The 72,089-nt window shown below is 34.3% G+C and overlaps 1 long non-coding RNA gene across 1 annotated transcript; it reads left to right on the top strand.

Moving 5' to 3' along the window:
- The first annotated feature begins 15,251 nt into the window (after positions 1-15,251).
- On the top strand, positions 15,252-64,945 carry LOC115305558. Its single transcript, XR_003914850.1, has 6 exons — positions 15,252-15,388; positions 19,520-19,600; positions 47,032-47,244; positions 58,632-58,769; positions 64,038-64,108; positions 64,795-64,945. It is a non-coding gene; the product is annotated as an uncharacterized LOC115305558 (long non-coding RNA).
- Positions 64,946-72,089: the final 7,144 nt, after the last annotated feature.

Here is a 72,089-nt window from a genome sequence, read left to right as displayed (position 1 = left end):
TGGCCCGCATCCAGGTTTAATGAGGCATGTCAATATGCGGACTGGGCAACATCAGTGGCATAATAGTGGTGGTAAATGGGAGTAATTGTATCCAATTGTACGGCACAGCTTCCAGGAATGAGCCCGAACTGCCAACTGACAATGACAGAGCAATTATGGGAAGGCAAGCGAGCTGTGTCAAATTAGCACTTGGTGAGAACTCATTTTTCAGAGATGTGCTTGCTCTACACCACCACAAGTGATAGCTACTTTATTGTGAGTGATAGGAAGACCAGCACTTAGACTGATGTTCTGATTTGTCAATAGCTGTATTTGAAAGCTTAGTGTCACAAATATATAGAGATATTCAGGGAGAGAGGCACACTGCTCATGATCCGAAGGATAAGAACGTTGCTGAGAAGGTCATCTGTCAGTGTGAGCTGTCAGAGAGAGATCACACTCTATGAAAAGAGAACATTCAGCCGACTTAAGTAATTACCTTTGACTGAGATTTGAAGATGTCTTCTTTTGTTGGCCTACATTGACTGCATAATTTATAATTTACTGCAATCAGCGAAGGGCCAGGACTTGTAACTAAGAAAATTCTTATTTTATTTCCCATAATTACTTTTCCTTTCTCTCTCTCTCTCTCTCTCTAACTCCTTAGCATTTCAGAAGTGTAAAATGGGAAACTGATAAATTGATTTTTCTTTCTTTCTTAAACAACTCAGTCTCGAGTACATCAGAAACAATATATTTACTTTTGGCTGTTGTTTCACAAGGCCATACCTCCCTCTCAGAACCCTAAAACACCCCTTTATCCTTCATGTATTTTTCTGGCTTTGTGGGATTACTAGCTAAAGAGGATAAAGGAATAATTCAATTTTGTCTCTCTAATGCAGAAGAATAAGAAAAAAATCAGATTTGGAGTACTAAGCACTGAAATTATAGTTCACATCCTCAGATACTCATCAGTTTGACTGAGTTGTCATAACTATAAAAAGATAGGTATTATAGCAAATATTTCAGAACTATATGGATTAACAGAATTTTCAGTTCATGCTGTCTTTTCCCCCTGGGACATATTACAGGATCAGTGTTTGCAAAATAATTATTTTGCCTTTAAAAACCTTATGAAAAATATATTTTGTGACCCATTATATCCCGGAGTGTAATAAACATTAAAATTTTATATTTTATATGATTTTTAGAAAAAGTGATTACTTAATTTTGTTAGCTAACGTATAATAGGGGGTCATAACAGTGTAGCTTTTGATTTTTTTACTCACTAAGTTAAAAAAGAAGAACCTCTGAGGAAATACCAAACTTCTATGGTTTGGCATTATTATAAAATTCTAGCTGCCTTTTTTTCCCCAAATGGAGGACAACTGATTAATGAATTGTAACTAAAAATTACCAAGATTCGCCTGCCTTCTGGCAAAAACTGTTGTTTAATTCTAGGTATATTGATTTACTGAAGAGATATTGACAAAAGAATTAATTTAAGTACTTTAAGTCAATATTACTTTAGTAGAAACTCCACCTTTTAGGTTTAAAGAAATACTCTTAAGAACACTCCTTTATTAATATGGTATAAAATTACTGTCATATAATAAATGTTCATTTCTTCCTAGATGAAAGTCTGCATAGGTTTACTCTGCTTCCCCCCCATAAGACCCATCAAACACTCATATTTGAAATTAATAATTATGGGTTTTTGAATGTTTGCTGATGTATTTCATGTTTCCTCTAAACTAACAATTCTGCTAAAAAATATTTTGTTTTCCAGAGTTTACCATCTACTACCTGGGATTATTTTAAATTATATACTCTGATGTTTCTAAAACACCGTTTTAAATTATTTTTTAAATATTTCAGAATTCCTTGGACCATTCAGTTTCCCCATTGTAGAAAGCTGTTTAATTCACAATGCCTTGAGTACAGGCCCGTCATCTATACAGGCCCGTCATCTATTCTATAGTGACTGTGCCACTTAATAATGGAATAGTGCATCAAAGTGGCACTTAGGTCTCAAATTGTTATGTATGACTGTCAAAGCGGCAAGAAAAAAGAATTAAAAAAGGGGTGGAGGGGGGAGAAAAACCCTTGATTTGTCTTTACTACTGAAATGTGAATTTGTCAGCCAGGTTCTGAAATCACAACAGCATTGCATCCCCAGCGAGATGTTGAAAACTTGACAGGTACATATTTTTTCAACTACAAGCACTTCTATAATGAAAACTAAATACACAAATCTTATTTTTTTTTACTTTATTTTTTATTTATTTATTTTTTGCTCCTGACAGATAGTTGCTGTCAATGGGATTTAATGTTCAGGTTTGGGCTGTCAAGAGAAATAACCAATAAGCAAGCCAAAGAGGCACGATTCAGATATTCAAAGGCAAAAGCCTGACTTCTGTGATATACTGAAAGGACTTGAGTGTATAATTAACTAAATTCAAACCACTGGCATTTAATCTTCCCCCTAATGGCAAGTAAAGCCCATCACTGCCTCTCTCAGGGGGACAAACTATAACTTGTTTAGTGGTCACCAGGGTTTTTGATCATCACTGTTCTTTTTTACTTCCTTACTTAAAGAGGAGTTTGCTTTAGTCTGGCATTTTTCTGTTTATCATTGTTTATTCTCAGGAAGAATACAAGCTTAAACCACAATCCAGTATCGAATTCTGTCATCATATTTTTAAAGTCTTCTTAAAAATCCAAATCTCCAGAACTTCCTACTTCTGAGTTTGATTCAGAACATAGCCTGTGTATATAATTTCTATGAGTATATTTTGTGCACACTGTAAGTACCCTGACAACCACTATTAATACGTACAATGATGGTTCATGTGTGGTGATTATTTACCTGCTGGTAGCTTCATTATATTATGGAAAAGCTTATGAATATGCATGGATGTTTTGTACAAGGAGAGGGCAGGAGACCTGTAGTTGTAGTGCTTATTTCCTAGAAATTATAAAATGCAACTGGTTGTCACCCATGGCTCTATATAGATCAGTCTTACAGAACTGCATTCAACCATTTGCCTGAAGCAAATTGTTTTGACAAGTGAGTGGAATTTTGCAGGTCTAGATAACACCACACAAACCACATATGAATAATCCTAAAAACTACAACTCCCATCATGCTCTTTAATTGAATATTAAACAATCATGACCTCATCAGACTTTTCTTTTAATTTTCTTTTATATTGTGGTAAGAGTACTTACTATGAGATTTATTCTCTTAACAGGGTTTTTTAAAGTGCACAATATAAGCATTCTTATCTATAGGTACGATGATTTATAACATATCTCTAGAACTTAATTCATTTTGCATAACTGAAACTTTATACCCATTAGTTAGCAATTCCCCTTTAGCCAGCCCCCTCCCCCCAGCCCTTGCCAACCACCATTTCACTTTTTGCTTCTATGAGTCTATTTTAGATACGTCATGTAAGTGGAATCATGCAGTATTTGTCTTTCCATGACTATTTCACTTAGCATAGTCTTTCAGGTTCATTCATTTTGTTGCATATTGCAGGATTAATTTCTTTTTCAAAAATGAATAACATTCTATTGCATGTATATACCACCATTTTTGATCCATTCATTCCACTGATAGTCTCTGTATCTAGGCTCTTATGAATAATGTTGCAATAAACATAGGAGTGTTAATATCCCTTTGAGATCAAAATTTCAATTCCTTTTTAAAAATACCCAAAGGTGGGATTGCAAGATCATATAATAGTTTCATTTTTTATTTTGGGGAGGAGTATCTTATTTTATAGCACTGCACCATCTTGCATTCCCACTAACAGTACACAAGAGTTCCAAATTTTTCACAGACTTGCCAACATTTGTCTTTTTTTTTTTTAATAACAGCCATTCTAACAGGTGTGAGGTGATGATATCTCATATTGGTTTTGATTTGTTTTTCTCCAATGGCTAGTGATACTGAGCATCTTTTCATATGCCTGTTGGCCATCTCTATATCTTCTTTGAAGAAATGTCTGTGGGGATTCTCTGTCCATTTTTTAAATCAGTTTATTTGAATGTTTTGCTTTTAGGTTGTTTGAGTTCTTTATATATTTTGAATATTAACCCTTATCAGATTTTTAGGATTGTAAATATTTTCTCCCATTCCATAGGTTGACTTTTAATTTTGTTGATTCTATTGCTGCACTAGCTTTTTAGTTTGAATTAGCTCCACATAATATTCAATAAATTGAGACTGTGATTTTATACTGACTTGCTTAACTATTTCATTTCTGCATGCTTGTCTTCCTAACCAGGTCCAAGACTGCTATGGGAAAAGACAGTGGTCAAATGACTTCACAGAAGTGTACATGAAGTTCCTGTTACATGTGAGCTATCACTGAACCTTGCTTTGCCAATTGGGGAGACAAAAATGAATTATAGACTGACTGATATAATGACTGACTATTTACTTGCCTGATGTAGTTCCACTTCTCTATTTCTGATTTCATTGCCTGAGCTTTTGGTGTCAAATCTAAGAAATAATTTCCAAGGCCAATGTCAAGAAGCTTTTCTCCTGTGTTTTCCTTCAGGAGTTTTATAGCTTCAGGACATTTAAATATTCAATCCATTTTGAGTTGATTTTTGTATATGGAGTAAGATAACGGTCCAAACTCATCATTTTACATGTAGATATCCAGTTTTCCCACCATCTATTGAAGAGACCTTCCTTTCTTCATGTGTCATCAAAAGATTACTACAGGCCTTTTTGAATCATATCTCAATCCACAGAAAATCAAATCAACACGAGAGGCTTAGAAAAAAACATTAGTTTCATTCACCTCTTCAAATTGTTATCACAGAAGTCCCTACGTTTTCTTACTCTTTTGGGGAAGTAAACATTGGGATGTTCTGAAAACTCTAATGTCAAAAGGCTGCTGCAACATAGACTCATTTTAGGTGTATGCCTTCCAATGTGCACTGATAAACTCATCTTTTTCTCTTTTCCTTGTGGCCCATACCTAAGTTATGTAAATTAACTCTTTCTATGCTACTCTCAAAACCTCTTTTAGAAGCTTTCTACTTCTGTCATCTGGATAGTGTAATAGTCTAATCAGTCTTCCTGAATTCACTATGGCCTCTTTTACAATTATTCTCCACATGCAGCTAAAGGGATCTGTTTTAAAATAAAAATCAGCCATGATCACTTCAGTTGTTCCCATTACACTTATGTTAAAATATAGTCAAAAGTTTTAACTGACTTGATATTCACAGAAGGATCAAATCACACTAAAATTTATCTTGATAGCCCCTGCCTCTTTTGAGTTCCTTACTATTACATGGTTGCTTTTAGTTAGTTCTACCAAACTAACTTCTCATTTAGGGCTCAGCATAGGTATTCCTTTTTCTGAGAAAAATTTTACTCCCTTCTCCAACAATAGACATAAGCCCTCACCCCAGTATACTGCAGCACAGTGCCATACATGTGCCTCTATCATAGCTTCTGTTCTACAAAACTGAACTTTTCTATTTTGTGCCTCTCCTTCCAATAGGATATGTTAATCCGAATGACTGGCACTGATTTTTATTCATAATCCTACCTTCTGAGACTGGCAGGGTATTTGGCAATCTAGACCCTTAATAAAATTGGCTGCATGAATGAATGAATGAATGAACCCTGAGCAGGAGCCACTATATTACATGTAATTGATTACAATTATAATCTCTAAATTTAAGATTTAGTTATATTACCTTGAGAAGAAACTGCTTCTTAATCAATGGGGAAACGTCATTGATCATAAAGTTGTTAGATAATTAAATATTTACAGAAAATAAAGTGCCTACTGCTTAGCAAACCTTCAATAAATGCCTTGTGTTGTTTCCTTCTCCGTTTTTTTTAGCTGAACTCCTTATTTAAAACTACATTTTCAATTAGCTTATTAAAGAAGAATGGGACTTCTCATAGGATGATCATTGGGAAGAAAGAGAAAAGGAAAATTATATTTAGTATTTAGTCTAAATATGACATAGCTGTGACTTTTTTCTTATCTCATACATTTTATACCAAATAACTCTCATTTATTCACATATTTACAATAATCTTTGCATTCCAACAATTCTGACTATTTTCTTAAACTGCCTGAGTATTTACTAATAAATGTAAGGGAGGGGCAATTCAGTTGGCCCTCTGAAATCTGAACAGCTGAAGGTTATAGGACTCAGTGAGTTAATGGGATGAGATTTGTGGTTTAGCAGACAGATTTCTAACATATTGTCACAAACAGACTGAATGGAATACTATAGGCTATCTTCTTCTAAGGAAGAATCTTCCAGTGTGTAGCTATAATTTCAAAAAAGTTACAGATTTCTAAATATTCTACACATGAATATATAAGGATTTATAAAGGAAATCATGTGAAATAATCATTCCCATGAAGATAATCCACTTATATGTATATGACAGTTTAAAGAAAATCACTCTACATTTTATCTGGATAAAAGAACAACAAAAAGAAATAATTTACATAAAAATGATATTTATACCACTTATAGAAACATTAATTTCAAAACTATGCTCTTAAAGCCAGTCACTATAAAAAATTATATTTGATCTACCAATGCTCAAATCTGGAAAGTCTGCTTTTTTAAATCTTGCAAGATGTTTCAGGGTTAGCAGCACTATAAAAATCTTAATGTGTATGCATTTAACAAAAAATTGTATAAAATACAAACCAAGTTTGATCAAAGAGTATTTCATAGTATTGCGTTTCTTGGTTTTTCGTGCAGGATTTATAATTACATACTAATCTAGATTCCTTAAGCATTGTTTCTTAAGTTTGAATGTAAATACAGAATATGAAAACCATATTCACTTATTGAGAAATCATTGGGTTCTTTGATCCTGTCAGATTAGCCACATGGCAAAGCTGTTCCCACGTCTTCCAATATTCACCATTTTCATCTCCATGGAATGCTGAACTAGGCAAAGGCTCAGGTGAATCAGTCCTCAAAATTTTTTTAATGTTTATTTATTTTTGAGAAAGAGAGAGAATGCGAACAGCGGAGAGGAAGACAGAGAAGGAGACACAGAATCCAAAGCAGACTCCAGGCTCCAAGCTGTCACATAGAGCCTGATGGGCTCGAACTCACAAACCACAAGATTGTGACCTGACTCAAAGCTGGACCCTTAAGTGACTCAGCCACCCAGGGGCCTCCATGGTCCCTATAGATTTTTAATCCCTCCAGGCCTTCAGCAAAATCTTCTCTAGTATCAAAAAGGTAAATGAAATTAAGAAGCAATACTATATGGCTTGCCTTGTTTATTTTTTAAACTTTGATCTCGAAGACACATCTACACTGTCTAATGACTGAAACAAACCAAACCTAGTATGTTCACCATTTGAAACTTACAGTCAGTGCTTCAAAACAAACAATTAGTAATGTTTTCCTTTATTTAATTCTGATACCAGTTTATTCATGACACTTTAATTCCAACTCTGAGATGGCAATGTCAGATGTACCAATTTGACATCAGAAGTTTAAAACCAAAAGCAGGTGAACATCTATCATTCTAAAATGGTGTTATTTTTACTCAGGTAAGTTTTCCAACGTATTTAAGAGTTGACCTCTATCATGATTTTTTTTCAAGAGCAAAAAAGAGAAAATATCACAAAAATAGAAAATAAAGCTAGCCTTCATAAAGTAGAACATGGACTTTTCAAACAGCAATTCTCTCACTTCCCTATGAACATCAATAGCATTGCAAACCAGACATATAACAAAAAAAGAGAAATACAATATACCCTGAAAGTAGAAAACAAGGTCAAAGGTGAGGCTTTAGCTAAAAGATTTTCTTTAGGCAACAGAGACAGCAAATCAAACTTATGCTTTCTTTCTGTTGGAATCGTCATAAAAAAGCCTAATACCTCAGGTTTTTATTTTTAATTTTCCTTCCATGGAGGGCTATATTAACACTTTCCTGCTTTGTTATTTTCAAGCATATTATGCACCAGCCAGCACTGAGTAAAGGAAAAGAAGGGAAGGAGGAGGAGCAGAGGGCAATAGGGATAAAGGGAGGAAGACAGAACAGAAGAGGGAGAAGGAGGGAGGGAGACAGGGGAAAAGATAAGGAAAGGAGAAAGAGAGAGAGAGAAAAGGGTAGAGAGATAGAGACAAGAGACAGAGGAAGGAAATAGAAGGAAAAGCAAGAACAATTGGTGGAAGGGAGAGATGTTTTCACGTCAATCTGATAAATCTGATTTGGGTAAGCAATACTTACTATTAATAGATAAATCTAAAAATCTTTCATGGTAAAGCCACTCTAAATAATTTTACAGGGTACGAGATGAGATTTCTCTATTTTTATATTTCATTTGCTTTAAGACTTCAAATTTATTATTCTTTTGTTCCTTTTATTACTTAATTCCTATAAATGTACCTCTACCATATTTTTCACTACTAATTTTGTTCATTTATCCTATGGAAGTATTCAAATCCTGGTGATTTACTTCTATTTTCCCTAATATATTTGTTACTTGTTTCTCTTTGCCTCCCCCCTTTCTCTTCCTAAGTTAAGACATCATCTTATCATAGGGATACATGTGGTAATGTTACTGTTTGTTCTGTATTAAGCCCAGTCTTAAAGAATCAGCCAAAAGTGAAGTTGAGTCATTAGGATAGTAATCTATTTCAATTACCTGAATTAACCTTATCCAAAGCTCACTTCCAAAGGGCAGATTGTTATTTTACAGAAACAAATGTACTTATTTATAATCAATAATTGCTTAAATATTTTACAATTAATCAAGACTAACAGAGAGAATAAAAGCATTTTGACTTTGATCTGGTAGTGTATAAATAATGTATTATTTCATCTATGAGATTATTATTCACCTATACAATCACATCTGATTTTTGCTTATTTCATTCTATCTTAAAATGTACTTAGCCAATAACAAAGGTGTCTATTGTATAATAGAAATCAGTGTCGGGAGCATTAGATTTAGAAGTCTATCTAAGAAATAGGGAAGAGATTGAGACTAAATATATAGTAGAGGGAGGGGAAAAATGGTTCTATTTGTAAAGAGGAGGGGCATAGAACACCATACAACAATTCTCCCTGAAACATCTGAAAATTGATCTCAGTTTGAGCTGAAGTCCTTACCAGAATCACCTCAACAAAGTGCCCAAATGACTTTTTAAAAGGGTACAGCTCAAACCGGGGGAGAATGAGGGAAAGGGCAGGTTTGAAACTTACAGTGTTTCTATAATCAATACTCTGCTCCTGAACAAAAGTGTAAAGAGGCACACAAATGTACTAAACCGCATTTCAAAAATGACATCGTAATTGCTGGCACTGCCCAGCCTACCCTGGCCTCAGCATTGCCAGGTTTTAAATTTATTTCAAACTGTTCTTCCCAAGTCTGCCTAATTTTTTTTTTGTCCAAATAGCAGCAACTCACAGTTAGTGAACAAAGCTTCAGGATTTTTTTTTACTTACAGCTAAATTTAACTTTACCCATCCAATAAAAAAGAAATAAGGGAGCCTTTATTATCTCCCTGGATTTCTGGGTATGATACCACATCATAGAGAAGTGGTTATTAGAGACAATGGCCTACCAAGGTGAAGTTTGTAATAAAGCCTATTATGTGGTTTCACCACTGACACTAATGGAATGTAACAGTGATTTAGAATGATTTAATGGTTCCCAGGTTGTGCTCTAATAGTGCTCTTTATATTATGATGTATATCACAAAACCTAATGTGGCTGTTGTGATATATTGACAGTATTCATGCTGTTTCATTTTTTTAGGGGAATTTAAAAAACTGTCAAAGAGGAAAATTAATAGGCTGCAACTGCTTTATTTTCAAGGGTTCTGTTTTTTAAATGTATGTGCATAAATTTCCATTTGGTGCCACTTAGGCTAATAAATTCATTTGCATTTTTATTCTGAGATAATAAAGAAGTGTGCATGTGTGTATTTATGCACTGTACAGCTATACATACATATTTTTGTTTGAAATCCAACTTGGAAAAGTTTTATAATATGTCATTTTATAATATGTTTACAAATGGTTCCGTTAGATTAAAATGCCACGTGAAGGAATATTATAGAAGAAATCATAGTTTTACTATGTAAGATAAAATTATCTAAGTTTGAATTGAAAAGCAAAAGGCTACAGATATAGTACTAGCTCACTAAAAAACAAAAACAAAACCAAAAACACCTGGGTATCTGTCGTGTGAACTCTTAGATTTCTGAGGAAAAGGAGAATAGAATTATTTGAAAGAGTAGAAGAGAGGCATTGCCATGCTCTTGTACCTTATAAGCATCACAACAATCTTAATCTTAAGTATTGAGGCGTATTGTTAAATAGAAGGTAGACATCACTGCAAATTTTAAACCTATTATTTGTTGAAAGTTGTTGAACTGGAGGGCTGTAGATAAAAGGGAAAGGGGGAAGGTTTTCAGAGGCCTCCATATTCCACCTTTCAAACATGTGATCCTACTTTAAAAGAATTTGGGGGGGCGCGCCTGGGTGGCTCAGTAGGTTGAGCGTCTGACTTCGGCTCAGGTCATGATCTCACAGTTCCTGGGTTTGAGCCCCGTGTCAGACTCTGTGCTGACAGGTCAAGAGTGTGGAGTCGGCTTCAAGTTCTGTGTCTTCCTCTTTTTCTGCCTCACCCTCACTCATGCTCTGTTTCTTTCTCTCAAAAATAAATAAATGTTAATTTTTTTAAGTAAACGCTATACCCAAAGTGGAGCTCAAACTCATGAACCCGAGATGAAGACTAGAATGTCTATAACTCAGATGGTCAGGTATCCCTATTTAATCTTCCTTTTTAATAATCTGATCATTATGTTCTCTTTCTCTGAAACATAATACATCTCCCTTTTCCAGGTAGCAATCATTTCTTAAGAAATCTAAAAGACTTATAAATCCTACTCATGAAATTAAATTTATGAAATTATCTGCTTCCTTTCTAGCCCACAGCAATTTTCATGTTTCTGATCTTTTATAGTCAGCTAATACCTAGTTCAGTCATTTGCTGTCCCATAAGTATATTTCAAGTAAACACATGATAAGCATACATCACATACTTTCTAGTTATTTGGCAGATTACTGTGAAACAACTTCACACAACTCTGGTGCTATGCAAGCCGACCATGCTTTCGAATGGAAAAGGTGCTATCACAGAACATTGGTTGGATATGAGGTCTGTTAGACACTGGATTACTTCAACAAAAAAATAACAACTTGATCATGACAAGAGCTTTTTCTTAGAGGAAATATGCTTTCAAACTTTACAGTTAATTTATTATAAACTTGTACAACACAGAAAAATATTATTTTAAACTCTTATTTCAGGTACTTAATTTTCCTTATGTTACTGCCACCATTGTATCTTAAATGTAATCATAAATATATTTGGATACATAGATAACTTTTACTTTGAATTGCCTCCTCCACCTGTATAAAGATCAGCTTTGCATACCTCAAATGCACATGAGTATATGTGTGCTTATGCATGTAAGGGAGACTTCTGGTGAGCATTAACTATAAGAGAAATGGTATAGTATTTTCACTCAGTACATACAGGCAATATATGTATACAGTTATGTGTATTAACTTCAGTGCATTTTTAAACTACAACATTTTTATTACCATTAATATATGCCACTAATATTGAGGTAGTTATTAAAGTAAGCTTATCAAAAACTTTTCTTTTGAAACCTAATAGTTAGTTGGCCATCTTAAGCTCTCTTTGCCAAAGTTGGCAAATAAAGAAAAAGTAAATAAAAAGGAAGATAAAAGTACAGATAAACAAAAAAAATTCTATTCTTGGCTAGGAATATTCAATATTACAAAGATGGCAATTTTCCTGACAGATAATATAGAATATAAATTTAGTATTACATAAATTTTGGTGAGATAGCAAATGATAGCCTGTAAAAAATAATATAGGAATATTTTGAAAGGAGACAAAACTACTATTAAAGCACATTAAAAACAAATTTAATTAAAACAGCTAGCTCATCACTAGCACTGAAGTAAAGAGAAAGATTTAGTGAAGTGGGGAGTCCACAAAATAGGTTCAAGGACACATTGCAATTTAGCAAATGACAAAGGTGGTGACTAAAATCTGTAAAGAATAGATGTTTTCACTGAGAAATGGCATGTGGACAACCAGCTAGCCACTGGGGAGGAAAATATGGAACAAAATATTATTTCAAAATAAATACCCAATAATCAAAACTTTCCATTTAAAATGTTAAGAGATCTAAAGATCAGAAGCTAATTAGAAATATAACAATTTGTCATTATTTAAGTATAGAAGGCCATCATAATTATAGACAAAATCCTTAAAACATGAAGAAAAATGATTGATAAATTTGACCACAGAAAATGGAAAACTAAAGAAAAAATAAACCAAGTCAAAGAACAAAGTAGATGAAATATCTGCCATAGAACCTTAGCAAATATGTAAGAATTTTTTTATAAACAAATAAATGTTCAACCCAATAGAAAGAAAATGATCAAAGGACAGGAGTAATATATATCACAAAAAATGGCAAAAATGGTAAAAAGAAAAAAACAGAACTATGCTGTAAAACATAACAAAAGAAATGTATCACAGTAATAATGTGATTCATTTTTCCCACATAAAGTTTGACATTCCCCAATGCTTTCAAGGGTGTGAGGAAACATGCATTCTATATTACTGATGATACATCAATGCAGTTTTTTAAGGCAATTTGTAAACTCTATCAATATTATACAATAAACATGAAAACATGCTTATCGTCATTAGCAATCATGGAAATATAAATTAAAACAACAATAACATTCTGTTATATGTGGCAAAGAATGGTTAAAATTAATAAGACATTTAACATAAAACAGCAAAGATTTTCTTATACAGTGGGGAAACAGATTGGTACAACCAGTTTGGAAAACTAGAATCATTTTCTCAATTGAATATATGAATAATTTATCACCCGGCACTTCAAGTAATTACACACAACCAAAAAAACTTGCATTCAGACACTGTATTGAGAACATTATTTGTAATATTCCCCAAATGGAAACCCTAATATTCATCTGCCATAGTGGGGATAAATTATTCAGGTGTTATTCACAAAATGAGCATTGTACAACAAAGAAAATGACTCAAGTACTGATATTCACAACTACAATGAAGAATTTGTCAAATATCATGTTATGTGAAAGAACCCAGATCTAAAATTTATTCTATGTATATAAAGACCACATGAAGTTTAGCTTTAACGATATAAGTCAGAATATGAACAGAGAGGAAGAAGAAGGGGGAAAAGGTGGGAGTAGCAATTGACAATGGTCCAAAGGATGCTTCTAGATTGCTGCCAATTTCTTGACCTCCCTAGTAGTCACTCACTTGTGATTATTCTTTGAGCTTTATTTTTGTGCAAATGATATAAATGTGTTATACTTTACAATACAGTTTATAAAACAAGAAAGAGCAAGTTAAAGAAAAACAATAAGGAGATACTGGTTATAATTTTTAATAGTCAAAAAAAGTAGCTTGTCATAATGGCCCTTAATAATAAGAGTACCTTCTAAGCCAGTAATTTAAGAATAGAAATGTAAACACCGATTAACAGATTAATCATCCATTGATTTTTAACCTGCTGATACAACTCTGCCATTAAATACAGAATAATAAAATTCACAGATAATGTTTTATACACACAAATTCTGTCTTCTTATCCTCATTTTAAATTAAGAATATGGAAATTTTTCTGATGAATATAAACAGACTAAACATTTTATGGCTAATAAGCTTAATGACTTTTTATGACTCTGAACTTGGTAGATTATCTTTAGTCTCTGGGAGTTGCTCTGAGTGGTAACCCCTGAAGAAAATTCCAGGCCTGAAGAGAATAAAGATATTCTGTACATTCACTTAACCAATGTAATATTTATTAAACTCCTAGTATATTCTGATTATGATAAGAAAGAAGACATAGTTTTTGATCTCATGGCCTTAGAGATCAATTTAATAAGAAATGTGCCCACATAAAGATCACTTTGTTTACACCATACCACATGGTTGACCTCTGAAGTCTTACCTTTCCTTCAAATAAAAAATGAGATTTCAATTTGGAAGAGCATCAAGTGGCTTTCCTCACATGGGGAAATTATAGCATCTTCACTCCTGTTATGGAGAAGATACAGTTTTGCTGGGAGAACATGTGTCTCTGAGCCAGAAACAATCTGCTTCAAATACAGTACTGGCTTTACTGAGCCTCAGTAAAGACAGCTTAACAAATGAAAATGAGTATCTCACAATTCTGTGTCCATTAATTGGAGTTATACAGACTGACTGGCTAGCTTTTGGTCCTTACTAAACTTTAGTTACCTTCTCCCCTTTCAACTGTGTGCTCTAGTTATTTGTCTAGTGTCTCACCTACCATATTGGTCTGTAAGCTTTCTGAAATTAGGGATCACATCTTATTCTTCTTTATACCCCTTACAGAGCTTGGCATAATGCCATGTGTAGAACTGAAATTCCATATTTGCTGAAGGAATGAAATTTTTTCAACCACATATTGACTATGAGAAATGAAGATAAGATATGTGCCCTTAATTCTGCTGAAGCTAAAGGAGAACTTACTCAATTAACCCAAACGGAATGATGCTTTACTCATATTCATTCTAGAGAAAACTAAATATATATTTAACAATTATCATTAGGAACATAAAGTTATTATACAAAAAGTGAAAAGTGACTCATTGAATTTCATAAGGAGACTGTATGAAAAAATAAGTTTCAACTAATTGAAGAAGCTTTTAATAAAATGTGTAGCTGTAAGACAGAATTTTTCGTTCTGCTTGTAGAATCAAGTTATTCCTTTATAGTCATAATGCTTTTTGCAGATAGACATGATGCTAAATTTTGGAATTTTGTATAAAATATACCCTCACCAGAAATAGCTTAGCTATTTGATGCCAGGACGTAAAAGGAATAGACAAATTAATGCCAAGGTCTTTTGAAGCCCTATGATTCTCTGACCTATTTGGTTTTCCCTTCTAGTTCACCTCTTAGGAAAGCTTTGAAAACTTTAAACAGATAATTAGACAACTACAGAAAGAACTCTAAAAGCTGCCCAACCATTCCTCTTATTCTGCAATGGTACATCATAATGAAGAGTATCAATGTTCTAGGTGACAAAGGTCATATATATATAAGATAGGTAATAATCATACCATTATGTGCTAATAGCACACCATATTCCATCCTACTGTATTTGAACTTTCCATGAAAACAATAGCCTGTGGTGAAACAGCTTGTCATGGATACTAATGAAAAATTGCCCGAGACATCCTGATGGGATTCCTCCTGCATTCATTTTGCCCTTAAGGTCTGGGAATTCAGTGAACACAAAAGTAAGATTTTCCTGTCTCTTATATTTTGACAAGAATTGTATACAAATCCAGAATACTTCAAGTGGGAAAAGTAGGTAACATGTGCAGAATGGTTTTTAGAATACAATCATACATTGATTAATCATTTTAGAGTGCTGAATGGTCAGAGGACAAGTTGGTGGTGGGAGACAGCCATTTGTTTTTGACACCAAAGTTATTTCAAACTTATGAACAAACAGATGTTCCTCTTTGTTTCTCGTTTTGTATAGCACCTTCCCTGTGGGAGCTGGGCAAAGTCCTACAGTACAGAAATAGGCAAAATGCCTCCCCTATATAACCTTAATGTCCTCTAAAAATAATAGTGCATTATCATCTGGAGCTGGCTCTTTCCAAAGACTCTGTATAGTAGGTTTTTTAAAAGTAAATGGGGGAATGACTAAGAAATACAAAGATTCTTTATATGATAATAAAATAAGATTTGAATAATTATTACTCCAATGTGATTCTTCAACTTTGGGTCAATTTCTAGTACTTTAATTAGCAAAATCAGAATAACCAAAAAAAAGGCAATTTCCTGTACTCTCTTAGGTGTTCTTTTTTCATTTGCAGCCTATAGCAATAATTATATTTTCCAAATGCAAAACACCTCATTTAAAATGGAACCTTCCCAGAAGTTTGCCAACTCTTATGTCTTGAAGTAACAGAAACAAGTAAATCTTTTTTTCTGATATCTTCCCCTGTTAAAACTCCTTTTGGCACATGCACTGAATGTGAATCAGCCACCGTGTAAATAAATTCCTGTGTCAATACTTCTTTTTTTCCAACACTTTTTATTATAAAACAGTTTGCCCACTGGAGTAAAAGAAAAAGAAGGGTTTACAAGTCTGATTAGTACCACATTTCTAATTTATACCTTGCATGGATAGCCTTTAAGCCAGAGTTGACTATATATACGTACATGTGTGTGTGTGTATCTGTGTATGTATGTATATATATATGTGTGTGTGTGTGTGTGTGTGTGTGTGTGTGTGTGTGTGTGTATACACACACACATGTGTATGTATGCATGTATGTATGTATTAGCTGGAAACAATTCATCAAGTTAGTTTACCCCCTTTCCTTTCAAATCCACTTGTATTACTAAAAGGTTGAATAAAGACCTCTGGGGAACAAGGGCAATTTTTGACATGGGTCTCAACAGATTAAACTATGCAGGGACAATATAGAATACATTGGAGCAATAACATTATCACATCATAGGCTGATTGAGAGGCATTTCCTTGCATTTCTGTCCTTTTACCATAAGCCAATAGTAGCCACAGGCATTTGACTGGAGAGCCTGGAGGATTGACAGGCCTGGCAGTCATTACACGCTGGATTGAATACTAGATTACTCCAAAGTGGCTGAGGGTCAGGGATCAGTGTGTTCCCTTTTGGCACTAAATGACTTTAATATCCTTACTGTATTAGTCAATTACTTTAAAGCTGCTGCTCTCTGAGCTCTCTCTGCCCCCCTGCAGTTTACTATGGACATTTGAATTGCTCCCATACTTAACCCCCACATCTGCTTTTAGCTGTCAAAAGAACAGTGCTATCAGTGGAGCTATTGACAATATGAAAAGAACTGAGATACTTGCTGGAAGTGTCAAGAGGCTCTTTCTTTTGGCTGCTTAGTTTAAAAAAATAAAAAACTAAATAACTCAGTTATAAAGGTGGTCCTCAGAGAAAAGGAATTCAGCATCTTTTAATCTACTGACATGTAAAGTGACCAACAGGAAGAAAATGGTGGAGTTAACTTTTTTTACTACTTACTTCATAAAAAATGCATCATCTCTGAGTTTTTATTAATTTTTCTGAACACACACTTTGAATACAACTCTGAAAGAGTGTGTACCTGAGTGAGGACCAATATCAAAGTCTTTATTTCATTTCACAGTGGTTCCAGTGATAGTGAAGAATTATACTGCACTTCTCAATTTATTGGTGCAACACAGTGAAGAATTTTATATCACAGCCACTGAACTTTAAAAGGTCTGGTGTGGCTTGGTGTTAAACCAACATGTCTAAATTAAATATGGACTAAGCTGATTTGAAATTTAAAACTACTTGAAAGTCAAGCTTTTAGTGTTTCAGAAAAAGTGATATGATTGCCACACAAGACCACATCTGTTGAGCTGGCCTTGACTTTACATGTGTGTATGTACAGTTTGCTTATATGCGAGTGTCTGTGAGAAGCCGTGTAAGTCACAGTGCTAGGTGATAATAAAGGAAATTGCTGAAAGATTCTTAAGAGCTATTTCATATAGAAATTAAAAGATGAGACAGGAACTTAAAGATTAACACATTGCCATTAGCTTATACTGAAAATATGGGAAAACCACTTATTTCCTACTGAGAGCCTCCTTTCAGTAAGATCTAATGATTTGATCAAGAAGTATTCCTTAACCTAGGGCATCTGGTAGCTCAGTCAATTAAGCATCTGACTCTTGATTTTGTCTCAGGTTTTGACTTCTGGGTTCCTCAGATCCAGCTCTCCCTGTAGGGTTTAGGATATTCTCGCCCTCTCTCTCTGTCCCTCCCTATCACCCTTCAACCCCCATCATACCTGAGCATTCTCTCTCTCTCAAAAAAAAAAAAATTTTTTTTAATTCAAAAAAAAACTGCAACCTTAACTGTTTGGCTAAGTTTCCACTATTGATTTCAACCTTTTTGTCTTTATTAAATTATATACAGATATAAGCAATTCTTCACAACATAAAATTTAAGCAAAAGCTTTATTTTCCTAAATTAGAAACTAAATTAACAAACACAATGGCAACTTTTTTCATTTATATCCAAACATTTGAACCTTTGAGGCTGTGATTTCAGTGACCACCTGCTTTCTTCCCTAGAAAAGATTCTTCTCAGATATGAAAACATATCACAAAACAGAAGTTCAGTAGAAATATAACAGAGCCAACCCAAGACAAAACTAATAGAGAATTTGCAAGTTTAGACTATATCAAAGTCATTAGAAACAACAGTTTTTGTCATCAGTAGCATTTTTAAGACAATAGAAAGGGGAAATAGCATGAAATTACAAGATTTGGGAACTGATCTGTATTATTTGCTAAACATAAAGATTTTAACTTAATTGTTGAAAATGGTACCATCCTGATCCTAAAGATTTAAAATATGCCTTTAAACTTCCAAAAACTATGTAAGTTTCCATATCTTATAATTTCAAGCCACGTTCCCCTTTATTAAAGTATAATTTTTATTAGTCTAGCATTTATCAGTATAGATCTTGTAAGTAAACATGGAATAAGCTATACATACTCAAGTCTTTAAAAGCTGATTATGACTCCTATCCTAGGAAAGCAGAGAGAAGACAATAATATGTATTTCTTTTCAATGGACATCTACTAAAAATATAAAGATTTGCCTTGGGAAACGATTTTGCTCATTTAAAATTTAGTCAGCAAAGGACCTTTAAAAACTTAATACCTCTTGGCAATCATGGGTCATTAGCACTTTCCATTCATTTATATTTTGTTGTGTTTTGGGAATTGAGTATTCTGGGGAAGAAAGGTAGCCTGACAAGAAAGCGATTGAGTCAGCCCCCTTGATAGTTGGAATGACAGAAGGTGAAGAACTGTAGCTGCAGCTGACAACTTCTTTAATATGAATCACTTATAAATATTTACAATTCAAAATTCAACAATAACTCTATGGGTAGTACATAAACAGAAGTATGTGATGGTTTATTTGGAATCCTGATCATTACTGTTTTGAAAGGAGCGTGTTTCTATTAGGAAGTGTTTTTAACCGATTCATTTGGAAAAATCTATTCTTTCACTGTTTCTAATAGATAACTTCCTCTTGCAGTTTACCTATCACATTTTATTTCTGTAAGAAACATAGTTTGCATTACCAAAGATTAACTTCCTCTACAGTCTGTCATGGTGTTTAGGTGGATGCATTTAAATTATACTTCCACTAGAATATATGACAAATTAAATGCTTTTTATGGCGATACCATACACCAGCTATCTTCTAAAGATAAGAATGACCATCCCTGCAAAATCTGCAAAATAAAATACTGTGAATTGTCTTCTGAAATACAAAAATCTACAATAATCTGTTAATGTTGTATCTAATTTTCATTTTCAGAGATTTCATTATTGCTTCCCTGATGTAACCAGGAGGGTTTAAATGACCGATGGGGGTGGATACTGCTTTCTTTCTGACCTGGTGAGTAATGAGGTAGACAACCCCCTATCCCATTATGCCTTCAACTGCGGAGTAGGAGTGCAGTTAACTTTCATAGCATAAAAAAAGGTACATACAGTTTATGTCAAGGAAATATAAAGCATGTAGAATTATAGTCTCTGCATTTTAACATCTTTACTCAGTAATTTCATAAAAAATTAACTAACAACCAGGATCTTGAATAAGAGTTTCCTCTCTATTAGAGCACAAAATACTAATATTTTCTATTCACGTGTATAGTACATCATTCAATACTTCTTGATTTTAGAAAGAACACTAAATTTCTGAAACAATACAGTCACCAGAAGGTATTGCTTTTAAAAATAGACTCCCTTAAAGTAGTGAGACAAGTTTACTTTATAAGTAGGATAAAAATGGGTGAGAAAGCTTTTTCAAAAATGTGATCTTTTCTTTAACAATTATTCCTGAAACCTTCCTGCTTTTTTTATGAAAATGAATGTGCATGTAAGTGGGTGCACATATGTGCATGTTTAGTAATTCTGGTATAAAGAAACTGAAAGTGATTAAGGGAAGTATCATTAGAATTATTTAAAATATCTATTGCCTTTTGAATTTGTATCATACGTCAATATTAAAAAAAAACTGCAGAATTTGCTTGTCATGTGTCACACTTCAGTATGTAAACAATTTACTGAGTGGCTTTGCATGAGAGTAGGGCTCATAATTTTTGGTCTGAAAATGACATACACAAATAAAGGAACTAAAGCATGGAAAGTAACATATTTTGGTCTTGTGACTAATGGTAACCTGGTGCTATTGAATTACTGAACTGTGTCTGAGAACTAATGAGAAAATTTTCCCAGGGGAATCTTTATCCAGTGCACTTGGAGAGCACCTCAGGGACCTATTCCGAGTCTGTCACCTTCCCCGTCTCATTGACACTCCACTTCTTTGCCACCATTACACTGTGCAACCATTTCACTTCACACCTCACGATTAGAATATTAAAAGGAGTGAATACTATACGACTTGTTCCAGATAGCAGAGTTGTTTTTGACACTTAGAATAGAAATTGTCACCAGAATATCACAAAGACATGAGAGTCTCCAACTGAGTAGAACATTCTAAAGCTTAAAGCTATTTTATTTTACAGCTAATGAAAACTTTTCAAGAAATCTCTTAATGGCACATAATTCATTTACTCAGAGTTATTTAAGGGCTGCATAATTTTAACCACAAAGAATAATTGTACTTTTACAGTTACAAAAAAAAAAATGATTCTGCCATAGAATTTAGCTTGGGCCATTATTCCATTGATCTTTTGTTGGTTACTGTTTCATGTGATCTTATGTATACTTGGATAGAAGGTTATGTTCCCAGACGGGGTGGGGGGGGCATTCTTGTAGTGAACAGTGGTTAAAATTAGCACTTGTACCCACAGACGTCTTACTGTAGTAAACAAATAGTAGTGAATATGGACAGAGTTATTAATTCTAGAACTAAGAGTAACATACTTTCAGTAGGACACTCCTACCTTCTGACACAAAGGAACAAAGAAGGGGAAAGATAAGACCATTTAAGAATGTCTTCCACTATTATGATGCTATATATAAATTTGTTTTTGCAACAAATTATTATTTAGGGAATTCTCTTCTGAAAGATGAGAGTTACTTTTTTTTTTAAATCAGAAGCAAAATCTCTTCCACCAAAAAGACAAAACTAGTACTGACATGTTAGTTTTGCCTTTCAAAAAGCACGATGACTGCCTCTGTGGCTGGCTTTACTATATTCCTGTGGCAGAGTAAGCAGTATTATTTCCATTGCTGAGGTCTGGCTACTTATTAAGAGCACTGCACAATCACACAAAAGACCCTCCAATGTACACTTTGGGTTGGAATTTATGAGTTTTGCCAAGGACCTTAGCAGTTAATTGTGCGTTTTGCAAAATACAATTTGCATAATAAATAATATCCTCAGGGTGCCTGGGTGGCTCAGTCAGTTAAGCATCCAGCTTCGGCTCAGGTCATGATCTCACAGTTCGTGGGTTCGTGCCCCACATCGGGCTCTGTGCTGACAGCTAGCTCAGAGCCTGGAGCCTGCTTCAGATTCTGTATCTCCCTCTCTCTCTCTGACCCTCCCCTGCTCCCACTGTCTCTCTCTCTGTCTCTCAAAAATAAATAAAAAACATTAAAAAAATTTAACAAATAAATAAATCATATTCTCTTATTGAAAAATAGTTTCCATGTTTATTTGAGAGAGATAGAGAGTAAGAGAGAGAAAGCGAGCCCATGCAAGTGAGCACAGGAAGGGAAGGGAGAGAGGGAGAGAGAGAATCCCAAGCAGGCTCCTCACTGTCAGCTCAGAGCCTGATGTGGGGCTTGATCTCACAAACTGTGAGATCATGACCGAGTCAAAAATCAAGAGTCAGATGCTTCACCAACTGAGCCACCAGGAATGCCAATAAAATCTTATTAATATTACTGCTATATTTGCTTTTGACCCAAATTAGCCAATTTGCACTCTTTTTTACTGTTTTCAAATTCATATGCCTACATGGCCAAATGAAGAGAAATATTATTAAAGATAAGATTCTACAGAATGATAAACTTCCATTCTCCTTCCATAACAAAGCCTCTTTTTCTATAGTTTAATATTGTTTCATTATTGGAACTCATTTGGGCCAGAAAAGAATGTAGTCCTAGTCTGATCACTCATGTTTACACTATGAATATACATGCTGGAACTTGGTATTTTTAAATTTTTCATTCTGGAACTGATCTGATATATTGGTATTTCCATTTCAGAACCTTACTGCAAAACACCAAGTGGGTAAATGTAAATTCCGTATTTCCCTGGTTTCCTCCAGGACACACCCAAAAAGACTGATCACCCTGACAAATATAACACTAAGAACATTTCAGTTCAGGGGACAGTGGAAAGTTTAAATACTAAGAATCCATTTGTAATAAAACATTTGGGATGGAATTATCTATAAAGAATTATCCATTTTAAGGGAAGACTTATGAAAAAATCCATTAAGTTTTCAGTCCAATATGGTAAATCCAGAGAAAAAGAAAGTAATGAACTCAGCATCCTGGTATCATGTTTTCAGTGTTCACTGAGCATCATTTTGCTGCCTCTGATCCACTTTACAACATAAGAGGTGATCTTAGCCCATTGTCTCATGGATCTTTCCTTCCATTGCAAAAAAGGCAGATAAGAGCTAAATTTGGGCTGTTTTACTCTGCTATGAATCTAAAAACATTATTCTTTTGATATATAATGTAGGTCTGTTACGATATCTATTACTTTAATGTGGTAGAATCAAAAGAAAAGGACAAGAAGGCTCTAATTTCTAGTTTAATATTTGCATTTAAGTACTCAAGCATTAAAGTGATATTTTGGCAAGTTGACTTTAGAATGCTTTTCCACATAGTATCTTGAGCTTAAGTAGATGAAACCTGGTGACTCTTGAGTGGTAATGATTCAAAATACAATTCACATGAGGGAATTAAACACACACTTATAATAAGCCTACATGAGCCGTCCATTACAAGGGTTTCCTTCATTTTCTATGCCAGAGTCACAAACTAACTTCAAACTTTGTCCCAGAGATGAAATCAAAAGTCCACCTCTCATACATGAAAAAGACATCTCTACAGATTTAAACCAAGACCCTATTATTCAGGAGCAGCTTATTTGGCTCATGGCTAAGTCAAAGTTTGCTACTTCTGGGCATGTTTGACTATAGGGAACTCGCCCTCATTTTCATCCCTTAGCCTGTTCTGAAGTATGTGAAAAACACACAACTTCATTTTTACTCATGTGGTTTTGAATGGGCTCTTATTTGACTCATCTTCTTTAGAAGTGGGAAAAAAAATAAGAAAGCTTTTACATGTGCAGGGATTTGGGGATTTAGTCTCTTTCTTCTCTTTTCCATTTCTTCTTCCCCTTGACAGAATTTCTGGTCTTCAGGCATTTGTAAGGTCTCTGCCTCATTCTTTCAAACTAATCCCTGATATATGGGTGGGGAGATGGGGGACACAAGAAATAGGAAACGTATTCCTATTCATAGGACAACTTAGAACCTTGGGGATTGCAGGTCACCACCCCAGGCAGAACACTTCAGCTGGAAGTGTCTCAACACGGCTGAGGCCAACAGAACAGAAGCATTCCAGGGAATGAGTCCTTTCGGATGCCAGTCACTGAGGCGCATAACCCTATCCTGGCACACCGCTCTACCTTACATATACCCTTAAAGCCTACTTTTTTCTTTTCAACTTATTGCACCTGAACTACCTCCAGTCCATTTGCTATATAAGTTTTTAATTTTGGTACTAAACTAGCCATGCAAATGAGATCTTTTTTTGGGAAAACAACAAACAGAGATGTATTCATCTCACCCAAGATCCAGATCATGTCAGAGGAACCACTCTCTTAAAAAGAAACAGAAAGTAAGAGAAATCCAGTGCTATAGTACTTGCTAGTGAAATTAGGAATGACTGGGAAATGGTTTCTTCAGAGGATAAAATGTATGTGCTGGTAGAAAAGGTGTATGAAAACTTTGAAACCACTTTTGACTCATAATTGAATTCATGCAAAAAGAACCAATTTGAACTTCATTTATCAATCAGTTTGATTCATAGTTAAAATAACATTATAAAATAGAGGGTAATGCTTTTCATTGCTCATGTTTTCTACATTAGTACATTTGGTATTTTATTTTCAGTGTCAAAGAACCAAGCTGACAGTTTGAATCAGAGTCAATTTATTTCAGCAAATATTATAAATTGATACCTGGTTTATATTTCTGTTGTTTTGATAATCGATGGCTGAACTGAGTTCCCCACACTATACTCCTATAACTCTAAAGTGTCATTTGAGAACAGAGGGATTTTATTTTCTCATGATCTTATGCAGTTGAAGAAAAAATTCTTTGAGGTGTTTTTGGAGAGATTTCTTTTTGGCTATGTCTATACAGTGTCCAAATAAACAGTGAAAAGTTGAAAAGTTCAGACACCAAATAAGAGTTAACTCAAAACAATATACTAATGTTTTCAATTAAAGTGACTTGCCAGAGTAGTCCAATTAGTCAAAACCTATGTGCACATTGTTAAAGTCTTTGCTACTCAAAGACTGTAGCAAATTTACACATAGTTAGAGCCTCTGAACTTAAATAAAAGTTCAGTACTAGATAGGCCTTGGTCTAGTGTTCTTCCCTCTTTGATTTTCTTAGTTTTTTTCTCCATAAAACCCAAATACAAAATATAAAAATGCCACGTAACTGGAATTTTTTTCTCTACTCGTTTTCCATGGAAGGCTAGATTTGGGACTCTTTTCTCTATGCATATCACCAAATATCTAGGAGTTAACTGTTAAGAAATGTAGATCAATGAGGCACAATCTCTGCTTTCAAAGAGCTTTGATTTAGCAGGGGAGAGATTGCCTTCAACTGACTTAAGAACAAATACCATGTTAAAGAAAATTAATTCAAAAAGAGGTATAGCAACATTTTGAGAAATGTACAAGGACAATGAGGAAAGAGTTTATAAAAAAAATAAGCATTAGTAACCAGCTTTAAGGATGAGATTTAAAATTTAGGGAAAGTGCATTTAGAAAAGGAACAAGATGAGTAAAATATTAACATACATGAGCAAGTGAGTTTCTGTTCTAGTGTAGACTGTGTGGAGGGACATAGTAGAACATTTGAGCCTCCAAGGGAACAATGAATAAAGTGATTATGTCTGAGGTTATTTACCATTGGCTCTAAAACAAGGGTTTCCAGGTAGTAATGTGTGACTAGCCAATTTAATCTCACTCTAAGGTATAACTATGTATTTGCATGAGTCAACTTAACCTGACTCACATTATAATGAAAAAAAAATTAAGAAATTTCTAAAAATTTTAAAGAAAAAGTTTTAAGTTTTTAAGATATTTTTAAATTAAGGAACTTCTATATTCATTTTTTAAGTTTATGTATTTTGAAAGATAGGGCACACAAATCAGGGAGGGGCAGAGAGAGGGAAAGAGAATCCCAAGCTGGCTCCATGCTGTCAGCACAGAGCCCAATGAAGGGCTCAAACTCAAAAACTGTGAGATCATGACCTGAGCTAAAATCAAGAGTCAGATGATTAATCAACTGAGCTACACACTGTCCCCAAATTAAGAAATGAATAGATACAGAAAAAGATTCATGTTAAAAAAAAAGGGGGGGGGGTTATATCTAAAGAGAATGGAATAAAATATTATCCCACCAAATATAGGTATAGATGCATTATCAGAAAATGGATTTCCCATGACTAAGGACTTCAGGCAGGCATCATTAAGGGTTCTCAGTTACTATTACCAAAGTGTTTTCCAATTCTGTGTCTCTGGGACCATTCTGCTGGACACAGTGAAACCATGCTTCAGCAAACAAAGGCACAGTGCTTCCTGGATTCAGTCTACCTTCTGGGATTCATGAAAGAGAATGAAGGCAACTGATTTAAATCTTGTAACATGAGCTAGTTGTGAAGTCTTTGTTGATATGATTCTGGCAACATAGTCATAGATGGAAATGAAACAGAATCCCTCTCAAAAAGTCCACCAAAGCATTTCTTTCATGTGTGTGTGTTGCTTGTTGAGGAGAAGTTTCCAACCACAAGGATCATACCACATATACTCTCTGCCAAACTATTTTGAGTAAGTAGCATCCAGCTCATGGGACTCAATGCTAAATTAATACTGAAGTTTCTCAAATTCATCATAATTGTTCTTAGGTTTCAAGTTGGCATTCTTTGGATCCTCAATGAATTAGAGGGGTCTAGTGATGGGGTTCCAAAATACATTGTAGAAATATCACTTTCTCCCAAAAGAGACAGTGCAAGCTTTCAATCTGATGTGGTGATCCAGTTATATGGTAAGACTGGAAGATAGTGCCATACCAGGGATTCAAGGTGGAAAATACCCTCTGGAAAAAACTAGAAGCCTGTATGTGCTATTACTTTTTTCCATTTTTAATTTTGTTTATTTTGCATATGTAAATTTTTGGTAATAACTTAATGGAGAGTTATATTCACATATAAGAAATTTAAATTTGACTTTTTGAAATTCCTTTTCTTAAAGATATTTGACCATATGCCATAAGGAAGTTTCCCACTTGCTCCTTTCCACATGCTTCCATCTTCAAATATATAAGGTTCCTCCTTCCCTATTCTTTGCTTACTTCACTTTTTCAATCCTTTATCATATCAACGTTGTCATATTCCTAAACATAGAAGTTATAACAACTGTGTTTTGCTCTCTCAATCTAGGTAATAACTGCATAAGGTCTTTTCATTCCTTTTCAAATGGTCCTTCTAACTCATTTCCTATTAATATATTCTTCAGATATTTTGGGGATTTACCTGGACATGAATTGTAAAACTTCATGTACCACTTTGGAAAAGTTTTCATCTGAAACGTTTCATTATTTTCATAAGCTTAAGCAGTTATAAATTATACAATTTCTAGTATATTTTAAATATCACAGTTTGAGTTTAAATGAATTTAAAGTTAGAATAAATAAACGATGTTAATAGCACATTAAGAGAAGCACATTGGGAATGGTGGGAAAAGGACTTCTGAAAATCTGCTCCTCCAAAAAAGCAATGAGAACACTGGCAAAAATAATCAAAGTCAACTTTTTCAGAACTGAAGAAATTTAATCACCCAAGGAGAATTTATAAAGAAAAATGTTGAATCTCAGAAAAGTAATCTTTGTGTCATTTTGGTTTTCCCTATTCCCATCCTCCTCTCCCCAGGTCCACAGCATTCTTGAAAACCAGCAGCCTCACAACTATGGTGACTATAAAAATTAGCAACCTAGTAGCCACTAGAAGAAATGAGTTTGGAGATCCTCAAAAGCTCCATTCCCAGAAAAATACCACAATTTGAAAGGTCCCTGAAAGAGCTCCATACTCAGGGTTTACCTTTATGTGATCTGAATCAGAGCTTGCTCTATGTGAACAGCCATATTCTTAGAGCAATTTTTAAAAGTGATTAGTGGCAACTGTTTAACATTAAAAGTAGCCTGAGGTCGAGTACTAGTTAGTGCTAATAAGAGACTGAATAAAAATCTTAAAAGGAAGGGGTACCTGGCTGGCTCAGTAGAGAGCCTGCTGTCAGCAAAGAACCTGATGCAGGGCTCAAACTCAGAAACCATGAGATCATGACCTGAGCAGAAGTAGAACACTAAGCCAACGGAAATACCCAGGTGCCCCTAAAAAAATGCTAAAGGGGAAACCTAAAGAATGAGATTTACAACCTGTAAAGTTCTGATACATTCCTGAGGATCTAGAATGCCAGTCATTGTGTAGAGCTGGGCATATCTCAAGGAAAAACTGAGAATGTCCTAATGGTTCATCTCTAGCTGATCTTGAGGCTCTTCACAAGTAGTAACAGAAGGCTAAGGCAGAGACACAGAGTGTCTTCTGGGGCACGGAGGCACACCTTCAAACACAGGGAACCACTCGGCAAAGGTGGGAGATTAAATAAAGACAAGTAAAGTAATTTCTCTCTTACTAACTGACCACTCAGCTTATTCAGCACCTGCATACAACAAAAAAACACAGACTACATGAACTTAGCCCAATGAAGTCACTAAACAATGACAATAACAAACAAGGGTGCCAAGGAAATTCAAGAATAGCCTTTTTAACAATTGGTGCTGAGCAACTGGATATCCACATGCAAAAGAATGAAATTGTATCCCTATATCACAAAATATACAAAAACAACTCAAAATATATCACAGACCTAGATGGAAGCACTAAAACTCTAAAATTCTTAGAAGAAAACTTTATGACCATAAAGGCAATGTCTCCTTAGATATACACCAAAAGCATAAATGACAAAAATAACAGCTTTCTTGAAAATTAAACCTTTTGTATTTCATAAGACACCATCAAGAAAACAAAAACAAACCCACAGAATGAAAGGACATATTTGCCGACTGCATATCTAATAAAGGACTTGTATCCAGAACACAAAAGAACACTTACAGGTCATAAGAAGACAAATAACCCAATTTAAAAATGGGCACAGGTTTAAATAGACATTTCTCTAAAAAAGGATACGCAAATTGCCAATAAGTACATGAAAACATACTCAGTAACCTTAGTCATTAGGAAAATGAAAATCAAAACCATAGTGAAATTTTTTAAACCTACCGGAATAACTAAAATTAAGAAGAGAGACTTTAATAAATTTTGTTAAAAATGTGAAGAAATTGATACTAGTGGGACTGTCAAAGATACAACCCCTTTAAAAAACACTTCAGCAGGGGCACCTGGGTGGCTCAGTCGGTTAAGTGTCCGGCTTCAGCTCAGGTTGTGATCTCACGGTTCATGGGTTCGAGCCCCGCGTCAGGCTCTGTGCTGACAGCTAGCTCAGAGCCTGGAGCCTGCTTCACATTCTGTGTCTTCCTCTCTCTCTGACCCTCCCCTGCTCATGCTGTCTCTCTCTCTCTCACACAAATAAATAAAACATTTTAAAAAGTTTATTATTAAAAAAAAAACACTTCAGCAGTTCCTCAAAATATTAAGCATATAACTACTGTATAACCCAGCAATTTCAGTACTAGGTATATATCCAAGAGAACTGAAAACAAATGTCCACATAAAAACTGGTACATGAATGTGCACAGTAGCATTGTTAATAATAGTGTATAAAGGGGAAACAACAAATCTCCATCAACCAATTAACAGATAAAATGTGGAAATCCATAAAATGGAATATTATTTGGCCATAAATAGGACTTAAGCTCAGATCCATGCTACAACATGGGTGAACCTTGAAAAAATTATGCTAAATGAAAGAAGCCAATCACAAAGATTATAAATGGATGATTCCATTTAAATGAAATGTCCAGGATAGGTAAATATGAAGAGAGAAAAATACATCACTGGTTCTGAGGGGTGGGGGCGGATAGAGAATAATGCTAATGATATAATTTTTTCTCTTTGGGGTAATAAAAATTTTCTATAGTTAGATAGTGGTTATGGTTGCATAACTTGTGAATATGCTAAAAACTGAATTGTATAAAAGGAAGAGATTTTATGATATGTAAATCCTGTCTCAATAAAGTTGTTACTTAAAAAGGTAAAATAACAGACTTCATCTATAATCAGAAATTAGGCATTCAGTCAACCTCTGAGGGTGGAGGGGGTGCTGTATTATCAACTTAGTGTTTACTGATTAAAAGTGAGGCTGCATAATCTTATAAGTGTTTATTAGACATCTGCATTTATTCCAACTACATGTTTAATGATCTGATTTTAATACTATTTATTACACTTAATATATAATAATTATTTAATGACATCAGTTTTCAAATAAATTGAAAATACTTTCCCAATTTAAGGCTTAATCTTTTTATATATAAGTCATATACAAAAACTGTATATATACAAGTTTATATACAAGTTATTGTCAAAAGTTATACACAAAACTTCAAGATTCTATATACTAAAATCCATTAATTTTCCTTTTATGATTTATTTCATTTTTATAAATACTTTGCTATTTGTTAAATAACACATATTTACTTAATTTTTTTGTTGCTCTTTTTCTGATTCATGTTGTATTTGTTAATCAATCTGGATTATATTTTAAAGTGTGACATGTTATGGGAATGTAATTATGGTTAAACAATAACCATCCCTGCACAATTTAGAAACTATTTCATCAATTTGCACTGATTTAAAACAAAATTTTTATTATGTATACTAGTATTTTTTTTATTGACACTTGGGTTTGATGATTTATCTCTTCATGTGGTGGTATTTCCCTATTAATTACTCTAATTTTACCATGTATTTAACATTTAAAATCTAAGTACATTAAATAAGTTATATTTTTAAGGAATTATCTTGGCTATTATCATAGATTTAATCTCACATGTGAACTTTAGAATTATTTGATAAAGTTTCCCAAAACTTTTGATAGGTATATCAAGTCTTATTACACAATGTTCAAGTTGGGAGGGTTTGTAATTGTACAGCCTGAGACCATGTTTAATTGTGTCATCTACTTAACTTCTCAAAACCTCAGTTTCCTCGCCTGCAAATAATACTAATAATAGACTATCTTAATCAGTAAGATACTGTCTTTAAAAACCATGCATATATATACACACACACACATATATGCATGGTATATATATATATATACATATATATATATATATACCTTAACATAATGTCTACCCCAGAGTAAAGCATTTAAGAAAAACTATATAGGGTTATTTAAATTTTTAATTGTATTTATAAATCATTTAAGTGAATAATTAGTATCTTTGTTTCTAATTTAGGAAAACAATTATTGAAGTCCTTATTTTAATTTTTCTTTCCAAATCTTCATTGACATATCTCAGACAAGTTTAAAACATACTTCATCTTTAAGTCATTTATAGGTATTGCATATTTTCATTGCTTTGTGAATGAAAATTTTTGCTCTTGTATTGACTATGTTTTTACAGTGATGTATTAGAAACATTGATTTTTGTAACTAATCACATTACTGATCTTGCCTATTAGGTCTAACATTTTCTAGTAATTAATTTGAATTGTCTAAACAATTGTGATTTCTAGTGATGATAATTTTATTTCTTCCTTTCCAATACTAACATCTCATTTTTTTCTTCTTTTACTGCATTCTCTAGAACTTCCAGAACCATCCTGAATAATAGTGATTACTTTGGTCCCTAATTTTAAAAAGTATGCTCAATGTTTCAAAATCAACTAAAATGCTGGTTATTGTTGAAGTAAATTTGATCATAGGTTTTTTTTGTTGTTGTTTTTGGTACCTTTTTTAAAAAGAGAGATGGTGCATTTCATCTAAATTTTTTGAAATCAAACAAAATTATGCCATTTCTTTTTCTAAATTGTGATTCAATGATTTACTAAAATTTATTTCTCTTTTTTGAGCCACCTTTGCATTCCTGGAAAAAAAATGTTATAACATAAATACTAAAACCAGGCTTGCTATGTTCCCATTCTGGCTCTGAAACTTCTAAATACAGAATTTAGAACCCACTAATCTCAGTTTCTCCATCTATAAAATGGGGATAATGCAGTCACTTGCCTTTGGGAATTGCTTTGAAGCTTAAGTGTTAATACACATCATGATGGTTTATTTTTAACAATCTTTTGGGTTTTCTTTGAAATTATTTTGTGATGTTTGTATCTACACTTAAAAGTACATTTTACCATATATTTTTGCATACTTCACTGGCAAGATTTTGCAATCATTTCAGGAGATCCTTGCACTCTTTTAGGTTTTCAGAGTAATGAGGATTAAATTGTATTTAGTAATTCACTAATTTTAAGTTCAGCCATGCATACTGTTTTATGTTCAGCCTTATTTTTTAATTCTCATTATAAATTTTAGTCTTTTTATTAGTGTGTTAGTTTCCTCTTGCCAATGTTAACAAATTATCACAAGCTTAGTGCTATAAAGCAACTCAATTTTATTATATAACAATTTTATAATATATAAACACGACTTCTATAAATTAAATATTCTATAATTTTATTATACATAAAAGTTGTTCTATGTACTATGTATATTTACATATATAAGACATATTTATACTGTAAGTCAAAAATGTGTCCACAGGGCTGTGCTCTTTTCATAGGCTCTAGGGGAAACCTACTTCCTTACTTCCTTGCTTCCCACTTCAAGATGCTGCTCTTACTCCTTGGCTCATGTTCCTTTCCTCCATCTTCAAAGCCAACAGGTTAACATCTTTTCTCCTCTCTAATCTGTTTCAGTCCTTACATCTCTCTGACTACCTTTTATTAGGAATCTTGTGATTACAGTGGGACCACCTGGATAACTCAGAATAATCTTTCCTTTTAAAGATCTTTAACTTAACTACATCTCCAAAGCCATTTTTTAAACTTTTTTTTTTAACATTTTTACTTATTATTGAGAGGCAGAGAGACACAGAGCATGAGCATGGGAGGGGCAGAGAGTGGGCGAAACAGAGAGTCTGAAGGAGGCTTCAGGCTCTGAGCTGTCAGCACAGAGCCCAACGCGGGGCTTGAACTTGTGAATCACGAGATCGTGATCTGAGCCTAAGTCAGATACTTAACCAACTGAGCCACCCTGGTGCCCCCAAAGTCATTTTTAATATATCATATTCATAGGTCCCCAGGGGAGAATGTCACATCTGTAGGAGGCCTGCCAGATTATATCAGTTTATGGTATTACAGAATTGAATGTTTTGGCTTTCTTCAAAGAACATGACTTGGAGTGATTTGTTAATTGTGCTATTTTTTAATTATTTTATACATTATATTTTTCTGCCTTCTTCAACTCTGGTTATTTTCATTTGTCTGGCTGTCTGGAAGTTAATAGTTATTTGTTTATTCTTATTTTTAAATTTAAGCATTTACAACATCCCTGAACTTTTTATCTGACTACACTTTTGGATGCACACCACATACTTTGTTTTGTAATGCTCCCATTACAGTCATTTTAACAATCATTTTCAGGAGTGACATTCTTCTTGATCTGACAATTATTCAGGTGAGAACTTTTTTAAATTGCAGGTAACATTTTAAATTTATACTAATTATTAATTTCTGAATTTACTGCATGTGTCAAAATGACAGCCTAAATACACATTTTGAGTCTAGTGGGTTTGCTTGTGGCCTAATAAGTAACCATTTTATACAAATTCAACAGTTATTTTTTGGTAGGGTACAGAATATACTAGATATTAATCAGCATTGTTAATTTTATTTTATGTCCACTGTCAAGTTAGTTATCTATGCTTAATTTGTAGGCCTTTAAAAGTCCCCTATACTGCCATGGTTTGCAAAACGGTCATAAGAACACTGAGATGCTGTTCTCAGACTAGTTTCTAAAATTTTAGATTAAAAAAATTATAACAAATATAAAAGTTGAAAAATAATTATTTCTGGACGTAATAATTCAATGCTTGTACTGTACCTTGCTTTTTTCTAAATGTGCTTTGGTAAGCACATGTATGAAAAAAGCAAGTCTTACATTTAGAAAAGTGAAGAAATACTCTTTTTTAAAATATGCGTGTTTAATCTGTCTTGCTTTCTATCTTCTGATCTTCTGAAGAAAGCTTTTGACCTTGCCCATCCATTGGGGCATTTAGAAACACCGAAAAGACCAGTAGAGGCGCTAGCATTAAGTATTATGACAGTATGAGGAGCTTACTTTTCAATGGATAACTGCTGTCCCAGCAAAAGCCCAATGTTGGTTTTAGCTAGTTTTTCTTTAATCTTCTGGATTGCAGCAGAAAGCTGATACTGAAACCATGTCTGCAAGTTCTAAACTAAATGAGTTTGATGGTGTCAGCTTAACTGGAGCCAAAATAAGCCCACAGTATATGTTTATAGTCTCTGTTTTATACATGTCTGGAGCAAAGGAACTTATTGAAGTTGAAATACTTCTCACCCCTGGAGAGGGTAGTCCTTCAATGTCATGACAAAGGTCACTGACAGGTCAACATGGAAGAAGACAGTTTCTGGGTATCAGAATACAGTTTCTAAAACCTGTCAATTCTTCACTTTTACAAAAAACAAATTGTAAAAGTATTTTTGTAAGAAAAGGAACATGCACACATATTTGTGCACATATACATGTTGGAGTTTAAAATATTTATCTTCAGTGTACATACAGAAAAGTATAAATTGTACCTGGGAACCACTGTTGTATTTGGAAGCAGTTTTACTTTGAATTGTATGAAATATTACCAGATGTAAGAAAACTTCACTTCTATATTGATGCCAAAAAATCATAGCTTTGCCTAAGTTAATAGCGGGCATTACTGATAGGTGCTATAGGCTGGTGAATCAAGAATGAATAATATAACCCTCATTTCAAAGGAAAAGAAAATTTTCAAATCTTTCAGCATACATAAAAGACATTTATTTTTATAAAAAGTAGTCAACATTTTCATTTTAAATTTCATTTCTCACTGCATCCCCTACTTTTTTGAGCAGGATGATTTTCCAAATGTTGATTTTCTTCAGTTATAAAGAAAAATTACCCAAAGGGTGTTCTACCCTAACTGTTACAAATTTCATTTTAATGTTCAAGATGCTGGTATGTGTAAATAAGTATGTGATCTAATGGACCACCCTCAGTATTGGTCAACTTATCTAGGTGATGTCTTGTTGCTGTTGCTATACTGACCTCTGCAGGCTTCTGAAGTTGGGAACAATTGTTTACTTTTGTGCATGGTGCTGTCAGCCATTGTAAACTGAAATGAAGGAGTTTATTGTCACCAAGGACTTGCACACTTTGAATCACTGATCTCTTTTTATTTACCTTTGATAATGAACTTCATGTACATACATATACATGTTTGGAAAATGATTTCAAAAGCAATATTGGTCTTTTGATTTTTGCCAGCTTAAGCTGAAAAATCTCCCTTTAAAATAAACACTTAAAAATCAGTTTTACCTCTATTCTAGGAAAAGATTACTGGTGGATTAGTAGTTGCAATAATTTTAGTTGAAAATTGTCCCTTTTCAAATGTAATATGTTGATTCTGATTTCCTCCTATGTGCAGTTTGGTTCCATTTTTCCATCTGTTATTACTTTCAGTTGCAAGTTAGGGGACTACTTGCAGACTTACTGAGCACAAATAAGACTATTACTTCTGATATAAATATTATAAATAGTAAATAAGTTTTCTGAAGTATCTATACTAAATTCAATTTTATCAAGTAGAATTGTACATTACCTGTAAAGAACTAGTCTGTATTTTCTAGCTTAAGTCTTTTTACTCCTCTGTAATTTGTTTCCAACATTTACTCATTCCCAACTATAACTTTCCAATTAGTCTCTGACACTTCTTGTGTGTGTGTGTGTGTGTGTGTGTGTGTGTGTGTGTGTGCATGCGTGTAATTTGTAACTGATGGTCCTGTCTAGTTGATTTGCAGAGCAGTGCCCCAAATTTTATTTATGTTAGCAACAAAAGCATGTTGAACTGCAACTTGGTTTATGCCTATTTGGGGTTCAACAAATGATAAAATACAGAATACTTAAATATTTGGTCCTGGAAATGTATTTTTGTCTGGTTTATGTTTTCCTTTGCTTTCTTTGCATTTACTGATTTTAGTAACTACTTCATCCATTTCCTATGGCTACTCAAACTATTTCCTTAAATAGATATGGGAAATATTCAAGCAGTTTTTGGCTCTCCGAAAAGCAGTGAAATCATTTCTGAAATGAACTTTCACTATGCACCTTCAACAACTGTGCATGTTCTGTCACCACTTCTCCATTTATAAAACTACAGATGATACTGACTCCAGTAGTTTATCTCATCCTAGCTGTTGACAACTGAATCCTGTGTACTAGAATTTAAATAGTCTAAGATTCATTATAAGACTATCATTTGAAACATACATTAGCGGTATTCAATTAGTTTAGCACCTCCCTCTCCCCAGCCAAAATGCCCTTTTATATAAAATAAACAGACACAACCAGGGCAAAAAGTGTCCTTAGGATACTATCCTTAAGAGTTCTTAGAAGAAAAATTTGGGAAATTTTGATAGTGATTATCATCTCAAATGTCGGTCACTGAGGTTCCTCTCTTTCCAAATTTTTCTAACACAAATAGTTACACGCTGTAGATGTGGTCAGTTTCATGCTCACTGATGACCCTACCTGTCCTTCCTTCCACTTTATGATGCAGCATTTGATTTCCCAAATACACTAGTCTATTCTCTACCATGTATTTCATGCCCACACAACTTTACATGGATTATTCTACCCCATTCTCCATGTGTCTACTCTTCCTCTTGTTCCTTCATATGTATACCAATTCATCCCCGAAATCTCTGATTTAGTTAAAACCTCAAAAGCATGGCTAGTTATGCGATCAAACGTATCTTCCAGCTCTACCTTGCGGTTGTCGTCATACTTAAGCACACACTGCATTCTATCTGTTTACAGATACCTAACTTAAAATGTTTAAGACTTCATTGAACATAAGTTCACTGAATAGAAGGCACAAATTTTATTTCTAATTACTGTTACTTCCCTACTCTTGTTTATTCTCTCCTTCCTTATTCTTTCTCACCTGTTTTTTATTCATGCTTTGCTGTTACAATGTATTTTTTAGGACAGTCTTAAATTATTTGGGGTACAATTTCGAGCAAGTATAAATAAATTAACAGCCTTCCTTGCTAATTATGAAACTCTTCAGGACAGCTAATGCCTCTTGTTGACTCAGATATACCCAGCAATAAAGCTATCTTGAATTGAATGGAGAAAACAAAATTTAAAATAACAGTTGGTAAATTACTAGTAAATAGGAGGAGGACAACGGAGTGTGGGTGACTCAGTCAGGTGAGTGACTGGCTTTGGCTCAGGTCATGATCTCACAGTTTGTGAGTTCCAGCCCTGCTTCGGGCTCTGTATGGACAGCTCCAAGCCTGAAGCCTGCTTCCGATTCTGTGTCTCCTTCTCTCTCTGCCCCTCCCTTGCTTGTACTGTCTCTCAAAAATAAATAAATGTAAAAAATTTTCTTAAAAAGGAGGACAGTGAGAATTGCTAGAATTACCCAATTTACAAAATGCTCTAAAATAAATATCTCAAACTTTATTTTCTATTTTATATATTTTAATGTATAAAATTGTTATTTTCTTGGACACAGAACTTGATGTAACTTGGAGCACTGTGTTATTGCCATTTATTAGAATTATGTAGTATTCTTTTATTGTTATTTTGCCTTACAAAAACAAATATTTAATAGTTACAATGTGAGATCAAAGTATGTATTATTTCACAGGTTGGTAGGTTTGTTTATGACAAACAGTAGGTTATCATGAGGACATACTTGTACACATACTAACTTACAAACATATTTTCAAACTATAGTTTTTATCTTAAGCAATTAAGTATTATTTTAATTATTTTGGTGAAATTAATAAACATATAAAAAGTAATGAAAAAGTGAAAGATTTAATTCTTCTTTTAAGTGTTTTTATGTAATTTTAGTCCCCTTTAAATAATATTCCTGGATTATGAATAATTATAACTATGGGCTATAAAATCTAAGTAACTTTATTAAAATTCATAAATTTTCAGAATAGGAGAATGCAATATGCAAATATTTTTAATATAGTAGATCTTTATGGTAGTATTCAGTCTAAAATTGAATACAACTATTGGATCATATTTAAGGTGCTAAATTGCAACAGATATACTTGTACAAATACCAACAGAAATGGACAGAAGCTTAGTTGTTTTAGGAAGGAATGGAGATATTACTATAAACCTCCTTTGTTTTACATTAACAGTTTTAACCATCATTTTGTAAACAGAAGCAAAGAGTTGGATTTATCAAGGGATAAGTTCGGACAACTTAAGGCTTAATACAATGTGCATGCCCACGAACTGCCCCTCCGTCCCTTACCACTACTGCAAAGGAATTATGCTGTGGCTTTCAGATCAGGAGTCAACAAAGCAATGAGACCCTCCAGAAGAAGAGATCATTTGGCAAGTTTAAGCTATGCTCCCAAAGCTGCTCCCAACTTTTTTTACAACATTATCATGAAGGGGGACATGGATGAGACAAAGGAGGCTCCCTTGAGTTCCATGCTTCCCTCCTAAACTGGTTAAGATTGGGAGGTAATAGTAATAAGGAAAAGCATAACATTTATTCCCAGCTCATTACTGTCATACATTTTACTAAATTCAAGGTTCATAGGCTCTTACTGTAAATCATTTGTGATTTCAGATTGCAATGCTTTATCTGAATCTTTGTCTTTTGATTTATTCATAATAAGTATTGTTTAGATTAAAAACCTGGAGCTGGAAAATAAACAAAAAAATTTACTTGTTTTAATTTTCTGAAACAAATAACAGGTTCAGACAGGATACTATGCTTCTTCCACAATGAACCCAAAACTTAAGCCAAGACACTCTGAAGATTAAAGAATTATTTCAGAATTTCTTTAAATTTTTATATCAGAGACAAGGTATGATTTTATAATCACAGCCTCAGATTTTGCAAAATTATATTATTCTGTATTTCTGTATAAACTTAAGTTAGCTCATGACCCTCCATTTTTACACAATCCTGTCCTTTTTAGGTATACTCAGCCTCTTTCAGCTCAAATTTTTCATTTCAAGATTATATTGCCCTTTCCCATGTTCCATCCTATCTCTCTATGAGCAACAGAAATTCAGGAAGGCTGGGAGGAGCTAAACTTCTCCATCACCACCCTCCAACTTCCTGTAACTTGTATAATTCCCTTAGAAGCATTCATTTGTGGCACCCTACCCTACTGCATCAATGACCTCCAGTAACCAGGGTTATGAATTATGAATTATCTATAAGCCTCAATCTGAAACCTTTTCAGGTTCATTGCCTAGTGCTCCACTACTTCTTCATCCTTCCTCACCATTTGAGAGGCCTAGAATATTTAATAGAACCTCCCATGTACTGTATTGTAAATAAGAGATTTTGCATGGCTACCTAAGGCTAATTTAAAACTAAAAAATAAATGTTAAGAAGTAAAAGAAACAGGCAAAAGTAATTGTTGCTGTATTATATTTAATTTCTATATTCAAACACTAATAGAATAACTGCTTTACTTTTGGGAAAATAATCCCAGATCCAACAGAAGTTTTATGACATCCCAAAAAAATATTTTAAGCATATTTTTATCCCAGCTTTAAGGATGATCCCTATATAGCTTGAGAGACATTAAAAAAAATACATGCTTTAGCAACTCATTGGAATCTCAATCACCCCTTCTACCCATTGCCCACTAAAAAGAAAAAAAAGCCTGTAATTAAGAGTTTTCATCTCAGGTGGGATGGGCTACCCATTCACAGACATAGGTAAATTCTAAGGAGAACATATCCTAAGGTCTTTATAAAGGCACTATGAGTATTAGGGATAAAATTCACAAGTAATATTTATAAAAATAATGATCACCTATGATGTTTGACTAATTTCTAGTATATCCCTCCACTTTAACCATTGTGATATATAAGTAAGTTTTAGTAATAATTGTACTTGTTCAGATTCACTTGATAAGTTAAACATTTTACAATTCTAGTTATGCTGAATCTAAATATTAGTCTACTTCTCTGGCTAATGTAAGATAAGCTAATATAGAGCAAGAAATCATTCTATTATAACTAGTTCATAGTATGGAAAGAAACACCTTTGATAAGGTGTAATGGGATTCATCTTCAATCTTTTTCCTCACCAATATGACCACCACTGCCACCATATATATATAGTGAACCACCAATGTTAAGACACCAGGATCTCAAGTATGCTGTTTATTCTAAAGACAATGTACTTCTTTGTCCAATAAGAGATTAGAGCATCATCCTGCTGATTCAATCTTAATGGAAATTTTACCCTACCAACACATGTAACCACTTAATTATTTACCTTATTTTGACTAAGGTCAGAACAGCTTTACTAAGTGATTGAGTTTCTCTATGCTTTGGTCTAAAATGTAAAGAAAAAAAAAAGATGGTTAAATGGCACACATCCAAAGCATTCTCAAATGTTGATAAGTGTGCTTTATAAACTGGGTAATTTTATAAGTGAAAGACACTGTAGTATTAAAACTTAGAGTATCTTTATCTAGGGGGAAAAACATTTTCTGTTATACTCATTAGATCATGTAAGTCAGGACAGTATGTCTAAGGGTTTGTGTTTTTGTGTGGGGGGGAGAATTGTTTGGTTTTTGTTTGTTGATTTTACTGATTGGAAACAACTGAGCTGTGTCAGATGAAAAGGTCACAAAAGAGTTCAAGTTGTAGGCAACTATGAGATTGGTGAATTAAAAGCGAAAAGTGTTAGACTGACATTCACAATATGTTTTCACATTTAAATATTTGTTTCTTCATAGTTTCTTTTTTTCTGTCTCTTGTGCTTTGTGATAAAATGCAGAATGGAAAAATGACTATGAATCACAAGCCATGTGTTCTACCCACACCATTAACTAGTTGTCAAATTTGTGATAAGCCTATTAACTTCTTTGAGCTCCATATTTCTTTGTGTTTCATTTAAAACATTAATAATATGCATATTCCTTTCCTTTATTTAATACACTTGACATATTTGAGATCCTGAATAAAAGGAAAGGACCATATTGAGGGAGCAGTCTCAGGTTTAGATAAACGTTCAGATAGTTCCTGGACCTAGTATCTATACCACAGAAGCAGATAAACACTAATAATAGACCTGATTTCTTAGCTGACTGGGTTAAATGATGGATTTAGTTCAATAGAATGGTTCTCAACATAAGAAGATAAAAGTTGTCTAAGGCCAGAAACAATGATGAGATTCAGAAGATAATTAAACATTTAAACACAGCAATAAACATTGTATCTTAATAAACACTGTTGCTTTATAGAATGGGAGAAATTATAAAAGACATATTTGAAATCAAATAGTATGAATTACATCTTATTTATATGCTGGGCCAATTTTTTTCAGCTATAAAGCTAGGGAAAAATATGTATTACTGATCCAAATTTGTGTTTGATGAAACTCTAATCTATCTTGTCTCAAATTTTAAAGGGGAAACTCCTCTCCCTGAACTACAGTAACATGAAAAAGATGCAATGTCAAGGATAGGAATGAGGCAGCAGTGGAAATACTAGTTTGGGCTAAAGCAAAATAGTGGAAAACAGTACATATTACTTAATTGAGTTATATTGGGTAGAGCTTGAGCAAAAAAAGGTCTATGTAAGAGCTTATATGAACCTTAATGTTTGTCAGGCACTGTTCTAAACACTTTATATATATTAACTCAATTAATTCCCATACTCTATATAAGACACGTTAGATTACTACCCCACACAAGGTAAAGGGGTACAAAAGGATTAAGTACTGTGCTCTAAATCATGAAAAAAATTTAAACTGGTTACTCACCACCAAAACTACTACATCTATACTTTCTAACATTTTTCATTTTTTCCTCTTATATCCACATAGTAGCTGCTTATTATTCTTGACACAAAAATTAATTTTGTAAAACACTGTATTTTAATTTCTCCATACTTTACATATATAGTCTTAGAATTTCAGAGTATTTTTCTAAGAATGACAAGTCACCATTCCATCTCAATCATATAGATTGAAGTCATTTTAATGAACCTCGATCTCTAACTTCTAAAACGGACATCACATTTATAAGAATTTATGAAAATAATAAGACTGGTGTAGAATGCTGTAATTAGGTGTATAATAAGAGCATCACAATTTTCACTGCATCCTACAGAGGAATAGCCGCCTACTATGATTTAACTAGGATTGGGCAAATGTGCAGCCCTCAGCGCCATTTATGAATTAATCAGGTGCACAAGCACCTCTTAGGAGCCTTCACACCGAGTGAAGAAATCTCCTAAGGGACATCATATTAAAACAGCCCTACAAAACTCATTAGTAGAAACTACATCTTCCTATTTTTAATTTAAATATATAATAGAAAAAGAAACAACCTCTTTCAATCTATCACTGGACTTGAATTAGGGTCATTGTAATGCAGAAATTACTAAAGTTTTTTGTTTAGTTTCTGAATAAATGCATATTTTATATCCATGCAATTCCAGAACTAAAAGAACTGTGGAAAAGACATTTTTGACATAGCTAATAACATATCTAGAACATATATACTTTCCAAACTTGCAAACAGATACACATACATAGTTTATTTCATCCGGAAGACAATAAAAAATGTTTGTGGTTAAAATAATCTGTTTGCTTAATTTAAGCCAATGCCAATGTCAAACCACTTGACTATTCAGCTTTGAAATTGAACCAAAAATTAGAAAAGTCACTTTTTTTTGCGTAGCTATTACAGAAATACTTTTTAATGCTTTCAGGCAGAGAAGTAATATAAAATTTCTAATACTGACTTCAACTTGAGACAAGGGTACACTTTAGGAGTTATTAGCACTCTGCAACTTGTGTTAAGTCTGACATTCATGATGTCTCCATTATTAAACAGATACTAGTACGTCCTGATTTTCTTATAAAACTTAATAATGATAATGACCTTTCCTTTAGGAATTGGGTTTCCACACTGAAAACACAGGTAGATATATAGAATTTGATGCCAGACACAGACTGCAGCAGGCTGTTGAGTTTTTATAAAGAGAGAAGTTGAAATGCATTTTTAACCTTGGGCTTTGAACACTGGTGTGCCATCACAGTCATCAAATGTATATATTTCAGTTCATAGTGAATATAATTAGTGTTACACTCAATTTATTACCTGATTCATTGTCCATATGCCCCATTGCATCACTTCACTGTAGTGATTTGCACACCAGAGAATCCTATTAAAGGAAGAGCAGCTGATACTACACATTTTTTTTCTCGTGTCACTTTGTTCTATTTAAAAAGCAGTATTCAGTCAAATTTTTATGACCAAAGGTTAGTAACTTATAGATATAATGCCACAATCCTTAACCTTATTCACAATCAGATTAATGCTTATTCAAATATGTATTTAATGGTTCAGTGGTCCTATTAGTATTGCTTTGTTTTTCTCCAACTTCAGAAATTCTAATAATCAAAAATTAATCATATCATTAAATATTTCACTTAATATTAAATGCACGAAATAGCTATTAGTGGCTATCATATTTATCTTGGCCATGAGACTGTTGTACGATCTATTAATCGTATGATCATCAAGGCCCAAAGAAGAGAAATCTATTATAAAATAATCACATCTGTGCATATCAAGAATAAAGAAAATTTAACTCTCTTTGATTCAAAAACACGTTACCAGTATTCTAAAATGTAGGTTCTTCTCTAAGCCTATCATATTGACCATATTGACCTGTGTTATATAACTAGTATTTTACCGTACCTCCAATCACTTATAAAAGTTGATTTTTTTATAATTAGCAATGAGCAATCAAAAATGACACAGATATCAATTGTTAAAGTCATTAAAAAGGGCATAATAATTGAGCTCAACCAAACCTAAGCCCAATTCAAATCTTGTCTCTTATTTGCTAACTATTATTAACTCTCACAGTCTCTGGAAGCTTCTGTTCCCTTAACCAGAAATTTATGAGATCTATTAGTGTGTTTGTGCAGCCATTTTTGTACAGCATGAAGTGCTATATACAAGCTATAATCTGAATGTCCATCCCTTTCCTAGATGCTAGTCTCATCCTCTATAACTGGTAAAAATTCACACTTAGTATATTTTTAAAAGTGTGATGACTTGGTCTTAATTAGTTTACACATAGAAAGACTTACTCAAATGACAAGCAAATAAGGAAGTTCAAAATTATTTTTCCTTACGTATGGGCCATGATGGCAGATTTGGAGAGAGTGACATTCAGCCATAGGAATATGTCAGAAGACATGTCTCTAAAGTGACACACTGGAATCACGTGGCAATTAAAGAGTAAAATATGTTTTCATTTTGCCCAGTTAGGCCTCGGCCATCTGGGGCTTTGAGAGAGCCATGGGACTGAGTGACTGTACTATGGGCAAAAAAACCCTTGGTTTTTAATGTTTGCTGAAGACTAATAAGTTATATTAACTTGCAAGTGAGCCATTTACCCACTCCACACCTCACTTACCTCATCTGTAAAAGGTGGCCATAATCAAAATCAGGGATTTTTAAACTTTCATTCTTAGAAACTCAGGAGTCTATAGCATAACTCAGAGGCCTCTGAGAGAGGTAACCAAAATCAGCGCAGGCAAAGATCCAGGCCTCTGCCCCATTTTAATAACATCAATTTGTTTTCTATTTTGAGCTTCCCCATATGATTTCATTTAGAAAGAAGGGGAAAAAAGGTGGTAGAGTAGTAATGTTATTTAAAAAATCAAAACCACTGTTTCTACATGGTCTCTGAGTTTCATTCAGTTTTAAATACCCAAATGTTTTTTAACATTCCAATAAGCATCTCTTATCTAGAGAGTTATAAATACTCTTACTCAGTTATTTATTTACTTAAACACGTATAAGGTACTCCTATGTTGTCCAGTTCTGTTCTGGCTACTTTATAAATACTAACTCATTTACTCTTCATAACAAACCTTGCAAGACAGATACCATATAATGGCCACTATTTTGCAAAAGAGTTAAACTAAGAAACAGGTTAAGCAACCTGTCTAAGGTCACAGAGGTAGTGACTTGTAGAACTAGGGCTTGAACCCAAGCTGCTGGCTCTAGAATCAATGTGATTAATTCCTACACTGTGTGTGCCTCTCATGTATTTCAGATGTATTACTGATATATTAGTGATACAAATGTGGATTGCTGATTAATATTCCTTAAAATATTAAAAAGCTTTTTATCTCATCCCAAAAATGATAAAATTAAATTTTTCTAATATAAAATAATGTAACAAAGGGCTTTGTAAAACTATCAACTACAAGAATATAACCATCATTACAGTTTGATGCTCTCATGGTCAGATTAACATATATGAGTAAATATTCATATTATTTACATGAGTCACATTTAGAGAAGATTTCTACCATAAGCATGGATTAGAAGCTGCTGCTAATAACTGCAAACTATTCTTAGTAATTAACCCAAAACATACTTTCCATTAGCACAGAAAATGAGGCTCACTGGTAATAAGTAATGTTTATTAATTCTTATTCCATTTTTTTAAAGAAAAAAATTTTTTTAATTTTTTAACATTTATTTTTGAGAGAGAGAGAGAGCACAAGCAGGCGAGGGCATAAAGAGAGGGAGACACAGAATCCTAAGCAGGCTCCAGGCTCTGAGCTCTCAGGCAAGAGCCCAACCCAGGGCTCGAACTCACGAACTGTGAAATCATGACCTAAGCTGATATCAAATGCTTAACCAACTGAGCCACCCAGGTGTCCCTTATTCCAATTTTTTAATTCAAACTTTACCACATATGATTCTTTTTTTTAAATTTTTTTAAAATGTTTTATTTATTTTTGATACAGAGAGAGACAGAGCATGAGAGGGGGAGGGGCAGAGAGAGAAGGAGACACAGAACTGGAAGCAGGCTCCAGGCTCTGAGCTAGCTGTCAGCACAGAGCCTGACGCGGGGCTCGAACCCACGAACGTGAGATCTGACCTGAGCCGAAGTCGGAGGCTTAACTGACTGAGCCACCCAGGCGCCCTACCACATATGATTCTTAAGACATTTTATAGTATATGGTTACTATTTGTAGGTGAATTTTTAATATATAAATATAACCATAGAAAGAGGTGAATGGATATAAAATGATAAACAATCCTCTTGCTAGTAAAATATGTACATATATTTTGTCTTTTGACTATTTACTAATGGACTGATATAAAAAAATGTAAGGTATTCATTCAATTGATGCTTACCAAGTTTTCTGAAAATGTTGAAGATTATATTTTGGGAAATACTGGTATACTGCTTAAAAACAGAATTTGAGTTGTAACACTTTCAATACTTTAAATTAAAATTTTAAAAATCTAATTTCATTGTTTAAAAAAAACTACAGATAAACTATAAAAAGACTGTTTTTAGAGGCCTTCTTAAATTGTGGATCTCTTAGGAGATATATCCTTTAGCACATATTGCACACTACCAGTTATTCTTTTATAAGAAAAACTATAAAGTTTTATTGAAAGACATAAAGCTCAAATACAACAAACTAAAGATACAGTACCAAAAGATATACCAATTATGTTTAACAATAGAGGTTTCCTCAGTTATGATATTAATGCACATTAGGAGGATATACTCACACTGCATGTCCTGTATCACTTTTCTTCCACAAATTGTTATAATTTTTTTCACAAATTGTGACAAAATGTAATCTTAGAATTTAGGATTAATGAATTTATTATTCCTTTTTTTGGCCACTGAAACACACTGAATTTGTTTAAGTGAGGAAAGTACATAAACTTTCACTTAGTTTGAAATTTAGTACAGCAATTCTTGATTATTTAGGATTATCTTCATAAATATACATAAAAATGTAGGAAGGAAGGCTGAATGATTCCAGTAAGTTAAGTAAAAATATTAAAATTATTGGTTAGGACTAGATGGGTCACTATTGATGATTTAATTATCCATACTACACTGGCTTTGCTATTAGTAAGGAATAGCAAGAATTTTTTACAGCATTTATATTGGTGACTATCACACAATAATGAAGAGACAGATGATTCTTGAAGGGGGCATGTTAACATACATTTGTAATTTTCTTACAGTGTTATCATGAGTTGTTAGGCTTACTTAATTATCCTGACATTTCAAAAAACCCTGCACATCTTCACAAAGAACATTTTTAAGTTAACACACAACACATTAAAAAAAATCAACTTAATAAGGAGAACACACACTATCAAAGCATCTGACAATAATGTCATATTTTAAAGTCTTTACTAAAAAAATAACCTCTTATCTCTAGATCTTTGTTTTAATTATTTACTCATTAATTCTTTTATTCATTTCTATGTTTTCCCCAGGACGTTTCAAGACTCTATACAAAAAGAATAAATCAAACAAAAACAATGTAATAGAAATAAAGGAGGAAACCATGGCTAAAACAGAAAAGTATGCATTCCAACATCAAGAATTAATACTGTTGCTATAATTGAGCATAAAACCTGCATTAAATTCCTGGCAGGCAAGATAAAAAGTACAAAGAAGCAAGTTACAAAACTTTCAGAGAAGAGAAGGTAGCTACAATTTACCTCTTAAAAAAATAAAATAAAAAAATAAAAAAATAAAAAGCTTTCCCTAGTAGTAAACTTTGAGAGAAGTTAGGATTCTCTCCCCCACACCCCCGTCCCTCCCCTCCTTGTGTTCCCTCCCTTCCCAAAAATAAACATCAAAAAAAAAATTGTTAAGTAGCAATCCCTATCAACATAACACCAACATTCTTCAGAAAGCTAGAACAAACGATACTAAAATTTGTATGGAACCAGAAAAAGGTCCCAGTTAGCCAAAGCAATCTTGAAAAAGAAAACCAAAGCTGGAGGTATCAAAACCCCAGACTTCAAGCTGTATTACAAAGCTGTAATCATCAAGACAGTATGGTACTGGTACAAAAATAGACATTCAGATCAGTGGAACAAAACAGAGGACCCAGAAATGGACCCACAAATGTATGGCCAACTAATCTTTGACAAAGCAGGAAAGACTATCCAATGGAATAAAGACAGTCTTTTCAGCAAATAGGCCTGGGAAAACTAGACAGCACATGCAGAAAAATGAACCTGGATCACTTTCTTATACCGTACACAAAGATAAACTCAAAATGGATGAAAGACCTAAATGTAAGACAGGAAGCCATCAAAATCCTTGAGGAGAAAATAGGCAAAAACTTATTTGACCTCAGCCACAGCAAATTCTTACTCACTCATCTCCAGAGGCAAGGGAAACAAAAGCAAAAGTGAACTATTGGGACCTCATCAAAATAAAAAGCTTCTGCAGAGCAAAGGAAACAGTCAGCAAAACTAAAAGGAACTGACTGACTGGCAGAAGATATTTGCAAATGATACATCAGATACAGGGTAAATATACAAAATCTATAAGGAACTTTCCAAACTCAACACCCAAAAAACAAATATTCCAGTGAAGAAATGGGCAAAAGACATGAATAGACACTTTTTCAAAAATGAAATCCAGATAGCTAACAGACGTATGAAAAGATGCTCAATATCACTCATCATCAGGAAATTACAAATCCAAACCACAATGACCTGTTAACATGTCAGAATGGTTAACATTAATAACTCAGGCAACAACAGATGTTGGCAAAGATGCAGAGAAAGAGGATCTCTTTTGCATGGCTGGTGGGAATGCACACTGGCACAGCTACTCTGGAATCAGTATGGAGGGTCCTCAAAAAATTTAAAATAGAACTACCCTATGACCCATCAATTGCACTACTAGGTATTTATCCAAGGGGTACACATATGCTGTTTCAAAGGGGCACATGCATCCCAATTTTTATAGCCGTATTATCGACAATACCCAAGGTATAGAAAGAGCCCAAATGTCCATCGATGGATAAGTGGATAAAGAAGATGTGGTGTATATATATATGTATATATATATATGTATGTATATATATATATATACACACACACATAAATATAAAAACTCAGCAATCAAAAAGAAGGAAATCTTGCCATTTGCAACTATGTGGATGGAACTAGAGGGTGTTATGCTGAGCAAAATTAGTCAGAGAAAGACAAATAATCATGACTTCACTCATATGAGGAATCTAAGATACAAAACAGATGAACATAGGAAAGGAAGCAAAAATAATATAAAAACAGGGAGGGGGACAAAATATAAAAGACTCTTAAATATAAGAGAACAAACAGAGAGTTGCTGGAGGAGTTGTGGGAAGGAGAATGGGAAAAATGGGTAAGGGGCATTAAGGACTCTATTCCTGAAATCATTGTTGCACTATATAACTTGGATGTATATTAAAAAATAAATAACATAAAAAATATTTTTAAAATATTCTAATGGAAAACATTATTGCTGTAACATATCTAGCATGCTGCTAAGACCCAGGAATGAGTGACCTGTAAAGTGGTATACCAATCATGTAATGGACCATTCCAGAATGTGTGTTTGGGGAGAAAAGTATCACAAAAAGAAAAAAAAATTATGTAAGGGTTTAAATGAAGAGAATGAAAATAAGATTTCTCCTTTTTAGCTCTGAAGAATTGAAGTATCATGATAAATGGTGAGAAAGCTATAGAAATTTAATGGGTATAACATGGGGCAATAAAGATCAAGTCACGGTTATATGGCTAATTACCAATGAATTACCCATCTCCGCAAGGTCGAATCACAGGATTGCCTTCCCTAGAATTCCCCAATTTATTTTCCAAGACTTTCAAAAATTATAAACCTTCAATGCATGAAATTCTATGTCAATCAATACATTTCTTTTCCTCCTTTTTTCTTCTTTCCTTCTTCCCGCCCTCAAAGGCCCATTTGCTATTAGAAAATGGACAAAGGGTTCTAAAAAGAACATACCGATTTTCAATGTCTAAACTCCTCATGTGTGTAATTTCATCATTCCATAACACATTTTGAATCAGCTATACCCCTTTGCCAGGAATAAATATTCTCACTGTTTATTTTTTCCTTTAGTTATTATGAGACTTCTGTATTACCAGGTGTCCCTGGTCTTTGGTGTCTAACTAGCCTCAATAAAGCAAACATATTGCCTTTGGCTACCAAAACCGTACTGAAAACAAATATCAAATGGGTTAATCACAGTTCTTTTATAAGGACTTCAATGTATGTTGGGATGTAAATATCAATCTCATATAATTTCAATTTGCAATGCTCTCAAAATTTGTTAGAATTTTGGTTTCTATCAAATATACCTAAAACATTTTTTGTAGAAGAGAACTATTATTAATTGTGTATTTAAAGCTAAACTATGCAACTTTTATTAATTTAGAGCTACTGAATAGAAAAATGTGCTGTGGGGATAGTATTAATAAGATTTCAAATATTTTCTCTTGGGATAAAGAATTTTATCAAAAAAGGCAAATACATAAAATTGTAGGCATAAGTGGGTTTCTCCATGGTTGTGAATTTTAGATCAATTACAAAGATAATCTGTTCACTAAATTATAATAATTTAAGAAAATACAGATATAAACTTAACATTTCAAAATCTACATTAGGATTTCATGACATACTAAATTATAATAACAATAGCCCTTGTTTTTACTTTTTACAACTTTTAATACCAATCTTCACTAAATTATTAAAAACAAAGGTCATCTTTTCATATCTGTCTAGAGAAAATCTGTTTCTATTCCATATTAAAAATATATTAAAATTACATACCTCACTTTGTTGAACACTCAGTAAAACAAAAAGGAATTTTAAAAAATCCAATATAGAAATAGAGGAGAGTTTTGTTTTTCGTTTTTTTCCTGTGCTCAGGGTTAGCCTTAACCCCGTGCCCAATTCCTTCCCTGTCATGACCCCAACCTTCTGCCCCCATCTCTTAGTACCTAAGATTGGCTTTGTCTGTTCTTAACATTGAAATAGCACCTTAATATTATTAGACAGATTTATTTAATAAAAACCACATTATTTCTAAATGGCATTCCCCTTTTCAGAAGTTTAAATAATATGCCAGAAATTTACCCCAGCATTGACCTTGCTTTCTTTAGTAGAGTACAAGCTTTCAATAAAACACTCTTGACAGTCAATAGCAAAAAGCTGTTTGTCTTACCTGAATATAAAACAAGGATAAGTATCCTTGTGCTACTCTCTATGAACACATTTATATAAGCACATACACTTTGGGGGTTGTTGGTTAGTACAAAAACACATATTCCAAATGCTCCCCACATTCAAATCCAGGTAGTTATAGTTTGTTTTGATCTCTGAAAATGTGCTCAAAGGGTTGGATCCATTTGTGGGCTTACTTCATGTATTATATCCAGTTAAACTTTAATACAAACTGACTTTCCCCCGTGTGTAGCCACTCTCCAACTGCTATCAGTCAGCAGGAGCTCTGGATGTACACACTCATGTTAACGTGGCCTCTGGAAGGATGTGATTTCTAGCCCATTCAGTCTGCTACAGAAAAGCTCAGATTGTATTTCAAACAAAAATAAAAGCTTCTATGGAGGTGATTCTTTATTCCCCACCTTTACTACTTACTAGCACAAGTAATCAATCAAAAAAGGAAATGGATAATTCAACTTTAGATTTGTAACTAAAATGTGTTCCAACAAAGAACATATATGCTTCTATTCTAGAGAAATATGGGAATAGGTGGGTGGGAACTTATGAAATACCCTTCAAAGAAAGCCTATGAAAGTAAGAGATGACTTTAACATTTTTCCCTCCAGTGAATGGGTTATATAATATCTAAGTTTCTCCTGGACATATTTTTGTTCATGAACTTAGTCTATTATATCTGATGTCAAGGTGGCTTAAAATGATTTTGCATTCTTGCCCACTTGCTAATGGCCTACCAACCTTTCAAGACTTGGCACAAATAACATTTTACTTTGACAGTTTCACTAAATCCACCAATCACATTTAGGAATTCTTCTGTAAATCTGTTTTTGAAACAGTGTTTCCTAAACTTCAATATCTTGCTTTGTGGTCATGCACAGTATCCAGTATATACCTTTGAATATATTGAGCATGCAAAATAGAAAAGTTTGCTAAGTATTTTAAAATGAAAATTTCCACTCATTGAAAGCTAAGTTCCATCTTATGTCACCTCTTTATGAAACTTACCTTATGAACCAAACCAAAATGGCTTTTCTTCTGAGTTCTTTGTTACATATTTATTGTTCCCCTTGTATTTTCTACCAACAAGAATGAAAATTTTTAAGAGGCAGAAAGAGTCTAGCATAGTCTAGCATCTAGTCCATTGCTTGTGGTAATGGTTCAGTGAACTGAGTAGAGATTCACCAAAATTTCTTGAGTAAATTCTAGCTATTCTGGCCTGATACTAGATGGCTTTAAATTTTTTTAACTTAATTCTGGTGTCAGATTACAGTCTATTTTATCCTTGATTACTAATGACCAGCTAAGTATATCAACAACCACAATATGCTTAATCCAGGGGAAAACCTTCTTTCCAATTCACATCTTCTCTAAAAAATCATAATGCCCCTATTGTGTTCACTTAATAGGTGCTTCCAATGTGAAGTTTAAGGTATGCCCTCTTGCAGATGTCAAAAACTTAATAAACTAGCCAAAACCTTAAAACAGAATAACAAGGAAATATAGGTTGTGGTTTATTTTGGAAGAATTGCTATTAGCCTGACTATAAGGCTAATCTTCAAACATGACTCCAGAGGAAAGGTCAGCAGCAGGAACTCAAACAGAAATGGTTGTTAATAGATGAATGCAATGATGAGGGCTCTAGGGGGTGGGTCAGCTTGGTGACTTCTGACCACCTCCAAAACACAAGCTGTGAAAACACAAGCATTCCGTCATTTTACTTATCATTTGGATCATAAGCTCTGATTCACTTTTTTCAAAACTTATTTTGGAGCCAACAGCAATTGGTAAGTGAAAGGCTACCTGGGGCTGATTGTCAGCAGCAGCAGGGCCCCACATCTAGGAGAATTATTGCTCTTGTTCACCAGAGTGTGTTTATAATACATCTGAGATTGCCTGGCAGAGGGTCTTTGAGGAGACTGTGGAGCAAGGGTCAAAATAGGTAAGAATATGGCTTGAGAAAGATACTTTAGTAATTTAGAAAGTTCTCTGGGGAAATACTTTCCCTCTTTATTCAGTCTTTCCATTCTTTATCAACTCAGTTTTATTTAGTAATTGTGTATGAAGTTTAAAACTTGCTTTCTAGGGTTTTCTTCTATCCATGTATAGTCTAGGTGGTTAGGAACAGTAGATCACATACTTTGCATTTACTACCCACTTAGTCACCTAAGAAAAACTTGACTCAGGCACCTAAGACTTCATTTGGTAGCCCTTCCCAAGCCACTGTCTGAACAAGCCCGAGTAGTGAGATGCAGTGAACTCAAGTAGACCTGGTTTGCTGTTCCTTAACTACTAACTGTGTGACCTTGGGAAGGATATATATATACCTTCTCTGAGCATGAGTGGTAGTAATAGAAGAGATGGGTATGACAAATATTGAAATACAGGTGCCACAAATCACATTTAAGAACTACTTTTAAAATATTCATATCAAATAGCATCTTCACAATAGACAATTTTTTTGATTCTCATGATGTGGACACTTACAAATGATTCTGTGGGAAAATCCTGTGGTTTTACTTAACAAAAGTGAAGATTACATATCATTCAACATATCATCACAAAGCTCTCTGTATTTGAAGGGGCCAAAGTCTAGATATAACTTGTAGCCCTGTGGAATTCTATGCCTGAGAACAAAGGGTAATTTCTGCTCCGCAATCCTCAGTGGGTATGTAAATGAATGCTGCTGAAATATTCAGAAGCTGATACCAATACAAAGTGAAGTGTAATAATCTAAATGTGCCATTGCCTTCCCCTGCTACTAATTACTTGCTTTAGGCTTTTTTTCAACACTGTCTCCTTGCCTTTTCTGTACAAACTGAATGGACAATCCAACCACTATAGGACCACTACAATTTCTTACCACAACTTTCAAGCATTGTCTTTATTTTACTAGCTGAGTTGCTGCCCTGGCTGTACCAGTTAGCAGAACTGGTTTAAATGAAAAATGGCTGGAGTCACAATTTTTCCATGGAAACAGAAATCTCTCTGACAATGTGGAAAATATTCACTTGTTAAAAGAAAGATCAAAACTAGAGCACTTCAGAAGGTATGTCCACCCAAAGACTAACAGTTGATGCCATTTTTGGATGTAACAACAGCTCACAGGTAACATGATGCCATTCTCTTAAACAACTCTCAATGTAATGTGTGGACCTGTGCTTTGTTTATACTTTCTATCTAGCCCCTAGAGAGTGTCTCCTTCCTTAAGGTTGGAGTCCCAAGAGAATTTCTCCAAGAGAATCTATTCCAGAGCATCCCCTCCCATTCAGCATGTGACATATTCAGCACTTCGCTCTTCTAATTCTCTAGTTTCCATCACCCATAGGCTGCCACTTTTACCTAACAGTCCAACTGCTATTGATTTGTTGAAAGTTTTGAGAACACAAAATGAAACTGAATTGTCTCAAACCAATGCAATGAAGCTTGGTGGTATTTTCACTTTACATGAAATAATTCTATTGTTAATTATAGCCACTCTACCTCCATCCCTATTTCATAACACGGATTCAGACTTATGCATTAAACTGAAAAACAAATCCAAAGGCTGTTTACAGTGCTTACTCAAAGACAGTCTTCCTTTTGGACACAAAGGCCTTGTGTCTAGCAAAAGCTTGACGGCTAGCTTTCCCTTCCATCAGAGCAAGTTCTGTCCTTAAGAGACTCTTCAGGCTCTCTTGAAAACTGGTTCCCTATACGCCCACTCCTCTGACACTGATTCAACAAGCATAAACCCAGAAGTTGATTCAGCTTATACTTGACCAATACTTGGAGCCACTAATCATTAACCTTAGAAAAACTGACAATAATTTTCCTGTTACTTACTTAATAATGATTAGTACTGTTTGTATATCAAAATAATCCTTTTTCAAATGACTCACTACTTAAAACTGAGGATAACAGATGTGGATACGGAGATGTATGAAAACCCAGAGCCACCAACATAACTTATTCTTTCCTTTGGAACCATCTCTTCAATCAAGGAAAATGACTTGAAAACTGCACTAAATCATTCTACTCGTGGAATCACATTCTCTAAATTATGCATAAGTGTCAGGACTTAGAAGAATTAAAAGAATAGAGTTTGGGTAGGCACCTAAATATTAATTCATAATTTTTATAACTAATGATGCAATATAGAATAGAATTTTACTAATATTATTAAAAAACATTGTACCTTGAATACTTACTCTGTTTGCAACTGTGCTAAGTATATTAAGTACTTTTTCTCATTTAATACTCACAACTAACAATTGATAGGTGTTATTATAATCTTCATTTTATAATAAAGGAAAGTGAGTCCTGACAAAGTTAAATGATTAACTTAAACAGAAGCAAATAGTAAATAGAAGAACTAGGACTTTGATACAGGTTTCTATTCAACTCCAAAGTTTTTTACCTTTATTCTCTATTGTCATTTTCATTCATTCATTCATTACTTTTTTCTTTCAAAAAATATTTATTGAACATCTTCTAAGTGGAAAGTTTTGGATCTAATATTGTGATATATACCAGAAATTATAAAGATAACTCTTGTTTTTTAAAGACTTTATGGCTATTTAGAAGAGATATGGTTTGGGGCACCTGGGTGGCTCAGTCAGTTGGGCATGTGACCTCCACTCATGTCATGATCTCATGGTTAGTGGGTTCTAGCCCCACATCGGGGCTCTGAACGGACAGCTCAGAGCCTGGAGCCTGCTTCAGAATCTCTGTCTCCCTTTTTCTCTGCCCCTTCCTCCCTCCCTCCCTCTCTCTCTCTCCCTCTCTCTCTCTCTCTTTCTCTCTCTCTCTTTCTCTCTCTTCTTATCTCTCTCACAAATAAACATTAAAAAAATTTTCCAGAAGGGATATGGTCTTTAAAGGACTCAGAATATGTTAGAAGTATATCTGATAATTATGTAGTATCCCAGGTTGCCTAAGAATTTAGATTTCCCCCTACTTTCCAAATACATCTTGAAAGAGATCCAGAAAACTGGCAAAGATCCCACACACACACAAAAAAAAGGTACTATCGTTTTGAGCATAGGTGCATAGGGGAAGTGGGGAATTAATCTGGAATCAAACTGAGCATGCCTTGAATGTCTGGATAAGTGCTCAATATTTTATGAAATAGCCTCAGTTTCGAGAAGAAAAATTTAGTATTTAAAAACTCAAGCTAAAGTATAAAATAATTCAAACTTAGACTATTTTCTCTTTGTGTAGACTTTTGTGGGAATTATATAGCAGACAACAGATGTCAGAGAAAGAACATAAACTTGGAATCAAAAAAATCTGTTTGAATCCTGCCTAATCCATGTTGTAGACAGTCTACTTGGTATTTGGCATGGTAGAGGATAAACGATGGGACTGTCCCCCATATTTGAGTAAAATTGGGCCTCTACCAGCTGTTATCCACTACATATATATGGTGTCCTCTCTTTCCTGACAGTGTGGCCAACTTGACTTCCCTTATAAATTTCAGAATAAAAAAATAAGGCAGAGTGAAAGGGAGTATAAGTTAGAGAACACATGAAGATACAGTGCAGATAGAATGTCCCACTTATAAATATCCCATTTTATCAAGTATAGGCTGCCATTATTTGAACAAGCAAACTTTAGATTACCTCGTCTTGACTTGAAGGTTGAACAGAATTATATGCCCAGAGCCAGGACAATGTTGTCTTCTTCAGTTCTGCCCCATTCCTCAGTATTCCACCTCTTCCTTCATCCACTCTGTTTAGTGAGGTCTAATCGAGGTCACCAACAGATGGACATCTGGAATTTTATAGAAGTATTAACAATATGTGGATTTTAATACACAAGGAATTTTGTGAAGTAAAACTAAATTTATTTTGACTAGTATTCTTCTACAATCTTGGAAACCCCAGATTAAAACAATGGGTTTCTAATGTGTGTGCAGAACTCCTAAGTTTGGTATGGATGATACCCTAGGTAGTCAAGAAAATATTGGGTAGTCAATATTAGAACTACTATGTATTATTTTTTGTCTAATAAAAAAGAAACCTTCTGATAATCATGTTTTTATAGTAGTATATATACTTATAAATAAACATATTAGAGTATGGTACAACTATTTTACTTACAGAATTCTAGAATTAGAACAAATTCAACTATATTCCCTTTTCCTGAGTAACAGATTACCACAAATGTAACAGCTTAAAACAACACACATTTACTATCACACAGCTTCCACAGGTCATGAGTACTGGCATGGTTTAGCTGTGTTCTCATCTGGAGCCTCAACTAGAAAATGAAGCTGCTTCCAAACTCATCTGAAGCTATTAGAAGAATTTACTTCCTTGCAGTTTTATGACTGAGGGTCTCAGGTCCTAGAAGCCTTCCTAACACATGGCCCTCTGCATAGGCAGTTCACAATATGTCTGTTTCTTCGTAACTGTAAGGAAGCAAAATTTGCTTCCGAGGTACCATCTGGATGAATAATTCCATCTGGAGAGGTGGAGCTTTTGCATTTCTAAATTCTAAAATGTGTCTCTTTGGCATATGTATTATTTTAGGTTTTTTTTTTTTTTTTATTTAAGTTCTATGCCTAACATGGGGTGTGAACTGATGACTCTGAGATCAAAAGTTGCATGCTCCACCAATTTAGCCAGCAATGCACTCCTAGGTTATTTTTTAAGAAACAGAAGCCAATTATTTTGTCTTCCCCCTAACTTCCTAAAAGAATTTAGACAGAAGGTCTGTTTTAGGATGGGTACATCACTATAGGTTATATGGATGAGTGAGGTATAATATGAATGAGGTAAGGTTACTAAGAAGAGATTAGTAAAGTCCGTTTGTCAAAATTTCTATGTCCTATAATCTCTGTACGGCCCAGCAAACATTTGTCTAGCAAACATTTACTCATTTTCATCTTCCTCTGAACTGTATTCCTTCCCTTTTATGTCCTACATCCTTATCCCCTTCTCCTTGGTCCAGAATGACATATATACTTTATTTTGCCTGACTGTCTTCATAATCTCATGTTCATGTGGATTCCCTGTATATACATGATTAAATTTTATTTTCTCTTGCTAATCTCTCACATGTCAATTTAATTCTTAGGCCAGTCAAAAGAATCTTGAAGGGTAAAGAAAAAATTTTCCTTCCCAACATAGTCAAAAGGAAATTTCTGATTCTAGCCTACAAAGGCAAAGTCTTATATGAGCAGATGTAAATCACAAGAGTGATATCCCATCATCTTTGCCACAGTCTATTATTTAGAAGCAAGTTACAATTTCCACTGGCATTCAAGGGAAGATGACTAAATAAGACTATGGCTCATGGGGGTCACTTTAGGGTATGTCTTCTGCAAAGACCATTCTTTCAAAAGAAATCTAAAGGTCTTTTTAGCTTCAAAACACTAAGATTAATTTTAATTTTTTAAACCTAGCTAAAATATGTCTTTCCCCATAGAAAATTTATTTCATCAACCCAGACCAACTCTAGTCATTTCCTATACTGGATTTCTTCAACAATTAAATCTATGCTCAGACTATATTAAGTTGTATTATTTAATGAATGCTAACAAGTGTGTTTATAAAGTTTTGTGTTTATAAAATGTGTTTATAAAGTTTACACAGCTTATCACATGAATGTCTATTTCTCCTGTATATAATATTGTCAGAGAGGACAACATTATTCATCCTTTCCTCTTGTGCTCACTAACATAGTCCCAGTCTAAAAATGGCAATTCCACATCTTGTGTTGTAAGACAAAACTAAGACAAAGGGGCGATGTAACGTGGTAGAAACACAAAGCAGTAGTCACTGACAGAGTAAGGATTAGACCTCAACGTTTGCAATCCTTTATCCTTTGTTCATTCCATTAGGTCTTACTGTTTCCAATTAACTAGAAGAAATCTTTAAAGGAAGAAATGATCTTCAAAATAAAAATGAAAGCCTTAAGAAAGCAGTCAGCACTAAAAGCTTCCAATGTACCATCTGGATGAATAATTCCGTCTGGAGAGGTGGGGCTTTTTTCATTTTTAAATTTTCAGGGCAGGTCATTAGATCACTTCCCTTTGTACAACTGTGCATTAAAGAGTCTAGCTCCCCTGGACCAGAATTCTCAAGAGAATACGAAATCAAGCTCAGTTTACAAGTCAATTCTATGTAGATGCCTAAGCCTCAGAAGCAACTCTTTCAAGTTGATTCATTATTTGTTTTCAATATAGTCTTAACAAGTTAAAAAATAAATTTCAGTTTATATATTAATGCAATGTGACTATAATTAATCCAATGTGGCTCAATTTGTTTGACAACAAAAGCAAATGAATTAATTCTATTCCATCAATTTCTTTACCTTTTTCCTTCATATACTTGGTGGGAAAAAATGATGAAAAAATAATAAATATATGCTACGGATAGGCATGGCTTGTAACATGCCCAGGCAAAGAACATAAGAACAATTTACTGAATATGGTCCCTTTCCCAGGACAAAAACAGATGATTGCAAATGCTATGAGAACATATTTCTGAGGCTTCAGTAAAATATCCACATTACTCAAGAAAAATAGTAAAAGTTCTACCATTGCCTCTGTAGAAGATTCTAGGACCCCAGTCACTGAATTCTGATATCCACAAACATCTTCCTCTAGTCCAGCAGGTAGTTTCTCTCTGTTGTATGCAAGCAGCATGATATAAGTTAGGCTGTAGGAACATAGGGATAGTATGAATACTAGTAGGTGCTGATCAGTGAGAAAACAGTGAAATTCTTTACCTCCTATTTCCTGTGTAGATAACACTCACACAAAGATAACAGCAATATTAGCTTTTGTTACAGGCAAATCTCTGACCTCCTGTTGCCACTTTTGGGTTTGTTTTAAAACTTTTCATCATTTCAATTCATATAAAGCAAAGAATAAAAAAGGAAGTTTGCCATTTCTCATTTGATCAGTTATCCAAGAACAAAGTGAATTTCTTCAATATTGTAAGGTTCACATGGTGAACGCTAAGACATCTTTTCAGAGAAACAGAGTATTGGTTAAGTCTTTTGTTATATTATGAGGACATTTTAAAATAATAAAAATGATCTTTAATCCTGATTTCACATAATTTCTAATAAATTCAAACATATATTTGTTCCTCATTGAATTTTAACGTCAGTATTTTATAATTGAAATAATAGTATTTTTCTGATTGGTACTCAGCTGATTTTTTTTAATCATCAACTCTATGATACATTTTGGGAGTTCAGTGTAGGGAGTACACACACATTGCATTCTGTCTTTTTTTTTAAGTCCCCCTTAATGAATTCTTAATTACATTATTCAAAAGACCCATTATTCAGCATTCATCTCACTGCTAAATGAAAGTCTTTACCTGACATGTGAATGAAATGAGTCTAAATGCTTTCCATGCCACCTAGGGATTCTGAATAGACTTTTAGCTTCATGCAGCAATAGAGTTCATTTCTGTTTTAAATTTGTATGGATTGTTTTAGAGATGGGAAGCTTTGCAAGTCTACCAGTCTGAGCAGTACTTAATTTCCATTGTGTTCTCAAACTTACCTTGGGCTAGAAAAACTGCAAACAAGGTCAAATGATATCTGAAAATGGAAGAAATACTATACAAGATGTGATAAACCGTGTAAAGATTTTAGATGAATGTCTGCATTACTTGAAACACTGACTAATTTCAGATGAGGACAGTAAACTTCCTAAGAGCTCTTTGTAAACTTCCCTCATTATTTCTCCTCAATAAAAGAAAGTGCTTTGTAGCAAGAGGATTTAAAAGACCCTTCAACGGATAACAAGATCTTTTCTTTTTTTAAACCCACTCTTCCATTTTTTTCAACAGACTACAGAATAATGGTGGAGTTATGAAAGTGTCAGGCTTTATGTGCCTCATACAGTCATATCTATAAAATGAACTTATCAAGCAGCCCTCGTATCTCCAAGAATGTATCTACCAAAAAGATAAACTAGAATATGCAATATTTCTGACTGGTTCTAGAACTCCCTCTAGTTCTACAGAATATAAGGAAACCTCTTGGAGATTTTAAGTTCAGTGAAAGCAAAGTTTATAGTCTAAAGAACTAAATCAACAAATTCAGAATCTTTATTCTCCCTGCTTCTGATCCCAGCTTCAGAAAAGAAAATTAGCAAGGTGCTGGGTAGCTAGTAGGTTAAGTATCCAGCTCTTGATTTCAGATCAGGTCATGATCTAAAGGTAGGTCATGAGATAAAACCCTGTGTTGGGCTCAGTGCTGGATGTGGAACCTGCTTAAGATTCCTTCTCTCCCACTCTCTCTGCTCTTCTCCTGCTTACACTATCTCTCTCAAGTTGATAAAAACATTAATAAAATCTTTTGGATCCCCAAGGCCATCTAAATATATCATTCTAAGAGAAAGTGTAAGTTAACAGTTTATGATTAAGGACTTACCTTGTAGACAGGACAATATCTGGGCAGAAAAGCACCACATTTCTATTCCACTATTGTTTTTGTAATAACTGCCACTGTAGTCAAAGTTGGAGAACAAATTGTTCTACAATTGCTGCATGGAGCGAAGAAAGCATATAGAGAACTTTCAACATAAAATTACTGCAAATAAAGGAGAGTTGCCCTATCTTCAGAGGAAAATATATTTTAATGTTACCATATTAATATTAACTGAGAATCTTAAAAATCAATAATAGATACATACATTTTAAAGTCAACGTCCACGAATCTTAAAGAACAGGAAAAAATGCCAATCCATAACAAAATGATGAAATGTGTCAATGAAATGGAACATCATTAATTCTGTAACAGTCATAAGTGGAGAAAATGTACTTCCTATTTTTGACTAAAATCAAAATTTAACATTTTAACTAAGATAATCAAAGTTCAAGATTGCTACATCAACAGAGTCCAATCTTAAAACATATTTCTGGTAGGCCATAGGTGATTCTAAAGATAGAGCCTTGGAGTTGCTGAGATTGGAAGGAAAAGTGAAAAGGTTATGATCTGTAGAATCAACCTAATTGTACTTCTTGCTTGAAAAGAATGCACGTTTTAAACTGGCCAGATACTAGTTAATGAAAAGATCTGGTGTTTTCTAACAGGAATTCAATACATCCTAGTGACAAAAAAGAACCAAAAAAAATCCAGCCCTTAGAATACACATGAACTATGAAAGGAAAGCCCACATTAACACTCTCCTCTGAGGGGCAACATGTGCAAGAACAGCTCACAGGGACTACAGGCCCCGACGCTCATGCAACGAGCTGCAACTGGCATCCTCTCTCCATGGAGGATCCCAATCCATTCTAGGTCCTGCCCGTAAAGAACTCTCAGAGCAAATGGCCATGTTAGTGGAAGACTTCTGGTGTGAGTAAAGCTAGAGAATTTGAAAATTAATCAAACTTATGTAAAGATGCAACCAGCAGGTAACTTAATAAAGCATCTAGGTGCTCTCAGCAACCACACCAGTGAAATAAAGATCAGCACAAATACTGTTTTCAAAGTTGGTGCTACATTTGTTACGAACCAAGTTCCACAGAAAAGATGTGATTCTCGGTCATAAGAGCCTCTTTCATATTACAGAAGAAAACATAGATCAGACTTCTCTCCCAGGGAGGGCATGTCCCCAAAGCCTGGCTAGACTGTTTTATGTCTTGCTGCCCCCATTCCAATGCAGGTGGAAAATAGACCTTAAAAGAAGCAGACAAAGAACTTGCCAAGCTTCCGCCCACGACATATGCACATTTGTAGAAAATAAAAGGTATGTTTAGGGGAAAATCGAGACTGTTTAAGTTAAGAGTGCTGAGGGAATGAGTAAGCCCTGGCTTGGTGCCTGACAGTTTACAAGGCCCTGCACAATTATTGTTTCATCTGAAGTGCAAAAATCCATATTTGTCTCTGCTACTGCCAGGAAAAACTGTCCCAGCATAGCTTGTGAATAATATTTAAAAATGAAAGAACAACTATTTAATCAACTTGTTTCTTCTTAAAGCTATAAAGGCCAATCTTACTTAAAATCCCACTCAGAACCACTGATAAACATAACTACTGTTTACCAGATGTAACTTATTACTTTAGAAATGTCATTTTATTATATTTAAGTGGAGTAATTTGCAAATCCTTGCACCATTCATAGGTGTCTGAGTCCCTTTAAGAAAGGTAATTCATTAAATAGAAACACAGTGTGTTCTTCATGTGACAATTTTATTTATTTTAACTAATCTATGCTGCACTTTACCCATTTGAGTGTTTACCTTTTAAGTATCTATTAGAGTAACTGCACTGAAGAATATTTTAACTCTCATACTAATAACGATAAACAGGATTAAGAAAATGAAACTCCTTTCATAATGTCATTCCTTCACAATATGATTAACCTTTTTCCCTTGTTAAAAATGACAGCTATTTTCTGTTTGTTCTTTATCTCAATTAAATAATTGTTAGCATCTTATAGAGAGAAAGATTTTTTTGTTTGGTTTTTGTTGTTTTTGTTTTCCACTAGTGAGCAAGCATTTAAACTTCTTCCTAAGTTGGTAATACTGACATAAACCATGCTGGTATAATGGTAAATAACACTGAATCTTGTTTCCTATTTTGGTGGCAATTATTCCGTATTAACATATTTTTATATTTAGGATGGTGAAAAATGGTTTTCAAATGGGCTAAGTATATTTAATTAAATGACTTTCCAGATTGTTTCTCTACCCTAATCCCACTACCCTGGGGTATTTACAACCCTTTAAAAAAATTCTGCTATTTATTTTGAAGGTTTTATGAAGTCATAAGGTAGGAGTGTGAGCTTCTCACAGTTATTAATGTGTTAAAGGAGATGTACACTAGAGGTGATCCTTAAAATTTAAACTTAGAATTATCGATAGCTATAAAAGCACTCGTTCAAGACCACCTAACCTTCTTAGCTGGTTTAAAGAGTATAATCCTCTCAGTTATTAGAAGACCTTTGAAGTGAAACACAGAAACTCAGCCCTGCTGCCTGTTTGTAAAATTCTTCTTGACTATAGACTAAATCATAGAGCAGTGTGGGCTCAGCCCCATCTGCATGGTGAGCAGTGAATTATTTTACTTGAACTTTGCTCCAGTCAGGACATTTTCAGGCTTATAAATCTTGAATCCATCTAAGTTCACCTTAAATTAGCCTTGCAAAAACACACTCCAAACTCTAGTTGTCAGCCTAGTGGCTTTTGGCCAGATGCCACTCAGCAGCTGAAACACTGATTAACTGTCATCTTCTCTTTCTCCTTTTTTTTTCTTTGTCTTATACACAATTTTTAAGGAAAAAGAAAGACTATGCAAGCTAATATGATGTGGAGGAGAATTCTAGCTGAATAACAGTACTATTCACAGGTACATTTTATATTTAAAATACATGTGATGAAAACAGAGGGCTAGGCAGCCTCACTGTGTATACAAAAATGCCATCTACTGCACAAGGAATCTGGGGCTGGGCCAGGGGTTTGGTTAAGCCATGCCAAGATACAACAGATTTTTCAATTTTCCAGCAAATAGAAACAAAATACTAGTTTCAGAAGGTGTACTCCACAAACACTTCCAAATGTGTTTCTGATTTGTGGTCAGAATGTTTTTACTGCTGGTGCCCTGCACTTTTGAGACATTTATTTCCTAAAAGAAAGATTCCTTTCTATAAACCTCAACTGTCTGTTTTTCAAAGCAATTTAAAATCAAACACACAAATAAAATTCTTAACATATGGAAACCTTCATATAGGGCCTTACGTATTCAGAGTTAAAATTGTTTTATAAACTGTAATGCTTTACAGATGAAAATACAGAGAGGATGACTGTTTTTAGCACTAATGCTTTTTGACAGCGTTAAACCTTGTTTTAGTAATTGACATCAAAATGTTTGGTGGTTTTAAATGGACCATTAATAAAAATGGCATGTTTTAAGTTTTTTAGAAATTGTGCTTAATACTGTGAAGTGGGATAAAATTGCAAATGTAATACTGCATTTTTATTATTTAAAAAAAATTCTTATAACAAAACAACTCCCATTCTCCCTCATCTCTCTAGAGGAATTTCTGACTCTCAAAAGGAGAATCTCCTCTTCATCCATCCTCAGAATCTATATAGAAATGGACCTTTTGCCAGTTTCCAGTTTGGAAGAAAACAAAATAACAAAAGACGAAAAAACAAAAATAAAATTGGCATTTTTCTATCAGGACTCTAGAAAGCAGCTGAATTCAACTGGGTCCTATGAAACTAAGAAAATATAAGTAAAGGTCACTACAATGAACTTGGGAGTCATATCAGAAGACATGAATTTTGGTGCCACCTCTGTCATAAATCATATTGCATGCAGGAAACCACTAAAACTTCTCTGAGCCTCAACAAACTTATCTGCAAAATGGAAATCATAATATTTACTCTGCCAAAGTAGAAGGACTATTGGGTCAAGCTCACACTGTATGTGAAAAATCTTTGTATTTGAAAGCACAATTATTCAATTCCATTTAATTCAACAAGTATCTACTGAATACTGATTAGTTCTCATCCTCATTGCATGGGAGAGAAGAAAAAATTGGAAAGTTATGAACCTTATCCTTACAAAAATTTTAAAGAATGAATTGTTGAAAACTAGAAAATGGGATGAAGCTGGGCTAAAGAGCCATTTGGTTCAGAGAGGACAATTTGAGAAACAAAATGAGGGCAGGAAACAGCAGTGTTCTGGAACTTCAAATGATCCAGCACTGCAACCTGAGGATTGACTGGCAAACAGAATCAAATGTGTTTGGACTTACAGTATGTAAAAGAACACTATAAAACATTGTCATTCATTTGTTCATTCAACAAACACTTATTAATGCCTGTCATGAGACAGGAATTATACTGGTCAGTCAGTAAACAGAGGTGACACAGAGAGACCTTAGGATAGGCTCTAACTCCACTGTACAAATAGCCCAGAGTAGGAGACCTTGGACCTAACTAGGCAGGAAACTGTAAAGTATAATTCACAATTTACAGAGACCATTCTACTATCTGCTTAGGGGATAGTTCCGGGGAATAAAAAATGGAGATTTACATTAGTGCAAAAGCCTTTCTTTCCAATGCCTCTGGGTCTTCCTTTCCCGGTTCCTCCTTGGTTCCTAAGCCTGATTAGCTTAATAACAATAATGAAACAAATCTGCTATAGTGGATGTATAAACACAACAAAGAGGATTTACTTTGGAAATGGGTAAAACTATCAGGTGGTTCTATAGGAGGTAGGGGAGAAACAAAGCAGTTAAAAACCACTGGGTTATAGTTTGAAAAAGTTAAGTTAGAAATCGAGAGATTAGTAAGTCAGAAATTTGGGGCTTAGTAGCTGTCATTCAAGTAAAGAATACTGAGAGTAAAAGAGATGAAAAATAAATATCTAACTGGTATAAGGAAATAAATGAAAACAGTAACCCTGATTATCTTTAAAATTTTACCAGAAAAACAAAGGAGAATAGTGGAGACAATGTTGAAATTGAAAATGAAATTTTGGGGAGAATGCACAGCTCAGGAATTAGGGTTTCAGGCTGAAACCCAGACATATATGTTTGCTTTCATTTAAAAAAGTATAAAACTATGTCCTTGGGAATTTACATCAGTCAATAAATATTGAGGTACTTTAGAGATAGAAAAAGAGATAACTACTCTCAAGGAGAATGCATTTTAATAGGACTGACAGACGTAACATGCTTTGTAAAAATATAAAATAGTTTCAAGTACTATTAAGTAAACCAAACAGAAACAGATAAAGTCTCTTCTAGCTAAAGTATTTGGAGAAGACTTCTCTGAAGACATGCTTTCTGAACTGAGTATTGACTAATGAGATGAACAGCAAATCATCTGGCACAGAAGAGTAGGAGGACACAAGGCTGAGCTACAAAAACTCTGGGACAGTGAACATCTGAGGCACACAAGGAAGGCCTGTGTGGCCAGAATGTATTGAATAAAAGGGAAAACAAGGAATGAGGTCAAAGATGTGGGCAAAAGCCATACAGTACAATCTTAGAGGTCACAAGAAAGAGTCTGGACTTCCTTCTGGGTATATTGTGAATCATTAAAGGGTTTTAGGTGAGAAATGACAGCTATTGTGTTGTAGAAAGATAACTGGCTGCTATGTGGATAAGATTTTGGTGGCAGTGGGTGGGGTTGGGGGTAAAGGTGTAAGGACAGGGCAAACTCTCAGGAGGCTATTTGGGCAGTACAAGCTGCCAGTGCGTCAGGGGAGAAACGTGTTTGGTCGGGGAGGGAGGTGTGAAATAAGAAATAGTTTTGTACTGGTCATGAAAAAGTGATACATCTATTAGATATTTATATGAGGAAATTACTACTAAAGGGAAAGGTCTGGGAGACAGAAATAAATTTGAACATCATCAACACAGAGATGTTGCTCAAGCCAAGACTAAATAATGTGAAAGAAAAAGTTGATGAACAAAGCCCTGCACAATTCTAACACTTAAAAGTCTCATTCAGAAAGAGAAACCATTCTCTCTATTAAAGGGGTTTAGCTATGGGGCACCTGGGTGGCTTAGTCGGGTAAGTGTCCAACTTCAACTCAGGTCATGATGTCCCCACATCCAGCTCTGTGCTGACAGCTAAGAGCCTGGAGCCTGCTTTGGATTCTGTGTCCCCCCCTCTCTCTGCCTCTCCCCGACTTGTGCTCTCTCTCTCCTCTCTCTCTCAAAAATAAATAAAGTTAAAAATTTTTAAGGGGGGGTTAACTCCATTAAAAGAGAAATGTTTCCATTCATATGTGCCCTGGATGCCATCTGCTCTCATCTTCTCTTACACTTTACTCCTATACTATTCCCCCTTTCACTCCCGGAACCTTAGCTTCTTATTGTTATAATTAAACATTCTTATTAGCATAATATGACTTAATTTTCACCAATGTTAAAATAGTTTACTTAATTCTCCCTCCCCATTACAGTCACTGCCCAATATTTTTTTAATCTGCATCTAGTGTATCAAAAAATGTTTCAAAAGATTAGTGTTATCCTTAGAAGAAGGGCAGAAACATTATCCCCTGGAGAGTTTGTATCCACTATGGGGGTCAGGCATGCTGCAGAACTGGAATAGATTAATTGTTAACATAAACATGGGGTCAGGAATTCACAGGGATCACCATGCCAAGGATCAGAGAAAAAAACAATGTAATTCATGATTAGAACATACTGCTGAAATTCCATAGAAATGACAGTCATCAAAGGCAGAGGAATACTGGCACCTGATGTAAGCACTGAAAGGACCCAGCACTAGAAATTATTCATGAACCCAAGGCCACCGGGATCTCCATAATGGTGGCACACTGTCCTGTGGTAATTATAAACCAGAGGAGAGAGTGCCTGAAACTCCTGTGTTAAATTCCTCACCATGTACAAATCAACAAGAAAAAGGCTTAACTTTCTTTAAAACAACCAGTTTTGAAGACCACATGCCAGGAAATCAGAATAGTTTGGAGCAAATCCTTCTGTGAGGATCTGTAGTAAAAAATTGAATAGTCTTATCTTTTGTATTAAATTTGAGCAAACTCTACTTTTCTCACCACTGGTGAAGTTTGCTTATCAGCATTATTAAGCTGGGAAAAGAAAACTCAAGAATGAAAATGGAAACCATGAAGCCATTTGCAGATGTTTCAGCCTCTTACAATAAGCCTCTCAGCAGGAGAGTTTGTTAGGTGTAATCAATGTCTTGGTCCTTTTAAGCTACTATATAACAAAGTATCATCAGCTGAATAGACTCATAAACAACAGAAACTTATTTCTCACAGTTCTAGAGGCTGGAAGACTAAGAGCAGGGTGCCACCAGCATGGCCAAGTTCTAGTGAGAACCTTCTTCCAGATTTCAGGCTGCTGGCTTATTGTGATCTTACATGAAAGAAAGACAGCCATGGAGCTTTCTGGAGTCCTTTCATAAGGGCACTCATCACATTCATGAGGGCTTCACCCTCATAACTTAATTACCTCCCAAAGGCTTCACCTCCTAATATAGTCATTGGAGGTTAAGATTTCAACTTATGAATTAAACACACAAATTTCAACAAATATTCAGCCCATTGCATTAGATTTTTCCATTTTCTGCTAGAAACAACCTCCCAGACCAAACTATACCCAGATGGAGAATAAGCCTACCAATTTTTAGTGTGGTAGGATAGACCATAATCAGGATGCCAATCACCATAGATTTGACTCTGGCACTTACCACACATCAGAAGACCCATAGGGAGGCCCCAAATTTATTTTAGCTGTGGCAGAGGCATATTACATGACTCACTGAACCTTTACAAAAAAAATAGTAATTCAAAAATGACCATCATCTTATCCCTACCAGAGACCTTTTAAATCAAAGCACTGGCATGTTTACTGACCAGTGTACTAACAGGAAAAATACAACCAGGTAGATTTAGGCAGTAACTCCCATAGATAGCAAAAGTAATACCATTTGACCCAATTGAAGGGAGTAGGCAGGGTTTATGTCAGGAATGACAGCACGCTGATGGTTGGAAAATGATAGGAGCCTCCAAATAGTAGGAATAGGTGTGTGGTCCTTCATTAGTTCTCTAGAGGAAAATGTAGGAGTCTTAACAAACTAATACCTTCTTTGCTCTGCTGCCTTCCCTGGTTTTTTTCTTTTTCTCCAACTTCGAAGGAAGAGTGTGTGTCTTCCCGCATAGTGCTAAGGCCTTCTGAAGGATAATCAGGTTAAATGGAAAAGGACTTTCTCATTAAAAGGAACTAGAGGTTTATACTGGAAAAAAAGGGAAATCATGAACAGAAGAAAAAGACATACTAGATTGAGTTTTTCAATGGGTTTAGTGCCTGGGAGAAGCAGCTGTCATCCACATGGAGGGTGAAACAAAGAGCTAATACTGAGCTGGGAGCTTTAAGGTGCACTTGTCATTTATGACAATGTACCTCCTCCTTCTGGATATTTTTTAAGAGACAGATTACATTAGACATTAGAATTTCTTTTGATTACAGTGTTCCTTTGGACTACTGTTTCTTCAAATGTGATTCCATGTGGGGGCAAAGGCCCCAATTTTACATGGGTTATATTTTTGATAATATAAGCAAGATAAAATATGGGTGTAAGCTAGGCTGTAGCCTTGGTGATTTACGAATAGGATAGAATGAATAAATACTCAGAATACAGAATCAACAGGGTAATTGCCTTGGACATTAAGAAAGAAGAGAGAAAAAGTCTATACGTTTACCAGGCTTAGTTGACTGGTTCAGTGAGAATGCCAACTATGGAGGTTAGGGAAGAAAAACGATAACCTACTCTGAAGATAACCAATAGGCAATGAGATATCAATGTTTAGAGCTCATGGCAGAGTTAAGGCCAGAGATGTCCCTGCATACAGGTAAAAAATGACCTCGTGGGAAGAGATAGATTCTCTAAAGTAGATAAATCAGGAACCCAACAGGAATCCAAGGGCATCTTGAGATAGTTATTTGGCCAACTGCTAACTGAAAATCTAAAATGTTAGATACAACTGATACTGTTCAAATAATGTAACAGTGAAAATTGGAGGGGAAAAAACACCTAATAATTGTAGCTGTTCCACTCTTCATTTCTGTAGCAGGTCACAGGTCTATGCTGATAATCATAGCTAACTTGCTATAATTCTGTGTTCTCTTTTCCCTCTGCCAGCCCCTTTTAACTAGACAAGGTTTGGATCTGGTAGAGTAATGAATACCATCATTCCCATGAATTCTAAGCCACTGATGACTATGTTTTCCGTGGGTTACCACAATTTCCCAAGGACTGTTAGGTAAGGAAGTATCAGGTAGTATCCATGATCCAGCTGAGTTTTAAACATAGTCCCTTTTCCTCTACTCTGTAATGCTAATTGTGATCAATCATTCCAGGTAAAACAGTGACCTTTACTTTCTCTAACTGATGGTTCAGCATCAAGAGAAACTAAAAATGTCCAGAGAATAGTCTCAGCTTTCAATTTATTGGAAACATGTTGACATTTTCTCATAAAGCCTATCTCTCTTAGGCACTATACCTTTAAATTTATTGAACTATACTCTTGGAAGCAGAAAGCAAAACTTCTAGAGCATAATTAAGAGTAAATGACTCATTTGCATTTTATACACCAATAATGAGGAAGCAGAAAAAGAAATCAAGAAATCGATCCCATATACAATTGCACCAAAAACCATAAAATACCTAGAAATAAACCTAACCAAAGAGGTAAAAAATCTACACACTGAAAACTATAGAACGCTTATGAAAGAAATTGAAGTACACACACAAAAAAATGGAAAAATATTCCCTGTTCATAGATTGGAAGAATATCGTTAAAATGTTGATATTACCCAAAGTAATCTACATATTCAATGCAATCCCTATTGAAATAACAGCAGCATTCTTCACAAAGCTAGAACAAATGATCCTTCAATTTGTATGGAACCAGAAAAGACCCCAAATAGCCAAAGCAATCCTGAAAAAGAAAACCAAAGCTGGAGGCATCATAATCTCGGACTTCAAGCTGCATTACAAAGCTATAATCCTAAGGACAGTAGGGCCTTAGCACAAAAACAGATACTCGGATCAATGGAACACAATAGAGAACCCAGAAAAATGACGCACAAATGTATGACCAACTAATCTTTGACAAAGCAGGAAAGAATATCTAATGGAATAAAGACAGTCTCTTCAGCAAATGGTGCTGGGAAAACATCACTCATCATCAGGGAAATACAAATCCAAACCACAATGAGGTACCACCTCACACCTCTCAGAATGGCTATAATTAACAATTCAGGAAACAACAGATGTTGGCAAGAATGTGAAGAGAGGAACCCTTCTGCACTGATGGTGGGAATGCAAAATGGTGCAGTCACTCTGGAAAACAATATGGAGATCTGTCAGAAAATTAAAAATAGAACTACTCTACAACCCAGCAATTGCACTACTAGATATTTATCTAAAGGATACAGGAGTACTGATTCAAAGGAGCAACATTCACTCCAATGTTTATAGCAGCACTATTGACAATAGCCAAAGTGTGGAAAGAGCCCAAATGTCCAGTAGCTGATGAATTAATAAAGAACTGGTACGCACATGCGCACATACACGCATGTGCACACACACACACACAACGGAATAATACTAGGTCATCAAAAAGAATGAAATCTTGCCACTTGCAACAACATGGATAAAACAAGAGTGTATTATGCTAAGTGAAATAAGTCAGTCAGAGAAAGACAAATATCATATAGTTTCACTCATATGTGGAATTTAAGATACAAACATATGAACATAAAGAAAGGGAAGCAAAAATAATGTAAAAACAGAGAGTAAGACAAACCGTAAGAGACTCC

The sequence above is a fragment of the Suricata suricatta genome, chromosome 2, assembly GCF_006229205.1.
Source record: "Suricata suricatta isolate VVHF042 chromosome 2, meerkat_22Aug2017_6uvM2_HiC, whole genome shotgun sequence".
Taxonomy (NCBI): domain Eukaryota; kingdom Metazoa; phylum Chordata; class Mammalia; order Carnivora; family Herpestidae; genus Suricata; species Suricata suricatta.
This window is presented reverse-complemented; position numbering and strand designations above follow the sequence as displayed.